Genomic DNA, 72089 nt, shown 5'->3' with positions numbered 1-72089 from the left:
AAATGAGTAGATTTTGTAATCATCATTAATCCTTGCTGTGTCAGGGGTCCCGAAGACTACCATTAGATATGATGATTCTCTGGAAGGACTCATGGAATTCAGAAAGGCTGTTATAGTTACACAATTATAGTTTATTACAGGAAAAGGAAACAGATTAAAACCAGCAAATGAAAATGTGCATAGGCAGAATCCAGGACAAACCAAGAATGAGCTTTCAGCTGTCTTCTCCCAGTGGAGTTGAATGGATTGTGCCTAATTCTCTCAGCAGTAATGTGTGATATCATTTTTTTCTTTTTCTTTTTTAAAAATTTTATTTTTCCATGGGTTATTAGGGTACAGGTGGTGTTTGGTTATGAGTAAGTTCTTTAGTGGTGATTTGTGAGATTTTGATGCACCCATCACCCAAGCAGTATACTGCACCCTATTTGTAGTCTTTTATCCCTCTCTCCCCACCCTTCCTCCAAAGTCCCTAAAGTCCAGTGTATCATTCTCATGCCTTTGCATCCTCATAACTCAGCTCCCACATAATGGTGAGAACATACGATGTTTGGTTTTCCATTCCTGAGTTGCTTCACTTAGAATAATACTCTCCAATCTCATCCAGGTCACTGTGAATGCCATTAATTCATTCCTTTTTATGACTGAGTAGTATTCTATCTATCTATCTGTCTGTCTGTCTGTCTATCTATCTATCTATCTATCTATCTATCTATCTATCTATCTAATCACAGTTTCTTTATCCACTCATTGACGGAAGGGAATTTAGGCTGGTTCTATATTTCTGCAATTGTGAATTGTGCTGCTATAAACACGCATGTGCAAGTATCTTTTTCATATAATGGCTTATTTTCCTCTAGCTAGATACCCAGCAGTGGGATTGCTGGATCAAATGGTAGTTCTACTTTTAGTTTTTTTTTTTTTTTTTTTTTTTTTTTTTTTGAGACGGAGTCTTGCTCTGTCGACCGGGCTGGAGTGCAGTGGCCGGATCTCAGCTCACTGCAAGCTCCGCCTCCCGGGTTCACGCCATTCTCCTGCCTCAGCCTCCCGAGTAGCTGGGACTACAGGCGCCCGCCAGGTCGCCCGGCTAGTTTTTTTTGTATTTTTAGTAGAGACGGGGTTTCACCATGTTAGCCAGGATGGTCTTGATCTCCTGACCTCGTGATCCGCCCGTCTCGGCCTCCCAAAGTGCTGGGATTACAGGCTTGAGCCACCGCGCCCGGCTACTTTTAGTTCTTTAAGGAATCTCCACACTGTTTTCCATAGTGGTTGTGCTATTTTATATTCCCACCAGCAGCGTAGAAGTGATCCATGATCACCTCATCCACTCCAACATCTACTGTTTTTTGATTTTTTGATTATGGCCACTCTTGCAGGAGTAAGGTGGTATCACATTGTGGTTTTGATTTGCATTTCCCGGATCATTAGTGATGTTGAGGTTTTTTCTATATGTTTGTTGGCCATTTGTATATCTTGTTTTGAGAATTGACTATTCATGTCATTAGCCCACTTTTCGATGGGATTTTTGTTTTTTCCTTTCTGATTTGTTTGAGTTCATTGTAGATTCTTGTTATTAGTCCTTTGTCAGATGTATAGATTGTGAAGATTTTCTCCCACTCTGTGGGTTGTCTGTTTACTCTGCTGACTGTTCCTTTTGCCTTGCAAAAGCTCTTTAGTTTAATTAAGTCCCAACTATTTATCTTTGTTTTTATTGCATTTACTTTTGGGTTCTCGGTCATGAAATCCTTGCCTAAGCCAATGTCTAGAAGGGTTTTTCCAAGGTTATCTTCTAGAATTTTTATAGTTTTGGGTCTTAGATATAAGTCCTTGATCCATCTTGAGGTGATTATTGTGTAAGGAGAGAGATGAGGATCCAGTTTCATTATCTTACATGTGGCTAGCCAATTTTCCCATCACCATTTGCTGCAAAGGGTGTCCTTTCCCCACGTTATGTTTTTGTTTGCTTTGTTGAAGATCAGTTGGCTGTAAGTATTTGGGTTTATTTCTGAATTCTCTGTGCTATTCCATTGTTCTATGTGCCTATTTTTATATCAATACCATGCTGTTTTTGTGACTACGGCCTGATAGTATAGTTTGAAATCAGGTAGTGTGATGCCTCCAGATTTGTTCTTTTTGCTTAGTCTTGCTTTGGCTATGTGGGCTCTTTTTTGGTTTCCTATGGATTTCAGAATTTTTTTTTTCTAATTCTGTGAAGAATGATGTTGGTATTTTGATGGGGATTGCATTGAATTTGTAGATTGCTTTTGGTAGTATGGTCATTTTCACAATACTGGTTCCACCCATCCATGAGCATGGGATGTGTTTCCATTTGTTTGTGTCATCCATGATTTCTTTCAGCAGTGTTTTATAGTTTTCCTTGTAGAGATCTTTCAACTCCTTGGTTAGATATATTCCTAAGTATTTTTTATTTTTTTTGCGGCTATTGTAAAAGAGGTTGAGTTCTTGATTTGATTCTCTGCTTGGTTGCTGTTGGTGTATAGAAGAGCTACTGATTACTGTACATTAATCTTGTATCCAGAAATTTTACTGAATTATTGTATCAGTTCTTGGAGCCTTCTGGAGAAGTCTTTAGGGTTTTCAAGGTAAGCAATCATATCATCAGCAAACAGTGAGAGTTTGACTTCTTCTTTGCTAATTTGGATGCCCTTTATTTCTTTCTGTTGTCTGATTGTTCTGGCTAGGACTTACAGTACTACGGTGAAGAGGAATGGTAAGAGTGGGCATCCTTGTCTTGTTCCAGTTCTCAGAGGGAATGTTTCAACTTTTCCCCATTCACTATTATGTTGGCTGTGGGTTTGTCATAGATGGCTTTTATTACATTGAGGTATGCCCCTTGTATGCTGATTTTGCTCAGAGTGTTAAACATAAAGGGATGCTGGATTTCATCAAATGCTTTTTCTGCGTCTATTGAGATGATCATGTGACTTTTGTTTTTAATTCTATTTATGTGGTGTATCACATTTATTGACTTGCATGTGTTAAACCATCCTTGCATCCCTAGTATGAAGCCACTTGATCATGGTGGCTTATCTTTTTGATATGTTTTTGGATTCAGTTAGCTAGTATTTTGTTAAGGATTTTAACAAGTATGTTCGTCAAGGATATCAGTCTGTAGTTTTCTTTTTTGGTTATGTCCTTTCCTGGTTTTGGTATTAGGTTGATGCTGGCTTCATAGAATGAATTAGGGCAGGTTCTCTCTTTTTCTAACTTGTGAAATAGTGTCAAAAGGATTGGTACCAACTGGTCTTTGAATGTCTGGTAGAATTCTGCTGTGAATCTGTCTGGTCCTGGACTTTTCTCTGTTGGTAATTTTTAAATTACCATTTCAATCTTGCTGCTTGTTATTGGTCTGTCCAGGGTATCTAATCCTTCCTGATTTAAGCTAGGAGGGTTGTATTTTTTTCAGAAATTTATCCATATCTTCTAGGTTTTCTAGTTTATGTACATAAAGGTGTTTATAGTAGCCTTAAATAACATTTTGTATTTCTGTGGTGTCAGTTGTAATATCTCCTGTTTTGTTTCTTATTGAGGTTATTTGGATATCTCTCTTCTTTTCTTTGTTAATCTTGCTATTGGTTTATCAATTTTATTTATCTTTTCAAAGAACCAGCTTTTTGTTTTATTTATCTTTTGTATTTTTTTGATTTCAATTTAGTTTTGCTCTAATCTTGGTTACTTCCTTTCTTCTGCTGGGTTTGGGTTTGGTTTGTTCTTGTTTCTCTAGTTCCTTGGGGTGTAACCTCAGAGTGTCAGTTTGTACTCTTTCAGTCTTTTTGATGTAGGTATTTAGGGATATATACTTTCCTCTTAGTACTGCCTTTGTTGTATTGCAGAGGATTTGATAGGTTATGTCACTGTCGTCATTCAGTTTGAAGAATTTAAAAATTTCCATCTTGATTTTGTTTTTGACCCAATGATCATTCAGGAACAGGTTATTTTATTTCCATGTACTTGCATAGTTTCAAAGATTCCTTTTGGAGTTGATTTCCAGTTTTATTCCACTATGGTCTGAGAAAGCGCTTGATATAATTTAATTTTTCTTAAATTTATTGAGGCTCGTTTTGTGGCCCATCATATGGTCTATCTTGGAGAAAGTTACATGAACTGTTGAATAGAATGTGTATTCTGCAGTTGTTGGATGGAATGTTCTGTATATATCGATTACATTTATTTGTTTCAAGGTGTAGTTTAAATTCATTATTTCTTTGTTGACTTTCTGTCTTGATGAACTGTCTACTGCTGTCAGTGGAGTATTGATGAAGTCCCCCACTATTATTGTGCTGCTGTCTTTTTCATTTCTTAGGTCTATCAGCAATTATTTTATACATTTATGAGCTGCAGTTTTAGGTGCTTGTATGTTTAGGATTGTGCTGTTTTCCTGTTGGACAAGACCTTTTACCATTATATAATGTCCCCTTTGTCTTTTTTAACTGCTGTTGCTTTAAAGTTTGTTTTGTCTGATATAATAATAGCTACTCCTGCTCGCTTTTGGTGTCCATTTGTATGAAATGCTCTTTTCCACCCCTTTAAGTTTATATGATTCCTTGTGTGTTAGATGAGTCTCTTGAAGGCAGCAGATAGTTGGCTGGTGAATTCTTATTCATTCTGCAGTTCTGTATCTTTTAAGTGGGGCATTTAGGCCATTTACATTCAATGTTAGTATTGATATGTGAGGTACCATTCCATTCATCTTGCGATTTCTTGCCTGCGTACCTTGGTTTTTTTGTTTTTGCTTTTTAACTTGTGTTTTTGTTTTATAGGTCTTGTGAGATGTATGCTTTAAAAAGGTTCTGTTTTGATGTATTTCCAGGATTTGTCTCAAGATTTAGAGCTCCTTTTAGCAGTTCTTGTAGTGGTGGCTTAGTAGTGGCAAATTCTCTCAGCATTTGTTTTTCTGGAAAAGACTGTATTTTTCCTTCATATATAAATGTTTAGTTTCACTGGATAAAAAATTATTGGTTGATAATTGTTTTGTTTGAGGAGGCTGAAAATAGGGCCCCAATCCCTTCTAGCTTGTAGGGTTTCTGCTGAGAAATCTGCTGTTGATTTGATAGGTTTTCTTTTATAGGTTACCTGGTGCTTTTGTCTCACAGCTCTTAAGATTCTTTCCTTTGTCTTAACTTTGGCTAACCTGATGACAATGTGCCTAGGTGATGATCTTTTTGTGATGAATGTCCCAGGTGTTCTTTGTACTTCCTGTATTTGGATGTCTAGGTCTCTGGCAAGACTGGGGAAGTTTTCTTTGATTGTTCCTCCAAATATGTTTTCCAAACTTTAGAGTTCTCTTCTTCCTCAGCAATGCCAATTATTCTTAGGTTCAGTCATTTAACATAATTCCAGACTTCTTGGAGGCTTTGTTTATGTTTTCTTATTCTTTTTTCTTTGTCTTTGTTGAATTGAGTTAATTCAAATACCTTGCCTTCGAGCTCTGAATTTCTTTTTTCTACTTGTTTGACCTATTGATGAGACTCTCCAGAGCATTTTGTATTTCTATGTGTCCAGTGTTTCCTGCAGTTTTGTTTTGTTTTTATTTATGCTATCTAATTTCCTTGAATGTTTCTCCCTTCAATTCTTGTATTTTCTTTTTTAATTTCCTTGCATTGGGTTTTACCTTTCTCTGTTGCCTCCCTGATTAGCTTAATAACTAACCTCTTGAATTTTTTTTCAGGTAAATTGGGATTTCTTCTTGGTTTGGCTCCATTGCTGGTGAGGTAGTGCGATTTTTTGGGGGATGTAAAGGAGCCTTGTTTTGTCATACTACCAGAGTTGGTTTTCTAGTTCCTTCTCATTTGGGTAGGCTCTGTCAGAGGGAAGGTCTAAGGCTGAAGTCTGTTGTTCAGATTGTTTTGTCCCATGGGGTGTTCCCTTGATGTAGTACTCTCCCCTTTTCCTATGGATGTGGCTTCCTGAGAGGTGAGCTGTAGTGATGGTTATCTCTCTTCTGGGTCTAGCCACCCAGCAAATCTATCAGGCTCCAAGCTGGTACTGGGGGTTGTTTGCACATAGTCCTGTGATGTGACCTGTCTATGGGTCACATTCCATGGATACAAGCACCTTTTCTGGTGGAGGCGGCAGGTGGGTGAAATGGACTCTGTGAGGGTTCTTAGCTTTCATGGTTTAGTGCTCTATGTTGGTGCTGGTTGGCCTCCTGCCAGGAGGTGGTGCTTTCCAGAGAGCATCAGCTGTGGTAGTATGGAGAGGAACCAGTGGTGGGCAGGGTCCTAGAACTCCCAAAAGTATATGCCCTTTGTGTTCAGATACCTGGGTGAACAGGAAAGGACCATAGGTGGGGGCAGGGCTAGGTGTGTCTGAGCTCAGACTCCTTGGGCGGGTCAGCTGTGGCTGCTGTGAGGGATGGGGGTGAGGTTACCAGTTGAATGGAATTTTGTACCTAGGAGGATTATGGCTGCTTCTGCTGAGTCATGCAGGTTGTCAGGGAAGTTGGGGAAAGCTGGCAGTCACAGGCCTTACCCAGCTCCCATGCAATATGTAGGGCTGGTCTCACTCCCACCGTGCCCCACCTAACAGCACTGCCTCTGTTTCCAGGTAGTGGGCAAGCAGGGCTGAGGACCTACCTCAGACTACCCACCTCCCAGCTGCAAAAGAATAGGGCTTTAGTTCTTCCTCCGCCTGTGGAATCTGCCAGCCAGATTCGTGCTCTCCCCTGAGTTCTGGCCAGGAAGCTTCTCGAGTGTTTCAAATTGTTACAAAGTTCACCTGGAGGTTTCTGTCTCCCTGTGGCATTTTTCCCACACCTCCGGCTTCCCTCCCAAAGGATTGCTGTGATGCCAGGCAGGAATAGCCTACTTCCGGACCCAGTGAACTTCCAGGGCCTCTCCCACTGCTTCCTCTACCCTTGTGTTTCGCTCGGCTCTCTAAATTGACTCAGCTCCAGGTAAGGTTGGAATCTTCTGCAAACTAGACCTTCAGTTTCCCCAGTAGGGGTGTGTGTTCTGGGGTGGAGGATCTCCCTTTCTCACTTTTGCAGTTTGGGCAGTCACGGTATTTGGGGTGTCTCCCAGGCCCTGCAGGAACAGTCTGCTTCCTTCGGATGATTTATGGATCCTCTCAGGTTTCCTGATTTATTCCTGCAGTCATTCTGGAGCTAAAATTCACAATGCAAGCCTCCGCACGCTGCAAGCTAGTCCTGCCTCCCATCCACCATGATGATCTTTTAAGTCTAATGTGTGACATCATTTTTGAAGTACTGCCAACCAGCTTAGCTCATTGGAGCTTTGTTGTCCAGAGTTTTTACTGGGGGTCAGTTACACTGGTGTGGAACATCCACTTGACTGACCTTAGCTACTCAGTTGCCAGCTCCGCCAGAGGTCAAACTAATGCATTGTGGCCCAGAAACAGGTAAACAGAAACATGAATTCAACATAAATCACATTGTTAGCATAAATTATCTGGTGTGGCTCAAGGTCTTGGGTTTACAAAGACATTCATTAAGAAAGCTATTCCAGGCCGGGCGCGGTGGCTCAAGCCTGTAATCCCAGCACTTTGGGAGGCTGAGACGGGCAGATCACGAGGTCAGAAGATCGAGACTATCCTGGCTAATACGGTGAAACCCCGTCTCTACTGAAAAAATACAAAAAACTAGCCGGGTGAGGTGGCGGCGGGTGCCTGTAGTCCCAGCTACTTGGGAGGCTGAGGCAGGAGAATGGAGTAAACCCGGGGGGCGGAGCTTGCAGTGAGCTGAGATCTGGCCACTGCACTCCAGCCTGGGCAACAGAGCGAGACTCCGTCTCAAAAAAAAAAAAAAAAAAAAAAAAAAGAAAGCTATTCCAGAAGGCTCAGAGGTTATCTACCAGGAGCTGATCAAAGGCCAGTCCTTTCTTTGGAATGTGCAGGGTTTGAACACACCAGGCCTAGCTAAGTTAACCTTTTATTGTATTTGCAGAATTCACTGCACTTGCAGAATTCACTCTTCACACAGAATGCTTACATGAGGGTTAGCGATGCGTCTGAATGACACACGTTTGTATTATTGATGTTGTTAGGTTATTGGCTATCAAGGAACCTTTAAGATAATATGATCGTTGGTCATGCAGATGTTCAGTAATGCCAGAAATGGGTGTGGAAGTAGGTATTCAGATAAAGGCAGAGGTTGAAGTCAAAGTTGAAGAGCAGATTCAAAGACAGAAGAGTTTTTTAATAAAAATGCATTTTAAAAATTATTTTTATTGATATGATACTTTACATATTTATGGTATAAATATGATATTTTTGTTATATGCATAGAATGCATAATGATAAAATTAGGGTATTTGGGTTATGTATCACCTTCAGTATTATCTCTGCATTAGGAACATTTCAAGTACTCTTTTCTAGCTACTTTGAAGTATATGTTGCAACTGTAGTCACCCTACTCTGCTGTTGAACATTAGGACTTATATCTTCTATCTGACTGTATTTTTGTAGGCATTAACCAACCTCTCTTCATCCTTTCTCCCACCCACATTCTGTTCCCAGCCTCTGATATCTATTTTCTACTTTCTGCCTTCTCAAGATCAAGTGTTTAGCCCTCACATATAAGTGAGAACATGTGATATTTGAAGCCACTTGGTGAAAGTGGGCATCCTTATCTTGTCGCAGTTCTTAGAGAAAAAATTTTCAGCTTTCCACCTTTCAATATGATATTAGCATGGATTTGTCACATATGGCCTTTATTGTTTTGAGGTACATTCCTTCCATGATTGGTTTGTTGAGAGTTTTTAGCAAGAAAGGATGTTGAATTAGAATATATCAAATTATTTTTCTGCATCTTTTGAGATGATCGTATGATTTTTGTCCTTCATTTTGTTGATGTAATGTATCATGTTTAATGATTTGCATATGTTGAAGCATTCTTGGATCCCTGGGATGAATCTTACTTGATCATGGTGTATGATCTTTTGATGTCTTGTAGGATTCAGTTTGCTAATATTTTGTTGAGAATTTTTGCATCTATATTCCTCAGAAATATTGGCCTGTAGTTTTCTTTTTTTGTGTGTCCTTGTCTAGTTTTGGTATCAGGTAGTGCTGGTCTCACAGAATGAGCTAGGGAGAATTCTTTCCTCTTGAATTTTTTGAAATAGTTCGAGGAGAATTGGTGTTAGTTTCTCTTTAAAGATTTGGTAGAATTTGGCACCAAAACCATCTAGACTCCTAGATTTGATATACTCAATAAAGTGCCAGGTTACAAAATCAATGTACACAAATCAGTAGCACTGCTACACACCAACAACAACCAAGCTGAGAATCAAATCAAGAACTCAATCCCCGCCTCTTTTTTTTTTTTTTTTGAAACAGAGTCTCGCTCTGTCACCCAGGCTGGAGTGCAGTGGCGCGATCTTGGCTCACTGCAACCCCTGCCTCCCGAGTTCAAGCTATTCTCCTGCCTCAGCCTCCTGAGTAGTTGGGACTACAGGCGCCCACCACCACGCCCAGCTAATTTTTTTGTACTTTTAGTAGAGATGGGGTTTCACTATATTGGCCAGGCTGGTCTCAAACTCCTGACCTTGTGATCCACCTGCCTCAGCCTCCCAAAGTGCTGGGATTACAAGTGTGAGCCACCACACCTGGCCGAACTCAATCCCTTTTAAAACAGCTTCAAAAACAAAGTATCTAGGAATACGCCTAACCAAGGAAAGATCTCTGCAAGTAAAACTGCAAAACACTGCTGAAGGAAATCATAGACGACACAAGCAAATGGAAACACATTCCATGCTCATGGATGGGTAAAATCAATATTGTGAAAATGACCATACTGCCAAAAGCAATCTATAAGTTCAATGCAATTCCCATCAAAATGCCTTTAGACAATCCTAAAATTCATATGGAACCAATAAAGAGCCCACATAGCCAAATCAAGACTAAGCAAAAAGAACAAATCTGGAGGCATCACATTACCTGACTTCAAACTCTACTACAAGGCTATAGTTACCAAAACAGCTTGGTAGGCAGTGTGCGGTGGCTCACGCCTGTAGTCCCAGTACTTTGGGAAGCTGAGGCAGGTCGATCACTTGAGGTCAGGCGTTCAAGACCAGCCTGGCCAACATGGTGAAACCCAGTCTCTATTAAAAATACAAAAATTAGCTGGGTGTGGTGGCACGTGCTTGTAATCCCAGCTACTTGGGAGGTTGAGGTGGAAGAATTGCTTGAACCCAGGGAAGGAAGTTGCAGTGAACTGAGATCGTGCCACTGCACTCCAGCCTGGGTGACAGAGTGAGACTTTGCCTCAAAACAAAACAAACAAACCAACAACAACAAAAAACAAAAACAGCATGGTATTGGTAACAAGCCCATAGACCATGGGAACAGAATAGAGAACCCAGAAATAAAGCCAAATACTTACAGCCAATTGATCTTTGACAAAGAAAACAAAAACATAAAGTGGGGAAAGGACACTCAATTCAACAAATGGTGCTGGGATAATTGACAAACCACATGTAGAAGGATCCTCATCTCTCACCTTGTACAAAAATCAACTCAAGATGGATCAAAGACTTGAATCTAAGACCTGACACCAAAAAAATTCTGGAAGATAATTTGGAAAAGGTCTTCTAGACATTGGCTTAGGCAAAGAGTTCATTGACCAAGAACCCAAAAGCAAATGCAACAAAAACAAAGATAAAGAGATGGGACTTAATTAAAACAAAAAACTTCTGCACAGCAAAACAAATAATCAGCAAACAGACAACCCACAGAGTGGGAGCAAATATTCACAAACTATGCATCCAACAAAGAACTAATATCCACAATCTGCAAGGAACTCAAACAAATCAGAATGTAAAAAACAAATAATCCCATCAAAACTGGGCTCAGGACACGAATAGACAATTCTCAAAAGAAGATTTACAAATGACCAAGAAACATATTTTAAAATGCTCAACATCACTAATGATCAGGGAAATTCAAATTAAAACCACAGTGTGATACTACAGTCTTGTAAGAATGGTCATAACTGAAAATAAAAAAATTATAGGCATGGATGTGGTGAAAAAGGAATACTTTTTCACTGCTGGTGGGAATGTGAAATAGTACAACCACTATGGAAAAGAGTATGGAGATTTCTTAAAGAACTAAAAGTAGAACTACCATTTGATCCAGCAATTCCACTACTGGAATTACCCAGAGGAAATAAGCCATTATATGAAAAAGATACTTGCACATGCATGTTTATAGCAGCACAATTCGCAATTGCAGAGATATGAAACCAGCCTAAATGCCCATCAATGAACTAGTGAATGAAGAAAATGTGATATTATATATATTATATATATATATAATTCCATGGAATATAGTAGAAAATATGTGTGTACATATATATATACACATACGTAATTCCATGGAATATAGTAGAATATATATGAATTCTACTCAGTTATAAAAAGGAATGAAATAATGGCATTCACAGCAACCTGGCTGGAGTTGGAGACCATTATTCTAAGTGAAGTAACTCAGAAATGGAAAACCAAACATTCTGTGTTCTCACTGACATGTGGGAGCTAAGCTATGAGGACGCAAAAGCATAATAATAATATAATGGACTCTGGGGACCCGGGGGAAGGGTGGGAGGGAGGTGAGAGATAAAAGACTACACATTGGATATAGTGTACACTGCTCGGGTGACAGGTGCACCAAAATCTCACCCCAAAGAACTTATCCATGTAACCAAACACCACCTGTTCCCCCAAACTGTTGAAATAATAATTAAAAAAAGAAATTAAATTAGTGTTACTCACAAGTAGAGGCCTGTTAATATCCCAGTTTTCTATATAGCATCCTGGGATCTGACCAATCATAACCTCCTAGCATATTCCTCTTTTCTGGGCAAGAGTGATGGTGAGGGGGATTGGTACTATTCACCTTTATTTTTTCTCCTGTTATCCCATGTGTTTAACAAATCTATGGTCAGCTTCTTGGAAGAATAATAGTTAAAATTTATTGATCACTTACAATGTGCCAGGCACCATTATGAACAATTTACATGTACAAATTAGCTTGATTCTCAAACTCATCCTTTGAATTAAGCATTATTATTAACTTTATTTTTTAGATGAGGAAAATGGGGCCAAGAGAAAGTTTCATAACTTGTCCAAGATCTTCCAGTTGTCAACTTGGGATTCAAACTCAGGTAGCCTGGCTTAAAGCCTGTACTCTACCATTATTCTGATGGCAAAGATGGTAAAGTAGCTGATTCTGTGAAAAATATTACATATACATTCGCTTGAGACCAAACAATTGATTATATATGTTCTTTGATGTTTCCAGAGACGCTTACTTAATATGTCCATGTAGAACTGAAATCAGTTAATTTGAACACAGTGTAATGGAGTTTATCTCTGCTACTTGCTCATTCTTCCTGATTTAACTTTTGGATACAGCATCTTAAGTTTGGTCACCGCACAGTTTCACAGTGACCTGCAGATGGCAGTGTAGCCCAATTTAATACAATGCCAGTAATAGAAAATACCTTCTATTGAACAATTCTGTTTTCCTCCCATTTTCATAGCTCCATACAAAAGTTATGTCTCTAAATTGCATATTCTGTGCCCTGATCCCACAGAGAAATTAGCTTTTAAGAATATTTCTTTTTTCCCCAATTACAGCCACATGAATCCTTTTTGGGGAGGGTGGGTGTGGGTGAAATCTGGGTGGCTTCCTCTGCAGCTGCCTCAGAGCCTGGGCTTCTACTGGTTACATTTTCACTTTTAGCACCTACGTCAAAAGCTTATTTAGGGAAGGTGATGGATGTATTAATCAGCTTGAGTTAATCTTTCTACAATCTACACATATATCACAACATCATACTGTACCCTACAGATATATACAATTATTATTTGTCGATTAAAAAAAGCTTATTGGTGAAACACATCCAACTAGCGACGGGAATAAAATGTTTCATTTTTCAAATAATTCCATCAAAAGCACTAATATCGTTACCCCACACCAGGGATTTACTGAAGCCTCCTTGTTCTCCCTTTGGGTCTACAGATGAAGCTTAAAATTCTGACTTTTCTCCCTTCCTGTGGTTCCAGGAATCCTGGCATCCTGATGCTGCATTAGTGTTGGTGCTATCTGTGGGCACTACCATGGTGTAACATTCCTACAGCCTGACTCACCTGTTCTGCTCATTCTGTTTCTCTCTTTCTTGAAGGACCTCAAGGATACTTCCAGCATCATGTCATTTACAATTGCTGCCATAGCTCCCAAGAAGGTTTTTATGCCAGAAAAACCTAAGAATATTCTGCCTTGACCAAGCCGTTTTTCTTCTAAGCAAGTGCTCCTTAGAAAGATAAATGTGCAAAGGAGTCAAGAAAAGCAAAGCAGCAAAGTTTTTTGGTTTGTGGTTAACAGACTCCTTTTAACACCTGTTTCCTCCCTATTTTCTTTTTCTTCTTCTTTTTTTTTCTTGAGATGGAGTTTTGCTTTTGTTGCCTAGGCTAGAGTGCAATGGCGCAACCTCCCTACTTTCTTTCCTTGACTGAGGTCTGGCTCTCTCTTGTAGATGCTCATATTTTTATAGCCTTTTGAGGGGAGACTGCTCCTGATACCACATTTCACATGCAAATCAAGGATCTTTTTTTTTTTCACCTATACCAGCTTCCACCTTCCTCATTTTCAGACTTTCCTGGCACACACGGACGCCTTCAGTACTTGCTCCATCATCTGCTGTATTTCAAACCCTCGCGTCATCATCTAGTGTCCCTACTCCTATTTGTCTTTCCAGAGCTTTTTGACTACCTCTCTCTGAGAGGTGCCAAATCTTGTGCTTCTTATTCTTTGTTTTACATTTATACAATCTGTTATTTTACAACTTGTAGCCAGTTATTAAATAGTTATTGGATTAGATTGATTGAACTGATTATTATCTTGCACGTGGTTTCTAAAGTAGAGCTATCTAGTAAACTGTGATACCAGTAATCCTCATGCACACCTTGGGTGTATACTGCCACTGGTAGCTTAAAGGGAATAAATTTCCAGATTCTCGGTTTCCACACACTCTTTTCTAAAATTTGCCTGAGAGCCAGCCTGTGACCAAGGAATCCTGCTGATGTGCCTTTCCCTTCTCCCTTTTCCAATTATACTTCTCCTATTTGAAAAAGAAAAGCAAGTTTCTCACCCATGCAGAACGTTGTAGGTGCATTACTAAAAATCACAAAAAAGAATCTTGTGAAATTTTTAGCTTTAAAAGTACCTTGTCTTTTATGGTGATGCATACAAATCTCTAAGACATCAGAGGGATATTTGAAATATGGAGCCAGTGTTAAGAAAGTGAATGACTTTAATGACTGAATAACCAATCATTTTCCAAATCAAGTGGTGTCTAACTTTTTGTCAACTAATGGACTTTTACTTTTTTGATGATAGATGTCTACGTGATGTTTCAAACATATAACTTAAAAAGGGTTCAAAGAACTGAGTGACATTGTTGAAAACGTTTATCCATTTTTATCAACTGATTTATTTGAAATGATGTTGTCAATGCTCACAAGTAAAAATAGGAAATAGAAGTAGCTTTGATGCTGAACTCTGTATAATTAAGTAACATTCATTCTTAGCTTCATGAACTAATTGGAGAAAGTCCCATCTATGAGATACATTTGCAATGTTATGTTTGATATTTGTCAGGATTTATAAGTTACATGTATTATTTTGATCAATAGCGAATAAGTAAAATTTTGGATCAGAAGTAAATTTTTAGCATTTGGAAACTTATGGCAACAGAAATAATTTAAATAATATACATGTTTTTTTGCAGAAGAATGTGATGAGGTAATCAATAAAATACTTTCAAGTACAAATATATATTAGGATAAAATTCTGTGGGAGGATAGAATATAAATACAAGTTCAAGAAGAAAAAAGAATTTTGTGAAATTTTTAGCTTTAAAAGTACCTTGTCTTTTAAAAGTGTTTGATGGTGGGTGTCAAATTGCTATGGCATTTAGATTCCATTGGATACATTTAAAAGAGTGAAGTAGCAGTTTTATTTAAAATGTCAGTATTATAATGTGTGAGAAGTTATATCACTTGCAACTATTTAAGCTTAAATAATTTCTTTAAAAATCTTAAATGCCAATTACAAAATGTATGAGAGGAGATGTAGTTTTTCCACATCCTTTTAGGGTGCTTGTGAGTAAATGTTTCGGAATCACTGGGCAGGGCCGCAGAGTATCTCCTTTGACTCCAGGCCTAAATGGCCCCCCTTCTGCTCTTGCTCAAGATTGAATCTTAGAAGTTACTACTCTAGTAGGATGACAGTTTAAATCTACCGATAGAGCCAAAGTGAGAATTTCCTCATTGCCTCTGCCCACTGAAAACATGTCTTCATACTTGTTCTGAGCTTTGATCATTCAGAGCAGCACTCCTAGAGAATAAGTGAGGTATCAGTTGTCCAGTAGAAACAGTGAGGGACTTTGTACAGCAATCAGACACCAGCAAATGATACTATGAATCTAAGGAATAAAATCAGTGAAACTGTGAATAACAAATTTGGACATGCTTATATAATTTTAGTTAACTACATTCCTTTTTGGGGGGATATCTTATGAAAACTATTTTAATTTGAATGGTAGATGTGTTTAGATATGCTTAGTGGTTATTATCTTATGATGGGTTATACATGCATTATAATGTGTACATTACACTATGTTATGTATTGAGTTGTGGCATGCCTAATCCATGTTCCCAATTTGAACATTTGCCATGAAACTACTATAAAATTCAACAATTGTTACATTATTATTTTCTTTTTTGTGCGTGTTTCCCTGCCTAAGAATGTGAGAGATTTCTCAAAATTTGTCCTGTTTATTCTTGATTATTTTGGTGATTAATTTGTTAAATTTTTTCATATTTTATATTGGATGTTTTAAAATTGGGTGATTGTCCAAGTGGCTAATAGGCATTACAGTTTGGTTAATAAGCAATAAAAGAATACTTAAGGCTGCTTGGGTATCTGTAAAGTCAAAGATTTTACTGTGTCCCCTGGCTCTGGGCTTTCTGTGTTGTGCTGTGGATTTAGGAGAAGTAGAAGGAATCAGCAGTAAAATTCCTTCTGACTAAAGATGGACATTGCTTATAAACAGATGAACGATATTAGTAGTGGAAGAAGGGGAGATAATCACAGATGCTGCAGAGACTAAAAATATAATGAAGATGTCATGAATAATTTCATGGTAATGAATTTGAAAACATGAAATGTGCAAAGTTTCAGAAAATGTAAATTAATGAAATCAACTCAAAAATAGAAAACCTCAATGGTGTTATGACAAACAAATGGAAACTGTAATTAAACATCTTTCCATAAAAAGCAAGCAAACAAGCAAACAGATTACAGCAGGAGGTTTTACACATAAATCATAACAATAATTTCAAGAATAAATAATTCCAAACATATACAACTCTTTTTGACAATATAAAAGAGGGAATACTATCTACTTATTTTATAAAAATAGCATAACTTTGTCACTAAAATCTGTTTTTGAACTTTTTTTTACTGGTATATAATAGTCATACATTTTTTGGAGTACATGTAATGTTTTGATACATGCATGCAATGTGTGATCAAATCAGGGTAATTGAGATATCCATCACCTTGAACATCTATCTCTTCTCTATGTTGGGAACATTCCAATTCTTCCCTCCTAGCTATTTTGAACTGTACAATATATTATAGTTAACTATAGTCACCATGTTGTACTTTCAAACAGTGCCTCTTATTCCTTTTAACTGTATTTTTGTACCCATTAGCCAATCTCTTCTCATCCTTCCTTCCTAGCCTCTGGTAACCTGGTAACCAGCAATCAACTCTCTACCTTCACAAGATCACCATATACAAGTGAGAATTGAAGTATTTGACTTTCTGTGCCTGGTTTATTTCACCAAATATAATGACCTTCAGTTACAATCATTTTACTGCAAATGACAGAGTTTCATTCTTTTTTGAATGGCTGAATAATATTTTATTGTCTATATGTCCCATATTTTCTTCATTCATTTGTCTGTTGATGAACATTTAGCTTGATTCTGTATCTTGGCTCTTATGAACAGTGCTACAACAAACATGGGAATAGAGATATCTCCTTGATATACTGATTTCCTTTCTTTTGGACATATACCCAGTAGTGGGATTGCTAGGTCACACGGTAGTTCCATTTGTAGTTTTGTGAGGAATCGTCATACTGTTTTCCATAGTGGCCACACTAATTTCCATTCCCACCAACAGTATATAAGTGTTCCCCTTTTCTGCATCCTCACCAGCATTTTTTTTTTGTCTTTTTGTTAAAACCCGTTTTAACTGGGGTGAGATGACATCTCACTGTGGTTTTGATTTGCATTTCCCTGATGATTAGTGATGTGGAACATTCTTTCAAATACCTGTTGGCCATCTGTATGTCTTCTTTTGAGAAACGTTTATTCAGATCTTTTGCCCATTTTAAAATTGGATTATTTGCTTTTTTGCTTTTGGGTTTTTTATATATTTTGGTAATTTATCCCTTGTCAAATTGATAGTTTGCAAATATTTTCTTCTATTCTGTAGGTTGTCTTTTCACTTTGTTGATTGTTTCCTATGCAGTGAAGACACTTCTTTTTAGCTTGATGTAATCCCACTTGTCTAGTTTTGCTTTTGTTGCCTATGCTTTTGAGCTGTTACCCAGAAAGTCTTTGCCCAGACCAGTGTCCTGAAGCATTTCCCAAATGTTGTTTCTTGTTTTCTAGTGTTTTCAGTTTCAGGTCTTAAACTGAAGTCTGTATTTTGATTTGATTTTTGTATATGGTGAGTGATAGGCATCTAGCTTCATTTTTCTGCGTGTGGTTATCCAGTTTCCCGGCACTATTTACTGAAGGGACTGTCCTTTCCCCAAAGATTATTATTGGCACTTTCACTGAAAATAAATTGGATATAAATGTAGATATTAATATCTATTCTGTTCCATTGGCCTATCAGTCTGTTTTTATGCCAATGCCAGGCTGTTTTGGTTATTATGGCTTTATAAGGTATTTTGAATTCAGGTAGTGTGATACCCTCAGCTTTATTCTTTTTACTCAGGATTGCTCAGTCTATTTGGGGTCTTTTGTGATTCATATGAATTTTAGAATTGTTTTTCTATTTCTGTGAGGGATGTCATTATTATTTTGATAGGGATTGCATTGAATTTGTAGATTGTTTTGGCTAATATTCACATTTTAACCATATTAATTCTTCCAACCCATGAGCATTGGAAATCTTTTCATTTTTGTGTTCTTTTCAGTTTCTTTCATCAGTTTTTAAATAGTTTTCATTACAGAATTTTTTTTACTTCTTTGGTTAAATTTATTCATAGATATTTTATATTTTGTTTAGCTTTCTAAATGGATTTGTTTTCTTCATTGTTCACTGTTGGCATATATAAATGCTATTAATTTTTTATGTTGATTTTATGTCTTGCAACTTTTCTGAATTTGTTTATTAGTTTCAACAGTTTTTTGGTAGTCTTTAGGTTTTTCTAAATATACTATGTTATCTGTGAACAAGGCTAATTTGACTTCTTCCTTACCAATTTGGATGCCCTTTATTTCTCTCTTCTGCCTAATTGTTCTTGCTAGGACTTCCAGTGCTGTGTTAAACAAAACTTGTGAAAGTGGGCTTTCTTTTCTTGTTCTAGATCTTAGAGGACAGCCTTTCAATTTTTTTCAGTTCAGTATGATGTTAGCTGTAAGTTTCTTAGATGTGATCTTTATTATTTTGAGGTATGTTCCTTCTAACAGTTTATAGAGAGTTTTTATCATAGAGGGATGTTGTATTTTGTCAAATGCTTTTTCAGCGTCTTTTGAAATGATCATATGGTTTCTTTTCCTAGATTCTGTTAATGGGATTTATTACATTTATTGATTCGTGTATGTTGAATCATTCTTGTATTGTTGGAATTAATCCCATTTGATCATAGTGAATGATCTTTTTAATTTGTTGCTGGATTCAGTTTGCTAGTGTTTATTTGAGAATTTTTGTGTCCATGTTCTTCAGGAATATTGGCCTGTAGTTTTCTTTTTTGATGTATCCTTGTCTGGTATTGATATCAGGGTAATGCTGGCCTCATATAATAAGTTTGGAAATATTCCCTCCTCTTCAATTTTTTGGAATAGTTTGAGTAGAATTGGCATTAGTTCTTCTTTAAATGTTTGGTAAAATTCAGCAGTAAATTCATCTGGTCCTGGGCTTTTCTTTGATGGGAGACCTATTACTGCTTCAATTTGTTATTGGTATGTTCAGGTTTTCTATTTCCTTTCAATGCAATTTAGGCAGATTGTATGTGTCTGGGAATTTATACATTTCTTCTAGGCTTTCCATTTTGTTGGTATATAGTTGTTCATAATAGTCTCTAACGATCCCTTGTATTTCTGTGGTATCAGTTGTTATGTTTCCTTTTTCAAATTTCATTTTGAGTTTTTTCTATTTTTCTCTTAATTATTCTTACTAAAGGTTTGCCAATTTCATCTTTTCAAAAATCGACTTTTTGTTTTGTCTATACTTTGTATTGTTTTTAGTCTCTCTTAATTTCATTTGGCTCTTGTCTTTATTATTACTTTCTTTCTTTCTTTTTTTTTTTTTGAGGGGGAGTCTTGCTCTGCCGCCCAGGCTGGAGTGCAGTGGCCAGCTCTCAGCTCACTGCAAGCTCCGCCTCCCGGGTTCACGCCATTCTCCTGTCTCAGCCTCCCCAGTAGCTGGGACTACAGGCGCCCGCCTCGTCGCCCGGCTAGTTTTTTGTATTTTTTTTAGTAGAGACGGGGTTTCACCGTGTTAGCCAGGATAGTCTCGATCTCCTGACCTCGTGATCCGCCCGTCTCGGCCTCCCAAAGTGCTGGGATTACAGGCTTGAGCCACCGCGCCCGGCCTATTACTTTCTTTCTATTCTTTCCAGGTTTCATTTGCTCTTGTTTTTTAGTTTCTTGAGGTGCACCATTAGGTTGTTTATTTGAACTCTTTCTATTTTTTGAAACATTTATTGCTACAAACATCCCTCTTAGTACCGCTTACACTGTAGCCCATAGACTTTATTATTGTGTTTCCATTTCTTTTGTTTCAAAATATTAAAAAAATTCCTTCTTAATTTCTTCATAGGCCCATTGATCATTCAGGAACATGTTTAATTTCCATGTGTTTGTATAGTTTCTTCAGTTCCTCTTGTTAATAATTTCTAGTTGTATTCCATTGTGGTCAGAAAAGATATTTCATATAATTTTGACTTTTGAATTTGTTGAGACTTGTTTTGTGACCTAAAATATTATCTATCCTACAAAATGTTCCATGTGCTGATGATAACAATGTGTATTCCGTATCACTTGGATGAAATGTTCTATAAATATTAGTTAGGTCCATTGGGTCTAGTGTGAAGTTTAACCTGGATTTTAAAAAATTGATTTCTGTCTGGATAATCTGTTCATTACTGAGAGAAGGGTGTTAAAGTCCCCTAACATTATTGTATTGAAGTCTGTCTCTGACTTCATATCTGTTAATGTTTGCTTTACATATTTTGGTGCTCTGGTGTTCAGTGCATATATATTTGCAATTGTTATAGCCTCTTGCTGAATTGGCCCTTTTATTATCATATAGTAACATTCTTTTCTCTTTTTATAATCTTTGACTTGAAGATTTTGGAGTCCATTTGTATGGAATATCTTTTTTGTATCCTTTCATTTCAGACTATGTGTGTCTTTATAGGTAAAGTGAGTTTATTTAGGCAGCATATATTTGAACTCTGTTTTTTTTGAGACGGAGTCTTACTCTGTCACCAGGCTGGAGTGCAGTGGCATGATCTTGACTCACTGTAACCTCTGCCTCCTGGGTTGAAGTGATTCTCCTGCCTCAGCCTCCTGAGTAGCTGGGACTACAGGTACCTGCCTCTGGCTAATTTTGTGTTTTTAGTAGAGGCAGGGTTTCTGATCCCCCGTCTCGGCCTCCTAAAGTGTTGGAATTATGGGCATGAGCCACCATACCCAGCCCATTTATGTATTTTAATTGCAGTATTTAGTCCTTTAACATTCAGTATAATAATTGATAGGTAAGGACTTACTGTCATTTTGTTACTTGTTTTCTGATTGTTTTTTAACTCCTCTCTTCCTTTCTTCCCTCCTTAGTGTCTTCCTTTGTGGTTAGGTAATGTTTTCTGGTAATACATTTTAATTCACTGAGCTTTCTTTTTGGTGTATTTAATATGGGTTTTTGCTTTGTGGTTGCCATGAGGCTTACAAAATTATCTTATAAATATCATAAGTTATTTTAAACAGATGACGACTTAACTTTTATCACAGAAAACAACAGAAGGAAAGGAAAAACTATAAAACTCTATACTTTAATTCCACCCCCCATTTTAACTTTTTGTTTTTCCAGTTTACATCTTTTTATATTGCCAATCTCTTAAAAGGTTGCAGTAGTTATTTTTTACAGATATTTTTTGGTATTCATTCTAGATTTATGAGTAGATTACACAATGACAATATTAGAGTATTGTTAATTTGTCTGTGTACTTACTTTTACCAGTGAATTTCTTTCTTTTTTTTTGAGATGGAGTCTCACTCTGTCACCTAGGCTAGAGTGCAGTGGTGTGATCTCAGCTCACTGCAACCTCTGCCTCCCGGGTTCAAGTGATTCTCCTGCCTCAGCTTCCCAAGTAGCTGGGATTACAGGCACCCAGCACCACACCCAGCTAATTTTTGTATTTTTAGTAGAGATGGGGTTTCATCATGTTGGCCAGGCTGGTCTTGAACTCCTGACCTCAGGTCATTCTCTCCCCACGGCCTCCCAAAGTGCTGGGAATACAGGTGTGAGCCACCACGCTCAGCCGGTAAGTTTCATATCTTCAAATATTTTGCTTTTGCATGATAGCATTATTTTCTTTCAGACTGAATAACTTTTAACATTTCTTGTAAGATGGGTCTAGTGGTGATGAATTCCTTCTGTCAGCTTTTGCTTGCTTGGAAAAGACTTTATCTCCCCTTCATGTTTGAGGGAAAGCTTTTCTGGGTACAGTATTCTTGGTTGGAAGTTTTTTTTTTTTTTTTTTTTTTTTTTTTCCGTTAGCACATTGAATATGTCATTCTACTTCCTTTTGGCCTTTATGTTTTCTCCTGAGAAGTCTATTGCCAGATGAATCTGAGCCCTTTTATATGCTATTTGCCTCTTTTCTCTTGCTGTTTTTATGATCCTTTCTTTGTCCTTGACCTTTGAGGGTAAACTCTCAAAGTCTTATATGCCTTCAGGTGGTATTATTTGGATTGAAGTCATTTGGTAATCTCTAGCCTTCCTGTAGCTAGATTATATCTTTCTCTAGGTTTGGAAACTTTTCTGTTATTATTTGTTTAAATAAGCTTTCTAACACTTTATCTTTCTCAATTTCCTCTTTAATGGCAATGACACTTAGATTTGCTCTCTTAAAAGTATTCTCTATGTTTCACAGGCGTTCTTCATTTCTTTTCATTCTTTTTTCTTTCTTCTCCTTTGACTGTGTATTTTCCAATAGCCTGTCTTTGAACTTACTGATTTTTCCCACTGCTTGACCCATTGTGCTGTTGAGAGCCTATAATGTATTTTTCAGTTTAGCAAACATATTTCTCAGTTCCAGGTTTTCTGTTTAAATTTTTAAATTATTTGAATATCTTTGTTAAATATCTGTAGTAAATTTCTGAATTGCTTTTCTGTGTTGTCTTGGAGTTCACTGAGTTTCCTTTGAACTGCTACTTTGGATTCTTTAACAGAGCTTATACATCATTGTCTCAGGGTCAGTCAGGGGCTCATTGCTTCGTTCATTTGTGGAGGTCAGAGTTCCCTGTTTGCTGTTGTTTCTTATGGATATACATCTATGGCTTTGCGTTGGAGGACTACTTACAGTTTTTGCTGTCTGGCTTGTTTTGGTCTTCCTAGGGTATGTTTGCTATGAGGTAATTTTTAGCTGCCTGTGGGTCTCTTTATCCTAGATTGTTGCCTTCTTTTCAACACTAGATGGTGCTTTAAGCCCAGTTTTGGCTTGGGCTTCTTGTAACGGTTCAGAGTGTTGCCCATCCCTGATTGAGGAGAGAGAGGAAGTCCCAAAGAAGTTACCATACCCATGAGGGAAACCTGGCTAGGGATTTGTGCCCAGAAGACTGGTAGAATGTGCCTCATAGAATGTCGTGCTGCTGAACAGACACTCTGATTTGGCATCTCCTTTGGCTTAAAGACCAGAGTTTCACAGACTGGGGTTTCTAGTCCCGCTTTCCCTTTTTGTCTCCAGCTGGCCTTGGGGTTTTCCTTCCTACAGGTACTCATGATGTTTCCCACGAGTTGAGGCAGGAATGGTTTTCCTACAAGGGAATCCATGATGGTGGAGAAGCTGGCTATCTACCTCAATCTCAATTTTTCTGATCTGGAAACCATAAGTCTGGGGGGAATTTTCCACAAATGGTGCTTGGCAGATTGAGGATCAGTATCAAAGATAGACAGGTTTGTTTCTCTTACCTTAAGCTCGGAGTTTCTCACTTCTCTGTGGCTCTAGGGATTGCCCCAGCCTCAGATTTGAGTTTTAGGATTTTGCTGGTTGATATATATATGTATATATATGAGGGCTGGGGTACAGGATCTTGCTTTGTCACCCAGGCTGGAGTGGAGTGGCTCAAATATGTCTCACTGCAGCCGTAACTTCCTGGGCTCAAGTGATCCTCCCACCTCAGCCCCCCAAGTAGCTGGGACTACAGGTGTGCGCCACCACAGTTGGCTAATATTTTGTGTTTTTGTGGGGGCAGGGTTTTGCCATATTGCCCAGGCTTGTCTCGCACTCTTGGACTCAAGCAATCTGCCTGCCTCAGCCTCTGAAAATTCTGGGATTACAGGTGTGAGCCACTGCACCTGGCCCCTGGTGATAATCTTGATGCTGGATATTTGTTCTTAGTTTTCTGTTGGGGAGAGCAAAGTCAGATTGTTTCTGCTGTACCATTTTGGTGACATCCTTTGATACTAAAATCTTTTAAGGAAAATATAAGAATAATGTGTCACAGGCTAATCTTGTTTATATAAAGATGCAAAAATATGATCAAATTAGCAGCAAAGTCAACCTAAGTATCTTAAAGACAAGATACTACTTCAGGAAAACTGGATTTCTTTCTGAAAATAATTTTTTTTAAACAAGTCTGTTATTACTACTCATCATATTTAGATATTAAAATAAAACACACATGATTATTTAATTAAATGTAGAAAAAGCATTGGTATCATTCAACATCCTTCATTGTTAAAAGTCTTAGAAAACAAGGAATAAGAGGAATAAGAAACAATAGGAAACTTTCTTAACATGAAAAATTAAGGTTATTTACAAATAATTTGTAGGAAACATCATATTTAATTATAAATTACTGAATGCACTTATCTTAAAATCAGAAATAGGCTGGGTGTGGTGGCTCACACCTGTAATCCCAGTACTTTTGTGGCCGAGGTGGGCAGATCACCTGAGGTCAGGAGTTCGAGACCAGCCTGACCAACAAGGACAGTAAAACCAAATATCGCACATTCTCACTCATAGGTGGGAATTGAACAATGAGAACACTTGGACACAGGATGGAGAACATCACACACCAGGGCCTGTCATGGGGTTGGCGGAGAGGGGAGGGATAGCATTAGGAGATATACCTAATGTAGATGCAAGTTAAGGGGTGCAGCACACCAACATGGCACATGTATACATATGTAACAAACCTGCATGTTGTGCACATGTACCCTATAACTTAAAGTATAATAATAATAATAATAATAATAATAATAATAATAATAAAAGAGCTTTGGAACATGGAAAAAAAACCAGAAATAATTCAGAGAATGCTGCTATTACTACATTTATTCTCATTATACTAGAGTTTCTAGCCTGATTATTAAAATAAGAAAAGGAAATAAAAGGCCAAATAGTTGGAAAGGAAGAAAGAAAAAATGTCGTTATTTGTGGATGGCCTGATTATCTATATAAAATCAAAAATCAAAATAATCTATAATTTATCAAAATTGATATACTTCAATATCTTTATTTATAAAATATAGATAACAATAACGTCCACTCTGTTTATGAGAGTTAAATAAAATGCTGTGTATAGCCCTACAACATTGAAATTATACTGCAGTTTCTCAGATTCTCTTGCAACCAGAATGCAGGCTTGTGAACTAGCTCTTCTAATTTTAGGAACTTTCACAAGACCTTAGCCTGGAGATGAGCAGTGTGTGAAAACAGCCTTCATTTTGCTGGCGTATATTGCCTGCCAAAACATACAGGTCGAAAGGACAGCAATGATTGCAGGACTGATTTCTGATGGGGAAATACATTTTACTGTTGCTTTAATCAAATTCTTGGCATTTAGTACTTGGCAGCACCATGGCCATGCAGGAGGTTTTCTCATCAAACCAGTGCTGTGGCAAAATTGTTGGCATTTTAACCAGAAGCTTGGACATCTGTTTCTCCAGACTTTCTAATAATTTCAGGAACTGATAGTCTTTATTGAATTACTTTTCTGTTTAAATTAGCCTTAGACTAGGATAGTTTGCAATAACTACCTTGGCTAATACACAATTACTTTCACTTTTAAAAATCTTTATTATGCATGCTTGTTTTACAAGGTCGAATCAGTTGCGTGTAGACAATGTAGAATTTGTATTTCTTATCAATTAAGTTTTTTTTGTTTTGTTTTGTTTTGTTTTTGTTTTTGTTTTTTTTTGAGATGGAGTCTCGCTCTGTCACCAGGGCTGGAGTGCAGTGGCCGGATCTCAGCTCACTGCAAGCTCCGCCTCCCAGGTTTACACCATTCTCCTGCCTCAGCCTCCCGAGTAGCTGGGACTACAGGCGCCCACCACCTCGCCCAGCTAGTTTTTTTTGTATTTTTTTAGTAGAGATGGGGTTTCACCGTGTTAGCCAGGATGGTCTCGATCTCCTGACCTCGTGATCCGCCCGTCTCGGCCTCCCAAAAGTGCTGGGATTACAGGCTTGAGCCACCGCGCCCGGCCATCAATTAAGTTTATCATAAGTATTCTTTCTACATTATTTGCTTTTCATTGTTTTTTATTTTGATGATTATAAGATAATTGAACATTGTGTTAGATCCATTTTGTTGCAGGACATTTAGGTTGTTTCCAGGTTATGGCTATTTTAACCAATGTAGCAATAATCACTTTTATGCATTTAACTTTCTCCCCTTCTTTGTATCCATTCTTAGGATAATTCCTGTGGTGTGCATTTTGTACCTACTGCTGTGTTGATTTCCAAAATATTGCCTCACGTTTCTCAACATAACTTTTGAAACCCTGGAATGTAACATATTTTCAGAGAATGTTTATACCCATTGCCTTGTTTATCCGAAAAAATTCTGTTTGACAGGGCAGGTTTCATTAAATTCTTTCAGTTGATAAAAGCTTCAGATTTTTTCACGACGTGCCCAGTTTTTACCCTGTTGGTAGGAGAGCTGACATGAGAACTCCGTGATGCCAATACTCGATTTCTGATGCCTTTAATTTCCATTAAGACACTGTTCTAAGCTATGGGGCTATAGCTGTGAGCAAGACAAGGTGAAAAAAACTTCTTACTCTCATGGAATATACCTTCCAGGAGACAAGAAACAAAGGGGTAATTTCAGATAACTGTGTCATGAAAGTCCTACTAAACAGATAAGTAATTTAGACAGTTTCCATTTTGATGTTTCTGTGGAGGTATATCTTCAAATGTATGAAGATAATCCTAGTTAGACTGATAATAATCTCACTTTTTTTTTTTTAATGGAGTCTCACTTTGTTGCCCAGGCTGGAGTGCAGTGGTGCAGTCTTGGCTCACTGCAACCTCCACCTCCCGGGTTCATGCTACTCTCCTGCCTCAGCCTCCCGAGTTGTTGGGACTACCGGTGCCCACCACCATGCCCGGCTAATTTTTACATTTTTAGTAGAGATGGCGTTTCGCGTGTTAGCTAGGATGGTCTGGATCTCCTGACCTCATGATCCTCCCACCTTGGCCTCCCAAAGTGTTGGGAATAAAGGCGTGAGCCACTGTGCCTGGCTGGTAATAATCGTACTTTTACAACGTACCTGTTATACACTGTTATACTGTTTATCCCACTTGGCACTTTACAGGCACATCCTTCCATTGTCAGAATGAGTCCTGTGTAACATGAGGCGGGTTTGTGTCTGAACTAAATGAGGATTTCACTCACTTACTCACTTGTTTATTCCTTCATTTATCTAATTTGCTCTTTCATTCATCAAATATTTTCAAAACTGTACTACATGTCAGACATTGTGCTAAACACTGTAACTATAAACAGAAATAAGGCATAGTCCCTGCTATTGAAAAGCTAAGAGATGAATAGACCTTTGGATGAAATTTGTCGTTTCAGTCTTATACCATTACGTGACTGTAGCTTATAGAGTTATAAAATCAATATTGTTTGCCTTACTCATCCTCGCATGATTTTCATTTTGCTTTAATCTTATCCTCCTTTGCTTTACCAAAATGGAGGACCTAATTTTAGTTTTGCGTCTAAGCAAAAACAATGCGTATTCTGTAGGGTGTTCTTTAAAGTTTCATGCCTCTGCTTTTAAGGTTTAGAGGGCTGATGACGGAGAGTTCAGATACTGCAACCTGGTTAACAATGTGAAATCCTACCCCTTACCTCTGTAGTTTCTCACAAAATCATTTCGCTGAGTGAACTGTCATTTGAAAGACGTCTTAATGGAACTTTGTATTTAAATAGCAATTCATTTGTTTTTGTTTCTTATTAATGAAAAGTTATATCATAATTTCTGATGTGAAAAAATTGGTATAAATCTTGTCTCTTAGACTTAAAAAGTCTAATTACCTTAAGAACATATTCTGTACCTTTCTTATCCTATTTTTTTGTGTGTGTGGGAGATGTATACATATCTATCCCCATCCTTCCACCACTAAATTTGGCCACCTGTGAACAATCAGAGAAGCAAGGGTGGAATTTGCACTATCTGCTCACATGCATTAGTGTGGGCATCCTTGTGTGTTTCTTTACAAATATGTGCATTTATGCTTGTGTGCAGTTCAAAAACATGGTCAGTTTTGATAGCTAGAAATTTCATAACTATAATTTATAGAATATTTGACTATAGAATTCAAAATGGCTATTCAATGAAATAAATCAATTTTAACAACATTTTTTTTTCATGTAGATTTGGAGCTTTGACTGTGTTTTTAGGACTGGAAATGGTGGTATTCGAGGGAGAGACTGTAATTCTCTGAAGTGTGTGTGTCTGTGTGTGTTGGCCTAATGAGATAAGGAATTAATCATATGGCATTTTCTGTAGATCTCAGTTGCTTATCTGAAACTGCAGTACTTGAATGAACTGATAATTCTTTTTGTCTTCTTCCTTCCTACTTGTCTCCCTCTCCCTTTTCTATCTTATTTCAGTTTCAATTTCTCCTTCTTCTTCCCCTATATTTATTGAGATATGTATGAAGGACTATGACCTACTTGGGGCATGGGTAAATATTTACAGTTTGAAGAGTGAACAAGATTTATAGAGTCATAAAAATGATTTATTAGGAGTTCCTGATAGAAATATCACAATAAATTTCAAAAAGGGATTTTTTTTTTTTTTTTAAAGAGACAGGGTCTGGAGTTCCTGATAGAACTATCATAATAAACTTCAAAACGGGATTTCTTTTTTAAGAGACAGGGTCTTACTCTAGCAACCAGGCTGGAATGTAGTGGTTTGATCATAGCTCACTGCAGCCTCAAACACCTGGGCTCAAGCAATCCTCCTGCCCCAGCTTTTCATGTAGCTAGGACTATAGGCGCATGCCACCATGCCTGGCTCATGTTTTAATTTTTTAAATTTCTGTAGAGACGAGGTCTTGCTGTGTTACTCAGGCTGGTCTTGAACTTCTGGCCTCAAGTGATCCTCCCTCCTCGCCCTCTCAAAGCACTGGGATTACAGGCACGAGCCACTGCACCCAGCCAAAAAGGAAAATATTTTTAAGAGTATGATTTTGGAAACTTTCATTTCATTTTTTTTTTTTTTTTTTACAATTGGTTTATCATTTTTTAATGATTGGCTCAGTGAAATACCGAGACCAATGGTTCTCAACTGGGTGGAATCTTGCTTTCCCAGAAACGTCTGGCAATATCTGGAGACATTTCTTATTGTTGTAACTTGGTGGTGGGGCAGTGCTACTGGCTGTAGTGGGCTGAGGCCAAGGAGGCTGCCATAATGCCCAGGGCTTCCTTGACAACAAGAATTATCCTGCCCAAGAGAACTGAGACTGGAATCTCACTGCTCCCCATCCCCGCCAAAGCTGGGTATCCGTGATGAAAGAGAGAATGCCAGTGAGTCTTGGTATATTCTTGACAGCTTGTGAGGTGCACATCAGGCCAAATGAAGTATGGGCACATGGCAACTGAGGCACAAGGTCAGGTTGAGGAAGGGAAGGATGAGGAGAGTAATAATTGTCCCTTTACTCTGTGTGCCCTCAGGGCTCGTTTCAGATTTGACTGCATTTGTTTGGCCTTTCTGGTTTTGTGACACAATAGGCGCTGTAACTTCCTGCCTTTCTGGAGACTCAGGCTAGGCTTACCGTTCCTGGAATCCAGTGGCATATCATGTAATTTACATTTCCATTCAAAAAAATTTTTAAAGTTTTTTTAAATTTATATAGATTCACAAGAAGTTGCAAAGATAGTACAGAGAGATCCCATCTACCCTTCATCCAGTTTCTCTTAATGGTTACATCTTAAAGAAGTATGGGACAATACCAAAGCTAGGAAATTAACATCGATGTAACGGGTGTAGTTTTAGAATTTTTTTTTGTTTTTTTTAGATGGAGTCTCACTCTGTCACCCAGGCTGGAGTGTAGTGGCCTGATCTCAGCTCACTGCAACCTCCACATCCCAGTTCAAGCAATTCTCCCATCTCAACTTCCCTCGTTGCTGGGACTACAGTGCACCACCACACCCAGCTAATGTTTCTATTTTTAGTAGAGACAGGATCTCACCATGTTGGCCAGGCTGGTCTCAAACTCCTGACCTCAGGTGATCCGCCTGCCTCAGAATCCCAAAGTGCTGGGATTGTAGGTGTGAGCCACTGCGCCCCGCCAGTTCTATGACATTTTATGACACATATAGATTCATGTAACCATCATCACAATAAAGATCCAGAGTGTTTTCATGATTACAAAGATATCCCTCTACCTTCTTTGGTCACATCCACCCCCCTTCTCCTACCATCCCTGACTCCTGGTGACTACTAGTTTTTTCTTCATCTCTATATTTTTATTATTTTACATCTTCATTCTTTAAAATAACTTTTCTATTATAGGGAAGGTAAAATAACAAATTTAAAGAACATTATAAGATAGAGTAATAAGATAAAGCCTTCAATTTTACACTATTTTCAATTACTTATTATGTCAGGGAATATCTGTGAAGCCATGTTGTCCATTTCTGGAAGAAATTCGTTTTGCAAAGTATTTCTTTCTCCTATTGAGTCATCTTTAGGTTTATATGAAATGTGTTTCGCATGGAGGTCTGGAATTTGATTCTTCCTGCTTCTGCTTCTCTCCTTTGTTTTCTCTCTTGCCTTCTTCACAGGACCCTGGTATTCACACTACATGAGTCTTTCTGGTCAAAGCTGGATGAATTCTTGTTTTTAAGCCTTGGGCCACTCACTTGTGTCATTTTTCTGGGAAAGTAATTTTCCTGATTACGAATGAGGTTGAGCACCTTTGCAAATGCTTGTAGGCCATTTGGATGGGGTGTGTGTGTGTGTGTGTGTGTGTGTGTGTGTGTGATGTGCCTATTTAAATCTCTTAAATTTTTTTCTGTCTGATTGTTCATATTATTTTCTTATTATTTGTAGGAATTATTTGCATATTTTATATGAAAGTCTCCTTTTGTAACGTTACCTGCCAATATTTCTCCCATTACATGGCTTTAAAAATTAGGCTTTATTTTTAAGAGCTGTTTTGGATTCGCAGCAAAATTGAATGGAAGGTACAAATGTTTTTCAAATATCACCTGCCCCCTCACATGCATACTCCACTAGAGTGGTGCATTTGTTATAATTGATGAACCCACATTGACACATCATTATCACCCACTGTCCGTAGTTTACATTAGGTTAACTCTTGATGTTGTACATTCTTTGGGTTTTGACAAACTTATAATAACACGTATCTATCATTATAGGGTTACACAGAGTAGTTTCACTACCTTCAAAATCCTCTGTGCTCTGCCTATTCATTCCTGTATCCCCTGGCATTTCTCTTTTGACTGCCTCCATAGTTTGGCCTTTTCCAGAATGTCATATAGTTGGAGTCATAATTACATAGGCTTTTCAGATTGGCTTCTTTCACTTAGTAATATGCATTTAAGGATCCTCTATATCTATTCATGGTTTGACAACTTCTTTATTTTTAGTACTATATAATGATCCATTGTTTGACTGTACTGCAACTTCATGTTTAGTCTTTAAATTTTTTTTAAGGTTTTGTAAGTACACAGTAAGTGTATATATTTATGGGTTACATGAGTTATTTTGATACAAGTGAAATAATCACATCAGGGTAAACAGAGTATCCATCACCTCAAGCATTTGTTCCTTGTGTTTCAAATAATCCAAATATACTCTTTTAGTTATTTTTAAATGTACAATTAAGTTATTGATTATAGTCACCCTGTTCTGCTATAAAATAGCAGGTCTTATTCATTCCATTTTTTTGTACGCATTAACCACTCCCACCTCCCCACCAGTCCCCCACTACCCTTCCGAGCCTCTGGTAACCATCCTTCTACTCTCTACCTACATAAGTTCAATTGTCTTTACTTTTAGACCCCAAGGTAAGTCAAAACATGAAACATTTGTCTTTCTGTGCCTGGCTTATTTCACTAACAAAGTGATTCCAGTTCCATCCATCTTGTTGCAAATGACAGGATCTCATTCTTTTCCTATGGCTGAATAGTACTCCATTGTATATACGTATCTAGAAGTAAGATTGCTGGATTGTATGTTAGCTCTGTTTTTAGTTTTCTGAAGAGACTCCAAACTGTTCTCCATAGTGGTTGTACTAATTTACATTCCCACCAACGGTGTATGAAAGTTCCAATTTCTCCACATCCTCGCCAGTATTTCTTATTGCCTGTCTTTTGGATATAAGCCAATTTAACTGGGGTGAGATGATATCTCATTGTAGTTTTGATTTGCATTTCTCTGATGATCAATGATATTAAGCCCTTTTTCATATACCTGCTTGCATTTGCATGTCTCCTTTTAAGGAATATTTGTTCATATCTTTTTGCAGATTTTCAAATTGGATTATTAGATTTTTTCCTACAGAGTTGTTTGAGCTCCTTATAAATTCTGATTATTAATCTCTTGTCAGACAGGTAGTTTGCAAAGATTTTCTCACATTCTGTGTATTGTCTCTTCACTTGGTTGAATTGTTTCCTTCTATGCAGAAACTCTTTAACTTAATGTAATCCCATTTGTCTGTTTTCGCTTTGGTTGTCTCAAAAACTATTGGTTGAATGAACAATTAAATACTAAACTGCATAGTCTCAAAATGGTATATTTATTTGTTTATTGATTTATTTTAGAGACAGGGTCTTTCTCTGACCCCCAAGTTGGAGTGCAGTGGTGTGATCATAGGTTACTGCAGCCTTGAACTCCTGGGCTCAAGTGATCTTCTTGCCTCAGCCTCCCAAGTAGTGAGAGCTACTGGCTTGTGCCACCGCACCTGGCTTCAATGAGTTCTACTAATACCTAGATCTTTAAGATCTTATGACTCTTGTGCTGAAATGATTTTGGAAGTTTTTAGTACTCATTGTCACTCGACTGGAGCCTTTGGCAAAAGGCTATTATTGCTACCTAGTGGCAATTACTGGTATTTTTAGACTAGAAAGTTTGGACTAGCAGCTTCAAGGTACACTCCATTTGAAAGGTAATTACTAGCCTATTATTGGGCTTTGATTGAACATGCTTCAATCAAATTTATGTCCAAACTGACGGACATAAACCCCAGGTAAGAGTGGCTGAATCTCACGATTTCCAACAATTAAAGATTTTGCCCAGATGGGTGATAAGAAGGGTTCTGTTGCAAATAATTATTAAATCATATGGCTTGGTTTAGGTGTAAGTTATTAATAGGATGTCAGGCTGTTTGCCAATTAAAATATCTATGGCTGAGATTGGAGCTCCAGCATTAGCCTATGGGTAGACCTCTAATTTGTTAAATTACTATGGGCTCTTTGCCTCAATTGTTGGTTTGGTTGGTGATGAGCAAGCTTGCAAGATTTGGGTTGGAGGGCTTGTATTGACTAAACTTGATGGCACGTGGGCCTCAGCATTTCCCATAATTGAGCAATTACTTGGAGGGTCTGGACTGCAGACCAATGAAAGCACCCAACCAATAGTAGTGATACCCACAGTTAACAAAATGGTGTACAGCTGCACTTGACAGTGTTTTTTTTTGTGTGTGTGTTAGTGGTGGTGAGAATTTAGGCTCAAATAGGTCCTGGGAAGACTATGCACCCTTGAATTGGCCTCCAGCATTTGTGGGATAGAGGCAAGATTAAACATTTATAAGTACAAGGAAGATATATTTAAGAGTCTCACATATAATGAATATTTATATATATGTAGGGGAGATGTATCTCTCCTTTAAATGTAGGAAAGGGCAATGGGAAAGTTTTCAAAAAATTGGTGTGAGATATGAATCACTGAAAGGTCCTTGATTTAAGGGAGATTAAGGCCTGGGGCAATATAGAGACCCATTCCGAGGTCCATTTTATGGGCTGAAATTTGAAAGAGTTGTTTGAGGGGACTATTATGTCTATCAATTAAACCAGCTATCTGGAATCTATCAGGGACATGAAAATTCCACTGACGCCTTTATAAAAGAGAGCCCAGCATTCAGTATTCTGAGAATTGAAATGTGTGCCTTGGCTACTGTCAGGAAATGAACTCCAAAGGGGTCAAGGAGTATACTTGTTATTGATTGCTAGTTTTATTCCATTGAGATCTAAGGGGATACTTGATATAATCTCTCTCTCTCTATTTTTTTTGAGACAGAATCTCACTCTGTTGCCCAGGCTGGAGTGCAGTGGCACAATCATGACTCACTGCAGCCTTGGCCTCCCAGGACTGAAGATCCTCCCACCTCAGCCTCCTGAGTAGCTGGGACTACAGGTGCATGCCACCACACCTAGCTAATTAAAAAAAATTTTTGTATAGACAGGGTTTTGTCATGTTACTCAGGCTTGTCTTGAACTTCTGAGCTCATGCAATCTGCCCTCCTTGGCCTCCCAAAGTGCTAGGATTATAGGCATGAGCCACCACACTGGGCCTGATTTCAGTTTTTAAAAAGACACTTGTTTTGTGTCTTAACATATAGTCTATCCTGGGGATTGTTCTGTGTACTGACGAGAGGAATGTGTATTCTGTAGCTGTTGAATGAGATGTTCGTTCTATAAATTTCTATTAGGTCTGTTTGATCTACAGTACAAATTAAGTCCAATGTTTCTTTGTTGATTTTCTGCTTTGATGATCTGTTCAATGCTGGAAGTAGGGTGTTGAAGTCCCCAACTATTATTGTAATTGGTCTATCTCTCTCTTTAGCTCTAATAATATTGTTTTATATATATGGATGTTCCAATATTGAGGGGAAACATATTTAGAATTGTTACAGGCTCTTGCTGACTTGATCCCTTTATCATTATATAATGACCTTCCTTTCTTTTTTTATGGTTTTTTCACATAAAGTCCATTTGGTGTGATGTAAGTATAGCTACTCCTGCACACTTTTGGCTTCTCTTTGTCTAGAATAATTTTCCCCATCTCTTTACTTTCTGTCTTTGTATGTCTTTACAGTAAAGTGAGTTTCTTGTAGGCAGCAAATAATTGAGTCTTTTAAAAAAAATTCTTCAGCCAGTTTATATTCTTTAATTGGGGAATTTCAAGGTTGTTATTCATTGATGAGGACTTACTCCTATCATTTTTTAAATTGTTTTCTGACTGTTTTGTATATTCTCTCTTTCTCTTTTTTGCTTATCTTTACTAATCGGTGGTTTTTTTGTAGTGGTAACATTTGACTCCTTTCTCTTTCTCATTTGGGTACCTGTTCTATCAGTGAGTTTTATATTTTCTTGTATTTCTATAATGGTAGATATTGTCCTTGTCCTTTTGCTTCCAGTTATAGGATTCCTTTAAGCATTTTTGTGTAGATCTAACCTAGTGGTAATGAATTCCCCTTGTTTTTGATTGTGTAGGAAAGCCTTTAGTTTTCCTCTATTTTCGAAGGGTAGCTTTGCTGGGTCTGTTATTCTTGGCTGACAGTTTTTTTTTTTTTTTTTTTTTTTTTTTTTCATGACCTTCCAGTGAATGGCAGTTTTTTTTCCATCAGGACTTTGAATATATCATCCCATTCTCTTCTGGCTTGTAAAGTTTCTGTGGAGAAATAGGCTGTTAGTCTGATAGGGATTCCCTTATATGTGACTAGGTGCTCTTCTTTCACTGTTTTGAGAATTATCTCTTTGTCTTTGACTTTTGACAGTTTGGTTATAATATACCTTGGAGAAAACCTTCTTGTGTTGAATCTATTTGGAGATTTTGAGCTTCCTATATCTGGATGTATGTCTACATCTCTTGTAAGGCTTGGGAAGTTTTCAGCTATTATTTTGTTAAATAGATTTTCTATGCCTTTGCTTATCTCTTCTCTTTCTGGAACTCTCAACATTTGAATATTTGGCCACTCTGTGGTGTCTCATGGGTCACCAGGGCTTTTTTCATTCTTAAAAAACTTTTTTTTTGTCTGACTGGATTACTTCAAAATAACTGTTTTCAAGTTTAGAAATTCTTCTTGATCTGGTCTACTCTTAAATATCTTTATTGTAGTTTTTATTCCATTCACCAAATTATTCAGTTCCAGAATTTCTGCTTGGTTCTTTTAAAAAATCATATCTGTCTCAGTGGAATTTTTCATTCAGATCATAGATTGTTTTTCTGATTTGCTTGCATTGTTTATCTTTGTTTTCTGTGTCACACTGAGTTTCTTTAATATTATTATTTTGAGCTTTTAAAGGCATTTCATAGATTTCCTTTCTCTTGGGACCTGTTAGTGCACAATTATTATGTTGTTTTTAGCTATCATATGCTTTATTTTTTCATGTCTCTTTTGTTCCTGTGTCAACATCTGCTCATCTGGTATAGCAGTTGCTTCTACCAATTTTATGAATTGGGTTTCATTGAGAATAAATTTTTTTCCTGTAGATATATCTATAATGTTGGTTTAGTAGGTTGCTTTGGCTTTGATTTCAGGTGGGCACAGTAGTGTAGTCTCCATATAATTTCTTCAGCTGTAATTAGTGTAAGCAGTATCTGTGAGCTCCTTAGTGGCTTAGGGTGCAGTTGTTAGTGGAGGCTGTAGTGAGGATTTATAGAGATGGGCACACCAGGTGGGCCAGTCCTCAGGCACCATTGGTGGCAGCAATGGGCTGGGAGGGTCAGTCCTTAGTCCTCTAGGTGTCATACACAGGCATCAGTGGTGGCAGGTTTGGGTGGGCTGGTTCTCACGCCTCCAGATGACATGCTGGGGTGCTGGTGGTGACAGCAGCAGACCAGGTGGGTGGGTCCTCAAGCTCCTGGATAGCGTACATGGTGTTGGCAGTGGCAGTAGTGATGGTGGGCCAAAACTTGGGCCCCCATGGGGCACATGTGGGTGTGTGCTGGTGGGGGCCATGGTAGCCCTGTTCTCTGGCCCTGAGTGGCACACTTGGGTACTGGCAGTAATGGGGGGTGCAGGCCTGTTTTCAGGTCCCCTAAAGGCACAGGCAGGTAAGTGGTACCATGCTGCTGGAGGGGACAGGGTTGCTGTCGGTGGCAGCAGCCCCAGGTGGGTAGCTCTCAGGCTCTGGGGAGTATACACTCAGGCTCCCTTTGTTCCAGGGACAGCCTCCCTGATGTGCTGCTCCATATGTTCCCTGGAGTGTAGGACATTGCATGAGCTAGATTGCTGGAGATTCAGCTGAACTGCTGGGTCTAGCTGGCATAACGATGCTATAGTCCTCTGGGTGGACATGGGGAATGTCCATGGGGCTTCAGGGATGTGGAGATGCAAAGGCTATTGGGCCCCAGGGCACAGGGCACAATGTAGTCTAGCAGGGGTTGGGCTTTCAAAATGGCACTTTGCTGTAGCTGCTTGGATTTTGGGCGGTGTGTGGGACCCAGTGCAACCTCACTTTCTGGATTAGTGCTGTCATATGGACTCCAGGTAGCTCCCTATACTGGTCTCAGGGCCCATGAGGGCTGAGGGGCTCTCCCATGGCTAGGATTGCAGGAGTCTCCAAGTGGGAATTTAGACCACTGCAATCTCTTACTTATCTTTTCCTCACAATGGGAAGTTCCTCTTGGCTTTGAGGCAATCCTGGCTGGGATGACTGTTTTGTTTTCCTCTCCTTCTGTGCCTCAGAAGTTCCCTGTCAACTTCCTTTCTGAATGCCATTGTTTCTCTGAGATGCTTTATTAGAGATGTGCTTATCTACTCACTGTTTTAGTCCTTTTTTGTGGAGCAGGTTAGTACTGGGGGCCTGTAGTCAGCCATCTTAAAGGCATCTTGCTTTGTCTTTATGAATTTGACTACTATAGGAAGCTCATATAAATGGAGTCATACAATATTTGCATCTAGCTTATTTTACTTAGGATAATACCTTTAATATCCATCCATGTTGTAGCATTTCAGAATTTCATTATTTTTAGAATTTTCATTCTTTATTGCATTGGATGTAGATACATTTTGTTTATCCATTCATTTGCTGATGGACACTTGGGTTGTTTTCACCCTTTGGTTATTGTGAATAATGCTGCTATGAATATAGGTGTATAAATATATCTTTCAGACCCTACTTATAATTATTTTGGGTATTATATAGAAATGAAATTACTGAATCATAGAGTAGTTCTTTTTTTAATGTTTTGAGAAACCACCACACTCTCTTCTATAGCAGCTGCATAGACCAACAGTGCAGGGGGTTCCAGTATCTCCACATCATCTCTAACACTTGTTATTTTCTGTTTTTCTTATAAAGCCATCCTAATGGGTACAAAGTGGTGTCTCATTGTGGTTTTGATTTTTATTTCCCTAAAGATTAGTGATGTTTAGCATCTTTTCATGTGCTTATTGGCCATTTGTATATCTTTGGAAAAGTGTTTATTCAAGCCTTTGATCTTTTTTTTTTCAATTGGGTTGCTTTATTGTAGTTGAGTTTTAGGAATTCTTTGCATATTCTGGATATTAATCTCTTATCAGATATATGATTTAAAAATATTTTCTTGCGTTCTGTTGGGTACCTTTTCACTCTGTTTATAGTGTCCTTTGATGAAAGCAACTTTTGATTTTGATAAACTTCAGTTTATCTATGTTTTCTTTTGCTCCCCATATTTTGGTGTTATGTCCAAGAAATCGTTACCAAATCTCATGCCATGAAGTTTTTACATATTTTTTTAAGAGTTGTATAGTTTTACCTCTTACACTTAAGTCTTTAATCCTTTTTGAGTTAAACTTTGTATATGGTGTAGGGTAGGAGTCCAACTTTATTCTTTTGTATGTGGATATCGTTTTCCCAGCACTATTTGTTAAAAAGCTGTCCTTTCCCTATTGAGTAGTCTTGGCACCCTTATTGAAAATCATTCAACCTTATACAGGAGCATTGATTTCTGAGCTGTCTATTCTATTCCATTGGTTTATATGTCTGACTTCATGCCAGTACTACACTATTTTGATTACTGGAACTTCCTAATAAGTTTTGAGATCAGGTAGCCTAAGTCCTTCAACTTTGTTCTTTTTTGAGATTGTTTTGGCTATTTGGGGGTCCCAAGATAATCTTTTAAGCTTGTGCTGATTCAGCCCTATTCCATTTGACTGAGAGTGGACAAAGGGGAAGCACTGGTCAGACTCATACCTAGCTCTATGGTCCTATCCTGAGAAGACGGTCTGAAGAGGGTGAAAATTAATGTCAAATGGAAAGAAAGAGGAAAGACTGTTGATGAAAAGGAATTCAATCAATATATAATGCAAAAGAAAAAGCTAATGTTACCTTGGTGCTTTGTGAGAGGTTGGGAGCAAGAGAATATTATCTCTTAGCTATATTTATAGATAACCATAAAGGTGGAGCTGTTTTTCTGCAGAAACCCTCTTCTTAGTTTGAAGCAGGAGGTTCAGGATAGGCCCCAGTGAAAATAAAGGCATTCAATCTGGATTCATCTCCATGATGTATCTTGATGATATTAACAACATCTTGTGAGTGAACACCTGGAATAAACCTAATGTAACTTTGTCTTTTCGCTCCTGTTTTGTGGGTTATATCTATTATAGAGGATTCCTTTTGAGATGTAGCATGTGGGAAATTTTGTCCCATGGATGTGCACAAAGGACTTTAACAACAGAGTCACAGATCACTATGTTACTATTAGCTTAGTTGAAAAAGTTTCCCAGATAAAATATCTGCTGTGCCTAACTTGTCATAGTATCATGTGCCTATAAACCATGTTTTGGTGAATGGAAACTAATGCCAATGCTGTGGACTTAGTTGCATCCCCAAAAATTCATTGTTGAATGAACCCCTGTCACCCAATGTAATGGCATTTAAAAATAGGACCTTTGGGATTAATTAGGTCTAGGTGAGGTCCTAGTATGGGGTCCTTGTGATCAGATTATGACCCTTGTAAAAAGAGACAACAGAGAGTTTGCTTTCTGTCTCCATTATGTGAAGACACAGGAAGAAGGTGGTAGTCTACAAGTCAGGATAAGAACCCTCACTAGAGCCCACCATGCTGGCATTCCAATATTGAACTTCCAGTCTCCAGAATTATGAGAAAATAAATTTCTGTTGTTTAAGTCACCCAGTCTATGACATTTTGTAATGGTAACCAGAGATGACTAAGACAGACAGTTTAGAGGTTACTTGGGGGCTTACTCACACACAGTGTGTAACCGGAACATCTGCTGAGCATGCCTATGGGAAGTTGTATGGACGCTCAAACTAAAATGTAATTGGAGGTAATTATTACTCATATGACATTATCTTGGGAAAGACAGAATGAAACAGGGTATATGATGAGGCCCATAAGAAATTTGGAATCCAAGATTAACTTGAACTTAGCCCTTGATTCATACACTAATCCATGATAGCATTTGGTATATGGACAAGCGCCACTTTGTAGGGAAGGTTGAGAAAGTACTGTTGTAATTTGGACTGATTTATTTTACAATGATCTTAGTTTAACTCATAATACAACAACTTTTTGGTGTAATATTGGTGTCATTGGCAAGATTACTGATTTATATTATAATAATCTTCGTTCAACATATAATGTCACTACTTGGTGTAATACGTTACTGGCAAAATTAATTTGACTGATTTACTTAACCCTTGTCTGATGATACAAATTAATTAGAGTTTTGGCAGTTATTCCTTTGCTTTTTTTGTCTTCTAAATGTTGCCAAAGATGCAGAAGGAGGAGTGATGAGGAGGAGTGCCCACCAGGCTGGGCACGGTGGCTCATGCCTGTAATCCCAGCACTTTGGGAGGCCAAGGCTGGCGGATCATGAGGTCAGGAGATAGAGACCATCCTGGCTAACACAGTGAAACCCTGTTTCTACTAAAAATATAAAAAATTAGCCAGGCGTGGTGGCGGGCGCCTGTAGTCCCAGCTATTCGGGAGGCTGAGGCAGGAGAATGGCATGAACCTGGGAGGTGGAGCTTGCAGTGAGCCGAGATCACGCCACTGTACTCCAGCCTGGGCAACAGAGCGAGACACTGTCTCAAAAAAAAAAAAAAGCAGCCTTGCCCAAGAGTCAGAGGGTGAACTGTTGAACTGTAAGGGGATTACCTGACTTATAGCTGAATCGAAAAAATCTCTGACTTTCTCTCTGGAGGCTCCTGGATGCCTGCTTTTGGCTCTTAGTCAAGGTAAGGGCAGTGGGATTTATGATTTCAGAAACTCCCCAGGCCAGTTTGTTTGTTGATGATTTATAAGTGTCATAAACTGGCTCAAATATGTGCCCAGTGGGGCATAACAACCTCGCTGGGAACTTCTGTGTTATGCTTTCCTGAAGCTAGGACTTCTTGCACAGATCTTAGTGGTTCATCTGGAAACAGAGTACCTCTCTGTGTGAATGAGAACCCTGGGAACTTCTGCACCATTTTCTCTCGGACTCCAATGCTCGTTTATACGCTCTTTCTCTTGCTGCCCCATATCCTTTGCCTTTAAATGTCTTAGTATTCCCTGCGGGGTTTAGAGAGGCCTTTCAAATATCTGAACTTGGGAAACATTTGCATTATCCTAGCACATTTCTCTAAAACAAAATAGACAAAAACATACATTTGTATTTCATTAGTTTATAAATATTGAAGTGCTAACAATTTAGCACTAAACAGAAATAGCATTATAAAATAATTAGTAAAATTAAAACAACATTAATATGGTCCAAATTATGATAAATAGTACACAATAAAAAATTAAATATAGAGATAAAGGAAAAGCATCTTCTATCTCTTACATTACAGTGTACTTAGAAGTCAAGAACTTCACTTTTGTGACCTTTAAAGGTGAGTGAAGATGGAAAGTAGGGAAGTGTATTCCTGACCTGGAGACCCCAGATATCCTGACTGGGGCTTCTAACCTAAGAGACCCAAAGCTATGCTAAATTGGAAAAAAATTTCAAGTCCTGGTTTGTGTTTGAGCTTCAGTGATCAGAAGGTTTATTATCTTGAGCAAGTCCTAATATCCTGTTATCACTCTGATGCCTCAAATTCCATATTGTAAAAATCGAGGTAAGAATAATATTGAGTGATTTTATGAGAATTAAATAAGTTGATGCTTGTATACTTGATATAAAAATAAAGTGTTGCACTAATATGTATCTTATAATGACTCAGTAATATAATTTTTCGTATTATTATTTCCTATTCTCACTGACTCCATTATTTGCTGCAGAATCTGCCCTGGCACCGGATGCATCTGCATCATGAGACCTGTGAATACAGAAACACTGTGTGTTCTCAGAAAGGAGCAGCATGTCCTTGGCTTCAACCATGGCTACTGTTTGTTTATTTTGCCCAGCATTGGGATTTCTGCTGGTTCTTGAGGCCCTGGCACAAATTTGGGTACTTGTATCCTTCTGGGTGCTGGCAACCTTCTCCTATTTTCTGTGTCCTGTTAGGTCCTAGGTGAGAGACAGCTGAGCTTTACGGTAGCAGATTAAAGCAAGAAGCCAAAAATGAGAGTTAAGTCTTTACTCATTTACTGCAATGGTATAAGCAAGAGGTTAACACTGGAGAAAATGCTCGGTCCACCTGTTCCATTTTCCCCCATTGAATGGCACACTAGTCAAGGGTCATGTGGATCAGCTCAGACATTGGGATTGTCTCACTGTAGCTCAAAAGGCTTCTACAGTTTGACGGATTCTGAAGTGGAAGGGGTGGAGAACAGGGGGATGGGGCTTAGAATGGAAAAATAATAGGAACAGAGTCAGAGTGGGGAAAAGTTTCTTCAGGTTTCTTCCTTCTCCCCCTATAAGGAGGTCTTAGCAGAAGTGCCTGAAGAGGACCTCTGCCCAGGGTCTCAGATAAAGAGACTTAAGAATTTGGGCATTAGTCAAAAACTGTAAATATGTGAAAGAGCATGGTCAGCCTGCACCCCTCTTCAGGGACTGCAGAGCACTGGTTGTGCACCAAGTTTGGTGTGGGGACAGCAGTTTTCTCCCAAGAAATCTGCCAGGTGAAACCATTGCCTGTGATCAGGTCTGAAAAATCACACATAGGTCTTTAAGTAGGAGCTGGACTCCTCTCGTTCCATCTCTTGTAAATCTGGGTTATGAGCAGTTCTGCTAAGTTTTTCAAAATTATTTCTTCAACCTTTTATTTTTCCTATCTAGAAGCCTTTAATAAAAAAATTGATCATTCTGTTGCTCACTCTGTGGTCCTCCCAGTGCTCTGATGACTTAGTACTTGTTCTTTATCCTTGACGCAGTGTCCCTCTGTATATGGTGAGGGAGCCCTTAAAATGCTTTTCCCCCTCAGGTCTTGTCCAAGCCAGTCTCTTCTTTCTGAATTCTTGCAGTACTTACATTTCTACCATAAAAATCTGTATTATTTTTAATTTTTACATTACAAAATATCATACAGTAAATTTTGCTTTTCTTTCCTGTTAGTGCTTGGTCACATTTTTGGGTAGATTTGTGCATACATTATGTAACCATCACAACTATCAGGACATAAAACAGTTCTATCAACCCCCAAAACTCCTTTGCGTTGTCCCCTTGTAGTTACAGCCTTACCCCACCCATTAGTCCTGGAAACCACTGATGTCTTTCTTATCACTATGGTTTTGTTTTTTTGAGAATGTCAAATCAATGAAATCATACAGTATGTAATCTTTTGAGACTGGTTTCTTTCACTCAACATAATGTCTTTGAGATTCATCCAAGTTTTTGAGTGTATCAATAGTTCTTTTTTACTGCTGAGTAATATTCTATCATGTGGACATACACAGTTTGTTTATCCATTCACCCATTGGAGGATATTGAGGTTATTTCCAGCTTTTAACTGTCACAAATAAAGCTGCTATGAAAATTTGTGTACAAGTTTTTTGTGTGAACGTAAGTTCTCATTTCTCTCAGGTGAATAACTGGGAGTGGAATTGCTGGGTTATATGGTGAATGTTTGCACAACTTTATAAGAAAGTGTTAAGTTGAAAAATACATCTTTTAATAAAACTATTACCGGCTGGGCGCGGTGGCTCAAGCCTGTAATCCCAGCACTTTGGGAGGCCGAGGCGGGTGGATCACGAGGTCAGGAGATCAAGACCATCCTGGCTAACATGGTGAAACCCCGTCTCTACTAAAAAAAAAATACAAAAAACTAGCAGGGCGTGGTGGCGGGCGCCTGTAGTCCCAGCTACTCGGAGGCTGAGGCGGGAGAATGGCGTGAACCCGGGAGGCGGAGCTTGCAGTGAGCCGAGATCGCGCCACTGCACTCCAGCCTGGGCGACAGAGCGAGACGCCGTCTCAAAAAAAAAAAAAAAAAAAAACTATTACCATGTAATTTTGAGCAATTTTCACTGTATTGGGAAAATAATTAAAGGAAGCATTTCAGAATTTATATTAAAACGAATAATTGCACAACCCTAATACTATCAATGGTGTAAAATTGTGAAATTCGAGGCTGCTTGTCGTCTTCTGAATAGCTTTTCTATGTTTGGGACAAATATAAATCCAACCCTAAAAAAAGATTGAAATACAGTTTCCCAACCATCCTTGCAGCCAAGGCTCAGACTTGTGTACTAAACTCTGCCAATCTGGCCAATCTCCCCGGGATTTAATTTTGGATGTGAACAGCATGTGATAACAGGCTTTATAGGGAGCTTCCGTTTCCTGGGCGTATACTGGTTTCAAAAGCATCCAACTTTCAAGGCTATAGTGGTTGCAAGATTGGATTCTTATTCAGAAATGCATTATGCTAGCATCATTCACTCTTACTTATAAAATTTTGGAATTTAGTGTTTGGCAGCACCAGTAGATGTTGTGGTTGTTTTTTCATCAGCCCAGTCCTGTTAGGTAGAATTGTTGGTATTGTTCCTGAAAGTATAGGCTTGATCTGTTTGTCCAAGACCCCAAGGACTTTGTGAACTTCCTTCTAGTCTGCTGTTCTTTAAATCACTTTTCCTTTTAAACTATTCTTAGATGAGGTTTCTTTTCATACTATTTTATTCTTTATTATATATATTTTATATAGTTGTATATGCACAGGCTACTTTGTGTATTCTCTTGCTAATTCATGATTTGTCTTTTATGGTTTAAAAATTAATTGATCATAAAATATTCCATAGTTTGAATCCCAGGGAGCAGCGAAGATAATGACAAATTTAAGAAATAGCATAAAGGAGTTTGACTTCATGGGCCATGCAGTGAGGATTCTCTAGACTTGAAAATGCCCCATAGGGATCTAATTAAACTAAAGAGCTTCTGCACAGCAAAAGAAACTACCATCAGAGTGAACAGGCAACCTACAGAATGGGAGAACATTTTTGCAATCTATCCATCTGACAAAAGGCTAATATCCAGAATCTACAAAGAACTTAAACAAATTTACAAGGAAAATCAAACGACACCATCAAAAAGTGGGCAAAGGATATGAACAGACACTTCTCAAAAGAAGACATTTATGCAGCCAACAGACACATGAAAAAATGCTCATCATCACTGGCCATCAGAGAAATGCAAATCAAAACCACAATGAGATACCATCTCACACCAGTTAGAATGGCGATCATTAAAAAGTCAGGAAACAACAGGTGCTGGAGAGGATGTGGAGAAATAGAAATGCTTTTGCACTGTTGGTGGGAGTGTAAACTAGTTTGACCATTGTGGAAGACAGTGTGGTGATTTCTCAAGGATCTAGAACTAGAAATACCATTTGACCCAGCCATCCCATTACTAGATATATGCCCAAAAGACTATAAATCATGCTGCTATAAAGACAACATGCACACGTATATTTATTGCGGCACTATTCACAATAGCAAAGACTTGGACACAACCCAAATATCCATCAGTGATAGACTGGATTAAGAAAATGTGGCACATATACACCATGGAATACTATGGAGCCATAAAAAGGATGAATTCATGTCCTTTGTAGGGACATGGATGAATCTGGAGCCATCATTCTGAGCAAACTGTCCCAAGGACAGAAAACCAAACACCATATGTTCTCACTCACAGGTGGGAATTGAACAATGAGAACACTTGGACACAGGGTGGGGAGCATCACACACCAGGCCTGTCATGGGGTGGGGGGAGGGAGGAGAGATAGCATTAGGAGATATACCTAATGTAAATGACGAGTTAATGGGTGCAGCACACCAACATGGCACATGTATACATATGTAACAAACCCGCACGTTGTGCACATGTACCCTAGAACTTAAAGTATAAAAAAAATGCAAAAAAAAAAAAAAAAAAAGTAAAGAAAAGAAAAGAAAAGAAGAGAAAAAAGAAAAGAAAAGAAAATGCCCCATAGGGGCTTAACTGTAAGGAGGCTCACCATGTCATTTTCCTCTTCTTGCTTCTATCTCTTAATGTTCCCAATATGAAAATGTATGCTCCCAGCTCAGAGCAGTGGACCTTGGGACTAAGGCCTCAGGTACGTTGGGGAGCCATTTTGTCCCCAGAATTTATGCCTGCTTTCATGCTCTGTCACTCACCTTCCTTCATTGTTGGAATCAACAAACTGGGTTACAGCGATGTCAGAGAAAATGCCAAATTTGCATTGGCATAGGTGCCTGGCAACACTTAGCAGCCTGCAAGAAACATACCCAGAGTCATATAATGTTGGCAAAAATGTCAGTTGAGTCACATGGTCAGGCTAGCAAAGGAAAATAGCCTGGAGATCTCCTATGAGGTCCATTTTTGTCTCTGCTAAAAAGGTTCCTTGATTATTCTCATTGCTCGGTGTCACTTCAGTGCTCTGTTCAACTTTCATTGTATTTCACCAGGCTTTTATGTAATTTTGTTTTTACAGCAATAGAGGTTTTGATTTACTGCCTTTCTGAAGGCTCACACTGGCTTACTTTCCTGAAATAATGTAACTTCTACAAAATATTAATTTTGTAATTACATCTCAACTTGGAAAATCACTCTATTCCTTGGTAAGATGAAACAAAAAATTAAGATTTAATAATGAAATTAATCAGTCATTAATTTGTCATGAAACAAAATTTTCATTCATTCATTATGCTATGCGGTGTCTGGGAGATTTTCTACTCTTTTAGAGATAATCTATTTTCCTGTGTCTAATAACAAACTCATCATCTGATAACAAACTCATTGGGCACCTGTGGCCGTTATTCAGTATTATTCAATGTTTATTTGTTTCTCTCATATATCACTTTTAAGTTCATGGTCAAAATCAGATAACTTCTGGAAATGGATTTTTTGTAGTCTCCTTCCCTCGTTTCCTTTTTCATCTTTTGCTTTTTCTCAAGATCCCTGTGTCCAACGTTTGTCCCATCTTTCCAGACAAAACTATGGTCAGTTTTTGGTTTTTATTCTGACATGACTTACTGGATCTTTGTTTCTGAGGCTTGGCTTCACTCATTTCTGATCTCCTCTGGGCTGGTGATTGTAGATACTTCATTTTTTTTGAGGTTTCAATATTTTATTCAAAATTTTTTAAAGTGATGTTAATTATAGCATTTGAAGAGGAGGATCTATTTCCACACAAAATGGAAGACTCTAAAATGTACCCATTAACTGCTAAAAAACAAATTGAGTGGTGAGAATACAACAGAAGTCCAATTTAGATTCTGAGTGTTGTTACCATGTGATTACAATCACACAGACTCTTCTAAACCTATAGCTGGAGCTCCTGGAAGCTATTTCATACTTTGGTGCAAGGGCAAAAAAGCACAACACGAGAAGGAATAAGTCCTGAATTACTGGCTTCATCACATCCACCCTCTCCACCCCAAAATGGCACAAAAGAAACAGTGATCATACCCCACAGACCTTTTGGTGTAAAAGAGGTGACGATGAACTGGGGTGAGAACAGATCATGAAGATCTGTTGAAAAAAGTCCCATTCAGGTGAGTTTGTACACACCATCAAGCACTCTCATCATTGATGAGAGTGAGCCTCTCATCAATCAGGGTTAGGAAACCAAAGTTTGATTATCAGGATATCACAATTTCATTCATTTACTCAATATGAATTTATAAAGTGCCTACATATTATCAGCTTCCACTTGCAGCCATTTCTAGATAAAAAAGAAAACTGGCATCTCAAAAGGGCCACCAAGTTTCCCTGAAGTCTACCACTGAAAGGACCTTTTTTGGAAATGGGTTTCTTCTACACTTCTGAAAGGGTAACATCTTAAAGCTGAATCATCTTGAACCTGGAGGTCTAACATATTTAACAATACTTGCATCCCAGACATGCAACATTAAAAGATACATCAAATTCTGAAGGTAGCTATGCTGCAAAATAGTTTAAAATTAAACAATTGTATAGTATTCATTTATGCTTGAAATTCCAGTCCTAGACCAAGCTTGGGGCCACCAGGATTGACCTTCTTGACATCCAGAAGAGCTGACAATGTCAGTTTGATACCTGGCTTTAGGGTCTGAGTGTATCCTGAACCTGTCAGGCTGGAGTTGTTCACTTCAGCTGAGAATCAGGCATCAGGGTCAATCTGAAGCTTGGCTGTTATTCTGAAGCGTGTTACTGTTTCCTGCTGTCCAGATGAGACTGACAGCGGTCTCCAACTTCTTGTTCACCTTCTGGTAAATGGAGCCAGCAAACTCTGTTCTGTCAGACATTAGTGTGAAGCCAGAATTCATCAATCTTGTAGCCAACTGCAAAATTGCTCTGAGTAACTCGGGACTTTGTAGTCTCAAAATTCATCTGGTAGTTGGCTAGCCTTGTAACCTAGCACCAGAACATACTGGATGGAAGGCCCAGCAATATCGAAATCCATGTCGCAGCCCAGATTAATGTGTTCCCACTTGTACCCTGTCTTGATTTTAGCTTTTTTTTTTTTTTCCTAGTGTTAGGTGAGAAGGATGAATTGAAGGTCAGCTTCAGTCCATGTGCAAGCTGATCTTCCACAGTAATCTCAGTGCCTAGTGTATTGTCAGTGTTCCATTTCTCCGTAAACGTCAGGCCATGCTCAGTCCATCTGTACTTGGTTTCCAGACTGCCCGTCACTTTGGTGGTCTCAGCGTTGGCAGAGTCTGAGCTTGTAAATTCCAATCCATTTTCAGATTTGATTTCAAATTAAGCTTTATTAAGCCAAATCCGTAACCCTTGGTGAAGACATCCCTGGCAGATTTACCAAGATTGGCATACATGAGTGGCACAGCCATCTTCTGCTCAGAGGTGGTGGCAGTGGGCTCTGCGGCGGCTACCGATTGTAGATACTTCTATTATTCAGAGTGGAACATCTAATGATATATTTCCTTTTTCTAATCTGTATCAGAATATATATATATATATTCATTCATTCATGGTATAATCTCAAAACATTAATAATATACCAGACTACCTCATCCCTACCATGGATGGGCATGGAGGGGAAAAGCAGTAAGTTAATGAAAAAAGAAGATGGAAAATCTCTTTAATGATTACATTATCAAACTAATAATGCTGCACAGGCCACCTATTATGATGACTATTTCCATATAGATTCAATAATGCTATACAGAATAACTGATATTTATGTTTTTCAGTTGGTTTTCTGACTTGAATTTGTGTTTTGTTTTTCATGTATTCTCATTCTTTTAAATCTTTCTGTTGCTCTGAAATGGGTCTCACATAAAGAAAAGTATAATGAATATAAATTTATAGCTCAGTGTATCTGTGGTGTTCAAACTGATTGTTAAATGGGAGAGTACCAGCACACCAAACACCTCACTGACTTTTGTTTTTTTTTTTTTTTTGTACATTGATATTCATATTAATAGCAGCTTTATTCATAATTGCCAAAACTTGGATGCAACCAAGATGTTCCTCAGTAAGTAGATAAACTGTGGTACATCTAAACAATGGAACACTATTCAGTGCTAAAAAAAGAAATGATCTATCAAGCCCTGATAAGATGTGGAGGAACCTTTTAAAATGGGGTACATGTTCAGGTTTGTTATATAGGTAAATTATGTATCATGAGGGTTTGGTGTACAGATTATTTCATCACCCAGGTAATAAGTATGATACTCAACAGGTAGTTTTTCAATCCTCACCCTCTTCCCACCCTCCACCCTCAAGTAGGCCCCAGTGTCTATTGTTCCCTTTTTTGTGTCCATGTGTACTCAATGTTCAGCTCCCACTTATGAGTGAGAACATGTGGTATTTGGTTTTATGTTCCTGTGTTAGTTTGCTTAGGATAATGCCCTCCAGCTCCATCCATGGTCTGGCAAAGGACATTGTCTCATTCTTTTTTATGGCTGCATATTATTCCCTGGTATATACGTACCACATTTTCTTTATGCACTCTACCATCGATGGGATTTAGGTTGATTCCATGTCTTTGCTCTTGTGAATAGTGCTGCGATGAATGTACATGTGCATGTGTCTTTATGGAAGAACAATTTATATTCCTTTGGGTATATAACCAATAATGGGATTGCTGGGCCAAATGGTAATTCTGTTTTAAGTTCTTTGAAGAATCACCACACTGTTTTCCACAGTAGTTGAACTAATTTACACTGTCACCAGCACTGTGTAAGTGTTCTCCTTTCTTTGCAACCTCACCCGTATCTGCTATATTTAGACTTTTTAATATTAACCATTCTCACTGGTGTGAGATGGTATCTCCCGGTGGTTTTGATTTGCATTTCTCTAATTATTAGTGATGTTGAACATGTTTTCATATGCTTGTTTGTCACACATATGTCTGCTTTTAAAAGTGTCTGTTTATGTCCTTTGCTCACTTTTAAATGGGGTTATTTGTTTTTTGCTTGTAAGTTTAGGTTCCTTATAAGTTCTGGATATTGAACCTTTGTCAGATGCTTAGTTTGAACATATTTTCTCCCATTCTGGAGGTTGCTCGTTTACTCAGTTGATAGCTTCTTTTGATGTGCAGAAGCTCTGAGATTTAATTAGATCCAATTTGTCAGTTTTTGTTTTTGTTGCAATTGCTTTTGGTGTCTACATCATGAAATCTCTGCCAGGGCTGATGTCCAGAATGGTATTTCCTAGGTTATCTTCCAAGGTTTATATAGTTTCAGCTTGTACATTTAAGTCTTTAATCGATCTTGAGTTGATTTTTGTATGTGATGTAAAGTCGGGGCCCAGTTTCAGTCTTTGGCATATGGCTAGCCATCTATTCCAGCACAATTTATTGAATGAGGAGTCCTTTATGCATTGCTTGTTTTTGTCAGCTTTGTCAAACATCAGATGGTTATAGGTGTGCCACCTTATTTCTCTGTTCTTTATTCTGTTCTGTTGGCCTATGTGTCTGTTTTTGTACCAGTACTGTGCTGTTTTGTTTACTGTAGCCCTGTATTATCGCTTGAAGTCCAATAGTGTGATGCCTCCTGCTTTGTTTTGTTTGGTTAGGATTGCTTTGGCTATTTGGACTCTTTTTTTCTTTGGCTCCGTATGAATTTTAAAGTAGTATTTTCTACTTCTGTGAAGAATGTCATTGGCAGTTTGATAGAAATAGTATTGAATCTGTAAATTGCTTTGGGCAGTATGGCCATTTTAATGATATTGGTTCTTCCTATCTGTGAGCATGTAATTTTTTTTTATTTGTTTGTGTCATCTCTGATTTCTCTGAACAGTGTTTTGTAATTCTAATTGTAGAGCTCTTTTACCTCCCTGGTTAGCTGTATTCTTAGGTATTGTATTCTTTTTCTGGCATCTGTGAATGGGATTGCATTTCTGATTTGGCTGTTGGCTTGGATGTTGTTGATGTATAGGAGTGTTACTGACTTTTATACATTAATTTTGTATCCTGAAACTGTGCTGAAGTTGTTTATCAGATCAAGGAGCTTTTGGGCGGAGACTCTGGGGTTTTCCAGATAAAGAATCATGTAATCTGCAAACAGGGATAGTTTGACTTTCTATCTTCCGATTTGGATGCTTTTTCTTTCTTTCTTTTGCCTGATTGTTCTCATCAGGACTTCCAATACTATATTTAATGTGAGTAGTGAGAGAGGACATCCTTCTCTTGTGCCAGTTTTCAAGGGAAAGGCTTCCAGGTTTTATCCATTCAGTATGATGTTGGTTGTGGCTTTGTCACAAATGGCTCTTATATTTTGAACTATTTTCCTTCAATGTTTAGTTTATTGAGGATTTTTAACATGAAGGGATGTCGAATTTTATCAAAAGCCTTTTTTTGCATCTATAGAGATAATCGTGTTTTTTTATTTTAGTATTTATTTATTCTAATTTTAATTTTAATTAATTAATTTGGTTTCTAAATTATACTTTAAGTTCTGGGATACAAGTACAGAATGTGCAGGTTTGTTACATAGGTATACATGTGCTATGGTGGTTTGCTGCACCCATCAAACCGTCACCCACATGAGGTATTTCTTCTAATGCTATCGCTCCTCTAGCACCCCAGCCCCTGACAGGCCCTGGTGTGTAATGTTCCCCTCCCTATGCCTGTGTGTTCTCATTGTTCAACTCCCACTTATGAGTAAGAATATGCAGTGTTTCGTTTTCTGTTCTTGTGTTAATTTGCTGAGAATGATGGTTTCCAGCCTCATCCATGTCCACACAAAGAACATGAACTCATCCTTTTTTATGGCTGCATAGTATTCCATGGTGTATATGTGCCACATTTTCTTCATCCAGTCTATCATTGATGGGGATTTGGGTTGATTCCAAGTCTTTGCTCTTGTGAATACTGCTGCAATAAACATACATTGTGCATGTGTCTTTATAGTAGAATGATTTATAATCCTTTGGGTATATACCCAGTAATGGGATCGCTGGGTCAAATGATATTTCTGGTTTTAGATCCTTGAGGAATTGCCACACTATCTTCCACAATGGTTGAACTAATTTACAGTCCCACCAGCAGTGTAAAAGTGTTCCTATTTGTCCACTGTCTCTCCAGCATCTGTTGTTTTCTGTCTTTTTAATAATTGCCATTCTAACTGGCATGAGATGCTATCTCATTGTGGTTTTGATTTCCACTTCTCTAATGACCAGTGATGATGAGCCTTTTTTCATATGTTTCTTGGCCACATTAATGTCTTCTTTTGAAAAGTGTCTGTTTATATCTTTTGCCCACTTTTTGATGGGATTGTTGTTTTCTTGTAAATTTGTTTAAGTTCTTTGTAGATCCTGGATATTAGCCCTTTGTCAGATGGATAGATTGCAAACATTTTCTCCCATTCTGTAGGTTACCTATTCACTATGATGATAGTTTCTTTTGCTGTGCAGAAGCTCTTTAGTTTAATTAGATCCCATTTGTCAGTTTTGGCTTTTGCTGCCATTGCTTTTGGTGTTTTAGTCATGAATTCTTTGCCCAGGCCTACATCCTGAATGGTATTGCCAAGGTTTTCTTCTAGGGTTTTTATGGTTTTGGGTTTTACATTTAAGTCTTTAATCCATCTTGAGTTAATTTTTGTATAAGGTGTAAAGAAGGGGTCTGGTTTCAATTTTCTGTATATGGCTAGCCAGTTTTCTCAACACCATTTATTAAATAGGGAATCCTTTCCTAATTACTTGTTTGCTTGTCTGTTTGTTTGTTTTGAGATGGAGTATCACTCTGTCACCCAGGCTGGAGTGCACTGGTACGATCTCGGCTCACTGCAACTTCTGCTTCCTGGGATCATGCCATTCTCCTGCCTCAGCCTCCTGAGTAGCTGGGACTACAGGCACCTGCCACCACACCTGGCTAATGTTTTGTATTTTTAGTAGAGATGGGGTTTCACCATGTTAGCCAGGATGGTCTCAATCTCCTGACCTCATGATCCGCCCACCTCAGCCTCCCAAAGTGCTGGGATTACAGGTGTGAGCCACTGTGCTTGGCCCCCCATTGCTTGTTTTTGACAGGTTTGTCAAAGATCGGATGGTTGTAGATGTGTGGTGTTATTTCTGAGGCCTCTGTTCTGTTCCATTGGTCTATATGTCTGTTTTGGTACCAGTACCACGCTGTTTTGGTTTCTGTAGGCTTGTAAAATAGTTTGAAGTCAGGTAGCTGATGCCTCCAGCTTTGTTCTTTTTGCATAGGATTGTTTTGGCTCTGTGGGCTCTTTGTTGGTTCCATATGAAATTTAAAGTAGTTTTTTTTTTTCTAATTCTGTGAAGAAAGTCAATGGTAGCTTGATGAGGATAACATTGAATCTATAAATTACTTTGAAAAGTATGGCCATTTTCATGATATTGATTCTTCCTATCCAGGAGGATGGAATGTTTTTCCATTTGTTTGTGTTCTCTCTTATTTCCTTGAGCAGTTGTTTGTAGTTCTCCTTGAAGAGTCCTTCACGTTCCTTGCAAGTTGTTTTCTTGGGTATTTTATTCTCTTTGTAGCAATTGTGAATGGGAGTTCACTCATGATTTGGCTCTCTGTTTGTCTATTATTGGTGTATAGAAATGCTCTTGATTTTTCACATTGATTTTATATCCTCAGACTTTGCTGAAGTTGCTTATCAGCTTAAGGAGATTTTGGGCTGAGAAGATGGGGTTTTCTAAATATAAAATCATGTCATCTGCAAACAGAGACAATTTGACTTCCTCTCTTCCTATTGAATACTCTATATTTCTTTCTCTTGCCTGATTGCCCTGGCCAGAACTTCCAATACTATGTTGAACAAGTGTGATGACAGAGGGAGTCCTTGTCTTGTGCTGGTTTTCAAAGGGAATGCTTCCAGCTCTTGGCCATTCAGTAGGATATTGGCTGTAGGTTTGTCATAAATAGCTCTTATAATTTTGAGATATGTTCCATGAATACCGAATTTATTGAGAGTTTTTAGCATGAAGCGCTGTTGAATTTTGTTGAAGGCCTTTTCTGCATTTATTGATATAATCATGTGGTTTTTGTCTTTGGTCCTGTTTATATGCTGGATTACGTTTATTGATTTGCATCTGTTGAACCAGCCTTGCATCCCAGGGATGAAGCCCACTTGATCATGGTGGATAAGCTTTTTGATGTGCTGCTGCATTTGGTTTGCCAGTATTTTATTGAGGATTTTCACATTGATATCAGGGATATTGGCCATAAATTTTCTATTTTTTTGTGGCTTCTCTGCCAGATTTTGGTATCAGGTGGATGCTGGCTTCATAAAATGAGTTAGGGAGGATTCCCTCTTTTTTCTATCGTTTGGAATAGTTTCAGAAGGAATGGTATTAGCTCCTCTCTGTACCTCTGGTAGAATTTGGCTGTGAATCTGTCTGGTCCTGGACTTATTTTTCTTGGTAGGCTATTAATTACTGCCTCAACTTCAGAACTTGATATTGGTCTATTCAGGGATTCGACTTCTTCCTGGTTTAGACTTGGGAGGGTGTATGTTTCCAGGAATTTATCCATGTCTCCTAGATTTTCTAGTTTATTTACGTAGAGGTGTTTATAGTAATCTCTGATGGTGCTTTGTATTTCTGTGGGATCAGTGGTGATATCCCCTTTATCATTTTTTATTGCATATATTTGATTCCTCTGTTTTTCCTTATTAGTCTGGCTAGCAGTCTATGTATTTTGTTGATCTCTTCAAAAAACCAGCTCCTCGATTCATTGATTTTTTGAGGGTTTTTCATGTCTCTATCTTCTTCAGTTCTGCTCTGATCTTAGTTATTTCTTGTCTTCTGCTAGCTTCTGAATTTGTTTGCTCTTGCTTCTCTAGTTCTTTTAATTGTGATGTTAGGGTGTTGATTTTAGATCTTTCCTGCTTTCTCTTGTGGGCATTTAATGCTATAAATTATCCTTTACACACTGCTTTAAATGTGTCCCAGAGATTCTGGTACATTGTGTCTTTGTTCTCATTGGTTTCAAAAAACTTCTTGATCTCTGCCTTAACTTCGTTATTTACCCAGTAGTCATTCAGGAGCAGGTTGTTCAGTTTCCATGTAGTTGTGCAGGTTTTAATGAGTTTCTTAATCCTGAGTTCTAATTAGATGGCACTGTGGTCTGAGAGGCTGTTTGTTATGATTTCCATTCTTTTACATTTGCTGAGGAGTGTTTTACTTCCAATTATATGGTCAATTTTAGAATAAGTGTGATGTGGTGCTGAGAAGAATGTATATACTGTTGATTTGGGGTGGAGATTTCTGTAGATGTCTGTTAGGTCTGGTTGGTTCAGAGCCGAGTTCAAGTCCTGAATATCCTTGTTAATTTTCTGTCTCATTGATCTGTCTAATATTGACAGTGGGGTGTTAAAGTCTCTTACTATTATTGTGTGAGTCTAAGTCTGTTTGTAGATCTCTAAGAACTTGCTTTATGAATCTGGGTGCTCCTGTATTGGGTGCATATATATTTAGCATAGTTAGTTCTTCTTGTTGCATTGATCCCTTTACCATTATGTAATGGCCTTCTTTGTCTCTTTTGATCTTTGTTGGTTTAAAGTCTGTTTTATAAAAAACTAGGATTGCAACCCCTGCTTTTTTTTGCTTTCCATTTGCTTGGTAAATCTTCCTCCATCCCTTTATTGTGAATCTATGTGTATCTTTGCACATGAGATTGGTTTCCTGAATACAGCACACCAATGGGTCTTGACTGTTTGTCCAATTTGCCAGTTGGTGTCTTTTAATTGGGGTATTAAGCCCATTTGCATTTAAGGTTAATACCATTATATGTAAATTTGACCCTGTCATTATGATGCTAGCTGGTTATTTTGCCTGTTAGTTGATGCAGTTTCTTCATAGTGTCAATGGCCTTTACAATATGGTATGTTTTTGCAGTGACTGGTACAGGTTGTTCCTCTCCATGTTTAGTGCTTCCTTCAGGAGCTCTTATAATGCAGCCCTGATGGTGACAATATCTCTCAGCATCTGCTTGTCTGTAAAGGATTTTATTTCTCCTTTGCTTATGAAGCTTAGTTTGGCTGGATATGAAATTCTGGGTTGAAAATTCTTTTCTTTAAGAATGTTGAATATTGGCCCCTACTCTCTTCTGGCTTATAGGGTTTCTGTAGAGAGATTTGCTGTTAGTCTGATGGGCTTCCCTTTGTGGATAGCCCAACCTTTCTCTCTGGCTGCCCTTAAAACTTTTTCCTTCATTTCAGCTCTGGTGAATCTGATGATTATGTGTCTTCAGGTTGCTCTTCTTGAGGAGTATCTTTGTGGTTTTCTCCATATTTCCTGAATTTGAATGTTGGCCTGTCTTTCTAGGTTGGAGAAGTTCTGCTAGATAATATCCTGAAGAGTGTTCTCCAACCTGGTTCCATTCTCCCCATCACTTTCAGGTACACCAATCAAATGTAGATTTGGTCTTTTCACATAGTCCCATATTTCTTGGAGTCTTTCTTTGTCTTTTTCATTCTTTTTTCTTTTATCTTGTCTTCTTGCTTTATTTCATTACATTGATCTTCAGTCTCTAATATTGTTTCTTCTGCTTGATTGATTTGGCTATTGATACTTTTGTATGCTTCACAAAGTTCTCGTGCTGTGTTTTCCAGCTGCATCAAGTCATTATGTTCTTCTGTATACTGGTTATTCTAGTTAGCAATTCGTCTAACCTTTTTTCAAGGTTCTTAGCTTCCTTGCATTGGGTTGGAACATGCTCCTTTAGCTCAGAGGAGTTTGTTATCACCTACCTTCTGAAGCCTACTTCTGTCAATTCATCAAGCCCATTTTCTGTTTAATTTTGTTCCCTTGCTGATGAGGAGCTATGATCTTTTGGAGGAGAAGAGGCTTTCTGGTTTTTGGAATTTTCAACATTTTTGCACTGGTTTCTCCCATATTCGTGGATTCATCTACCCTTGGTCTTTGATGTTGGTGACCTTTGGATAGGGTCTCTGATTGGACAACCTTTTTGTGATGTTGATTCTATTCCTTTCTGTTTGTTAGTTTTCCTTCTACCAATCAGGCCCCTCTGCTGCAGCTCTGCTGGAGTTTGCTGGAGGTCCACTCTAGACCCTGTTTGCCTGGGTATCACCAGCAGAGGTTGCAGAGGAGCAAATATTGCTGCCTGTTCTTTCCTCCGGAAGCTTCATCCCAGAGGGGCATCTGCCAGATGCCAGCCATAACTCTCCTGTATGAGGTGTCTGTTGTCTCCTGATGGGAGGTGTCTCCCAGTCAGGATACACTGGGGTCAGGGACCCACTTAAGGAGGCAGTCTGACCCTTAGCAGAGCTTGAATGTTGTGCTGGGAGGTCTGATGCTCTCTTCAGAGCTGTCAGGCAGGGATGTTTAAGTATGCTGAAGCTGTGCCCACAGCTGCCCCTTCCCCCAAGTGCTCTGTTCCAGAAAGATGGGGATTTTATCTATAAGTCCCTGATTGGGGCTGCTGCCTTTTTTTTTTTTTTTTTAAGAGATGCCCTGCCCAGAGGGGAGGAATCTAGAGAGGCAGTCTGGCCTCAGCGCCCTTCTTGAGCTGTGGTGGGCTCTGCCCAGTTCAAACTTCCAAAGCAGCCTTTTTTATACTGTGAGGGTAAAACCGCCTACTCAAGCATCAGCAATGGTGGAGGCCCCTCCCCCCACCAAGCTCAAGTGTTCCATATCAACCTCAGACTGTTGTGCTGGTGGTGAGAATTTCAAGCCAGTGGATCTTAGTTTTCTGGGCTCCATGGGAGTGGGACCCACTGAGCCAGACCACTTGGCTGCCTGATTTCAGCCCCCTTTCCAGGGGAGTGAACAATTCTGTCTCTCTGGTGTTCCAGGCAACACTGGGGTATGAAAATAAAAAACAAAAAACAAAAAACAAAAAACAAACCAAACTCCTGTAGGTAGCTTGGTGTCTGCCCAAATGGTCACCTAGTCTTGTGATTGAAACCCAGGGCCCTGTTGGTGTAGGCACTGGAGGGAATCTCCTGGCCTGTGGGTTGTGAAGACCATGGGAAAAGCACAGTGTCTGGGCTGGTGTACACCGTTCCTCATGGCACAGTTCCTAATGGCTTCCTTTGGCTAGGAGAGGGAAGTTCCCCAACCCCTTGTGCTTCCTGTGTGAGGCGACGCCCCACCCTGCTTTGGCTCACCGTTTTTGGGCTGCACCCACTGTCCAACCAGTCCCAGTGAGATGAACCAGGTACCTCAGTTGGAAATGCAGAATTCACCTGCCTTCTGCATTGATCTCACTGGGAGCTGCAGATAGGAGCTGCTCCTATTTGGTCATCTTGCCAGCAATCCCTGTCTTGCTTTCTTGTTCCCCTCCTTTGCCAGGTCCTCGTTCTCTACATGGTCTCTACCACCTTCCAGCAGATGTAGGATGCTCTGCAGATTGTGGGCCAGAGAGATCAGTTGCCTCACTCCAACATCTGTGGCCTATTTCATTTCTGCCTTGTCCTGCTCCAGCCTTTGCTTCTGTCTTGCAATTTCTTGTTCAGGCAGCTCTGCAGGTTGCCAACAGTCAGTGCTGTCATTCAGATCATTGCAGTTTGCCCCTAAATATCTCCACTGTGCTGTGAAGTATGTGGGAACTGTTTTGCATCACTCACTTGGGGAAGTTCAGGAGGCCTGCATTTTTGTACTGTTTTCAGAAGCTCACCTATGTCCTGAAGGGAAGACCTGTTCATTTCATTTAGAAATCTCAAGCAGAGGGTTTGGAGCATTTGAGGACTGGCCTCGGCATGGTGGATGTGAGGCCACCACTGGCCTGGGATGCTGGTCCCATCTTAGCTCTGGCCTTTCCGTGAACCTCACCCTGGGCTGAACCCCTTCCAGTCAGCTCTTCCTTTCTTCTCACCATATGTTATCTCCTGCTCGTAGAGACCACCACAGCAGTGCATGCCTGGATCACCCGGAGTATCTATGGGGTAACTGACACTAGTCCCAGGATTCTGTACATTACTAGTACTGCTGTCCAACTGCCCACAGGTGGGCCAGCAGCAGCTGAGTATGCATTTCATGGTGGGCAGCAGGCCCACCATGGCTTCTGAGGGCTTCACAGCTCTGGCTCCACTTGCCAGTGGTCTGTGGGCCACAAGTTACCACTCAGAACCACGTGGAATGTTCTTTCTCTAACACAAACAAGGGCCCACAAAGCAGAGTAGACTGTCCATTGGGCTCGGAGGAGGGGAGGCACCTCATGTTCCAGAAAACTATATCCCTGATTTTGCTGAGCAAATAGAAAGCAACATTACTTATGCAGTGCCTTGAGGGGGAAAGAGCTCGTGGCAGCCCCTAGCTCAGGCTACTCCAGGCTCCCACCTCACACTACAGCACAGCTAGAAGGTCAAAGAAGGGCCATGCCATAGCCCCAGGTCCACAAATGATTCTCTTGGTGCAGTGTGGTGACCTGTCCCTGGTGAGGCTCGTTACCCTGATTTCACATTTCCTTTTGCTGCAAGGAAGTCTGATTTTGCCTACAAAGAGTCTGTCTGTCTTGCTAGATTGAGCTCCTTGAAGAAGGGGCTATGTTTTCTTCATTTCCAATTGAGCTCCTTGAAGAAGGGGCTATGTTTTCTTCATTTCCATATCATCAGTAGCTAGTCAATGCCCAGTATACACTAGAGGCTTGGTCATTGTTTGTCTTATTTTCTTTTTGACTCTCCTCTCACTTAGGACATGTCACTTCCCCTCTTGACCTCCATATGCAGATCTGTGAATAAGGGTAAATGGGTAAAGGCCCCTCTAGCTTTAAAACCCCTCTGACATAGAGAGAACTTTGAACAGAACCAGAAGCTAAGGAATGATGCATAGAGCATTTGCCCTGGCATGATGGGTAGGGTCTACAGATCTGGCTATTAGGGTGGGATCTTGCCACTTGAATTTGTCCCTGATTTTCAAATCACTCGCAAGAATGATCTTTAGAGTTGGTGGTTTTGTGTGTGTGTGTGTGTGTTTTAGACTCTGTTGTTGACAACAGCTTCTGGAAATCTTTTCCACAGAGAATAAGGGGGCTTCTTTGGACAAATTGGGTGGATGCAGGCTGTATCTGCCTCACAGCTACTGTTTGGGCCATATCATGACTGCTGCATTCTGCTCCTCTGCAGAGATTTCTTCAGACAATATAGGGTGTCTGGCCCTGTCATTTGTTACAAGTGTAGAAACAACAGCCGAGAACCTGAAACTGCTGGGATAAGTGCTTGCCACTGAATCCTGTCCCCTCGCAGGCATATCTACAAGGTGCCCCTGTGCTCTGGCCCTCTCTTTCCAAGAAGACAGACCATACGAACTTCCAGGATCATGTTGCCTTGGACACCACAGTCTGTGTGAACAGCAGGACCAAAGTTGTGAGAGTTGCCATGATGGTGAGGGCTAATAGCAGGACAGTCACATTAGAAAGGCAGCATCCTGGCCTTCCACGATAGGCTGAGTGACTTGGCCTCTGTCTGCCCACTGGAGCTGCCATCTTATTGCCAGTTCCTGGAGGAGCACTGTGAGCTCCTCCCCAGGACCTGTTTCTTGGCTTCCCTTTGTCACGACTCCCTCTGGGCTGTGGTGGCACCCTCTCTGGCCCTGTGGGGGAGTGGCCACAGGGAGAGGAGGGGAGCTGATGAGCTTGAGGCCAGTGGGTGGTCTGCTCTGGCTGTGGCACCTTCTTGGGCCTGCCCTGGCCTGGCTCCAGGGCTCTGCCTACTCCACCTCTAGGATCCTCAGGCTGCATCCTGCTGGCACTGCATCTTCCACTCACTCTCTGGATGTATTTTGCATGTGAGAAGACATGAGTTTGGGGAACCAGGAGTAGAGTGCTGAGGTGGGAGCCTAGAGTAGCCTGAGCTAGGGGCTGCCATGAGCTCTTTCCACTCCCTCAAGGCGCTGCATAAGTAATGCCGCTTTCTATTTGCTCAGCAAATAGAAACGTAAGTTCAAAACTTATGTTGAAATTTAATCACTTTTGGGATAGTACTGCAAAGTGGGACTGTTAAGAGGGCTGTTAGGCCAAGAGGGCTCTGCCTTCATGAATGGATTAATGTCATTGTCACGGGAATGGGTTCATTACTGCAAGAGTAAATGGTCATAAAAGTGAGTTTGCTTTCTTGCTTTCTCACTTGCTCCCTCTTTTGCCCTTCTATCATTGTTCCTGGGAGGACGCAGCATGAAGGCCCTTACCAGATGCTAGTGCCATGCTCTTGGACTTCCCAGCCTCTAGAACCACAAGCCACATAAATTTCCATTCATTATAAAGTACTCAGTCTGTGGTATTCTGTTATAGCAACATTAAGTGAACTAAGATAATACCTATGTTCTTAGTTTTCTGAGAATTTTCATCATGATTAAATACTGAATTTTGTCAAATGATTTTGCTACATGAATTGATATGATCATATGATTTTTATCATTTAGCCTGTTCATGTGGGGGATTACATTGATTGAATTTTGAATATTGCACCAGCCTTGCCTACCTGGAATAAATACCACTTGGTATTGATATAGGAATTAAAAAGAAATTATTTAGGCAGATAGTGAGGGTAAGGAAGTAGTGAAAAACAGCCCCTAAATAATTTTCTTTTCTAACAAAGAGCAGCTAGTAAAATTGAACTACAGACATAGACAAGTAAGCTGGAAGCTTGCAGGGGTGAATGCTGGCAGTTGTGTCAATGGGAAAGGGGCTACCTGAGGGTTAGGCATGTTCAAAATGGTGGTTCCATCTTCCCTTTTCCTAGCCAATCATGTGTGCAGTCAGAAGCAGACAACATGGTGCTGACCAGGCAAAGACACAATTTGCATAATATTAGGGTGCAGTGGCCAGCTTCTGCTAGTGCTATGTAAATGTCACACCTGGTCCAGCCAATTTTTGGGCCCTATGTAAATCAGACACCACCTCCTCAAGCCAGTCTGTAAAACCCTGTGCACTCCACTGTGGGCTGGAGGTCCCACTTGGGCACTCCTTTCTCTGGCAGAAGAGAGAGATCTAATCTCCTTTCTCTTTCTTTTGCCTACTAAACCACTACTAAACCCACTTCTTGTGTGTCTGTGTACTCAATTTCCTTGGTATGAGATGATGAACCTCAGGTATTTACCTGAGACAAATGACACTGCTTCAGTATGAGGTATGATTCTCTTTATATGGTTTGGATTTGATTTGCTAATACTTTGTTGATAATTGCATCACGAGAAATATTGATCTTAGTTTTTACTTTTTTTTTTTATCTTACTGCCTTTGTCTGGATTTAGTATCAGAGTAATACTGGCTTCATAAAATGAGCTGGGAAGTGTTCCCACACGTCTTATATTCTGGAAGAGATTATGTAAAGTTGTTGGTAATGTCTTTAAATGTTTGGTAGAATTCTCCAGGGAAACCATTTGAACATGGAGACATCTTTAAAGGAGATTTTATATTATGAATTCAATTTATTTAATTGTTACGGCCTTATTCAGATTACTTATTTCATCTTAAGTTTGGGTAGTTTGCGTTTTTTAAGAGATTGGTCCAATTCTTCTAAATTGTCAAATTTATGAGCGTAAGGCTTTTCATAGTATTCTCTTATTATCCTGTTATTTATTTTCTATTTTATTGTATTTTATATATGTATATCTATGTATACTTTTAATCTGTCTTAAAATCTCTGCCCTTTAGTTGGTATATTTGGACTATTTACATTTATGGTAACTACAATTAAATCTGTCTTTTTTTTTTTTTGGAGACAGTGTCTCACTCTGTCACCCCGGCTGGAGTGCAGTGGCGCAATGTCTGCTCACTGCAAGCTGTGCCCCCCAGGTTCATGCCGTTCTTCTGCCTCAGCCTCCTAATAGCCGAGCAGCAGCTGACTAATAGCAGCTGACTAATAGCAGCAGCCTCCCGAGCAGCTGACCCGAATAGCTGCCACCATGCCTCGCTAATTTTTTGCATTTTTAGTAGAGGTGGGGTTTCATCGCATTAGCCAGGATGGTCTCGATCTCCTGACTTCTTGATCCATCTGCCATGACCTTCCAAAAATCTGTCATTTTATTATTTGTTTTCTATTTGTTTTCGCTGTTTCTTGGTCCTTTGTTTATCTCCTCTTTCTTTTCTTTCTTTCTTTTTTTTTTTTTTTATTATGCTTTAAGTTCTAGGGTACATGTGCACAACGTGCAGGTTTGTTACATATGTATATATGTGCCATGTTGCTGTGCTGCACCCATTAACTCGTCATTTACATTAGGTATATCTCCTAATGCTATCCCTCTCCCCTGCCCACAATAGGACCCGGTGTGTGATGTTCCCCTTCCTGTGTCCAAGTGATCTCATTGTTCAGTTTCCACCTATGAATGAGAATATGCGGTATTTCATTTTCTGTTCTTGCGATAGTTTGCTGAGAATGATGGTTTCCAGCTGCATCCATGTGCCTACAAATGACACGAATTCATCCTTTTTTATGGCTGCATAGTATTTCATGGTGTATATGTGCCACATTTTCTTCATCCAATCTGTCACTGATGGACATTTGGGTTGATTCCAAGTCTTTGCTATTGTGAATAGTGCCGCAATAAACATGTGTGTGCATGTGTCTTTATAGCAGCATGACTTATAATCCTTTGGGTATATCCCCAGTAATGGGATGGCTGGGTCAAATGGTATTTCTAGTTCTAGATCCTTGAGGAATTGCCACACTGTTTTCCACAATGGTTGAACTAGTTTACAGTCCCACCAACAGTGTAAAAGTGTTTCTATTTCTCCACATCCTCTCCAGCACCTGTTGTTTCCTGATTTTTTAAAGATTGCCATTCTAACTGGTGTGAGATGGTATCTCATTGTGGTTTTGATTTGCATTTCTCTGATGGCGAGTGATGATGAGCATTTTTTCATGTGTCTGTTGGTTGTATGAATGTCTTCCTTTGAGAAGTGTCTGTTCATATCCTCTGCCCGCTCTTTAATGGGGTTGTTTGTTTTTTTCTTGTAAATTTGATTGAGTTCTTTATATGTTCTGGATATTAGCCCTTTGTCAGATGAGTAGATTGCAAAACTTTTCTCCCATTCTGTAGGTTGCCTGTTCACTCTGATGGTAGTTTCTTTTGCCGTGCAGAAGCTCTTTAGTTTAATGAGATCCCATTTGTCAATTTTGGCTTTTGTTGCCGTTGCTTTTGGTGTTTTAGACATGAAGTCCTTGCCCATGCCTATGTCCTGAATGGTATTACCTAGGTTTTCTTCTAGGGTTTTTATGGTTTTGGGTCTAACATTTAAGTCTCTAATCCATCTTGAATTAATTTTCGTATAAAGAGTAAGGAAAGGATCCAGTTTCAGCTTTCTACTTAATGCTAGCTAATTTTCCCAGCACCATTTACTAAATAGGGAATCCTTTCCCCATTTCTTGTTTTTGTCAGGTTTGTCAAAGATCAGATGGCTGTAGATGTATGGTATTATTTCTTTTTCTTTTTTTTTTTTTTTCTGAGACGGAGTCTCGCTCTGTCGCCCAGGCTGGAGTGCAGTGGCCGGATCTCAGCTCACTGCAAGCTCCGCCTCCCGGGTTCCCGCCATTCTCCTGCCTCAGCCTCCTGAGTAGCTGGGACTGCAGGCACCCACCACCTCGCCTGGCTAGTTTTTTGTATTTTTTTTTTTTAGTAGAGATGGGGTTTCACCATGCTAGCCAGGATGGTCTCTATCTCCTGACCTCGTGGTCCGCCCGTCTCAGCCTCCCAAAGTGCTGGGATTACAGGCTTGAGCCACCGCGCCCAGCTGATGTGTGGTATTATTTCTGAGGGCTCGGTTCTGTTCCATTGGTCTATATCTCTGTTTTGGTACCAGTACCATGCTGTTTTGGTTACTGCAGCCTTGTAGTATAGTTTGAAGTCAGGTAGCATGATGCTTCCAGCTTTGTTCTTTTGGCTTAGGATTGTCTTGGTAATGTGGGGTCTTTTTTGGTTCCATATGAACTTTAAAGCAGTTTTTTTCCAATTCTGTGAAGAAACTCATTGGTAGCTTAATGGGAATGGCATTGAATCTACAAATTACCTTGGGCAGTATGGCCATTTTCACAATATTGCTTCTTCCTATCCATGAGCATGGTATGTTCTTCCATTTGTTTGTGTCCTCTTTTATTTCACTGAGAAGTGGTTTGTAGTTCTCCTTGAAGAGGTCCTTTACTTCCCTTGTAAGTTGGATTCCTAGGTATTTTATTCTCTTTGAAGCTATTGTGAATGGGAATTCATTCATGATTTGGCTCTCTGTTTGTCTGTTACTGGTGTATAAGAATACTTGTGATTTTTGCACATTGATTTTGTATCCTGAGACTTTGCTGAAGTTGCTTATCAGCTTAAGGAGGTTTTGGGCTGAGATGATGGGGTTTTCTAAATATACAATCATGTCATCTGCAAACAGGGACAATTTGACTTCTTCTTTTCCTAACTGAATACCCTTGATTTCTTTCTCTGGCCTGATTGCCCTAGGCAGAACTTCCAACACTATGTTGAATAGGAGTGGTGAGAGAGGGCATCTCTGTCTTGTGCCAGTTTTCAAAGGGAATGCTTCCAGTTTTTGGCCATTCAGGATGATATTGGCTGTGGGTTTGTCATAAATAGCTCTTATTATTTTGAGATACGTTCCATCAATACTGAATTTATTGAGAGTTTTTAGCATGAAGGGCTGTTGAATTTTGTCAGAGGCCTTTTCTGCATCTATTGAGATAATCACGTGGTTTTTGTCTTTGATTCTGTTTATATGCTGGATTACGTTTATTGATTTGCATCTGTTGAACCAGCCTTGCATCCCAGGCATGAAGCCCACTTGATCATGGTGGATAAGCTTTTTGATGTGGTGCTGGATTCAGTTTGCCAATATTTTATTGAGGATTTTTACATCGATGTTCATCAGGGATATTGGTCTAAAATTCTCTTTTGTTGTTGTATCTCTGTTAGGCTTTGGTATCAGGATGATATTGGCCTCTAAAATGAGTTAGGGAGGATTCCCTCTTTTTCTGTTGATTGGAATAGTTTCAGAAGGAATGGTGTCAACTCCTCCTTGTACCTCCGGTAGAATTCGGCTGTGAATCCGTCTGGTCCTGGACTTTTTTTGGTTGGTAGGCTATTAATTATTGCCTCAATTTCAGAGCCTACTATTGGTCTATTCAGGGATTCAACCTCTTCCTTGTTTAGCCTTGGGAGAGTGTAAGTGTCCAGGAAATTATCCATTTCTTCTAGGTTTTCTAGTTTATTTGCATAGAGGTGTTTATAGTATTCTCTGATGGTAATTTGTATTTCTGTGGTGTTGTTGGTGATATCCCCTTTATCATTTTTTATTGCATCTATTTGATTCTTCTCTGTTTTCTTCTTTATTAGTCTTGCTAGTGGTCTATCAATTTTGTTGATTTTTTCAGAAAACCAGCTCCTGGATTCATTGATTTTTTGGAAGGTTTTTTTTGTGTCTCTATCTCCTTCAGTTCGGCTCTGATCTTAGTTATTTCTTGCCTTCTGCTAGCTTTTGAATGTGTTTGCTCTTTCTTCTCTAGTTCTTTTAATTGTGATGTTAGTGTGTCAATTTTAGATCTTTCCTGCTTTCTCTTGTGGGCATTTAGTGCTATAAATTTCCCTCTACACACTGCTTTAAATGTGTCCCAGAGATTCTGGTATGTTGTATCTTTGTTCTCATTGGTTTCAAAGACCATCTTTATTTCTGCCTTCATTTCGTTATGTACCCAGTAGTCATTCAGGAGCAGATTGTTCAGTTTCCATGTAGTTGAGTGGTTTTGGTTGAGTTTCTTAGTCCTGAGTTCTAGTTTGATTGCACTGTGGTCTGAGAGACAGTTTGTTATAATTTCTGTTCTTTTACATTTACTGAGGAGTGCTTTACTTCCAATTATGTGGTCAATTTTGGAATAAGTGTGATGTGGTGCTGAGAAGAATGTATATTCTGTTGATTTGGGGTGGAGAGTTCTGTAGATGTCTATTAAGTCTGCTTGGTGCAGAGTTGAGCTCAATTCCTGGATATCCCTGTTAACTTTCTGTCTTGTTGATCTGTCTAATGTTGATAGTGGGGTGTTAAAGTCTCCCATTATTATTGTATGGGAGTCTAAGTCTCTTGGTAAGTCTCTAAGGACATGCTTTATGAATCTGGGTGCTCCTGTATTGGGTGCATATATATTTAGGATAGTTAGCTCTTCCTGATGAATTGATCCCTTTACCATTATGTAATGGCCTTCTTTGTCTCTTTTGATCTCTGATGGTTTATAGTCTGTTTTATCAGAGACTAGGATTGCAACCCCTGCTTTTTTTTTTGCTTTCCATTTGCTTAGTAGATCTTCCTCCATCCCTTTATTTTGAGCCTATGTGTGTCTCTGCATGTGAGATGGGTCTCCTGAGTACAGCAAACTGATGGGTCTTGACTCTTTATCCAATTTGCCAGTCAGTGTCTTTTAGTTGGACCATTTAGTCCATTTACATTTAAGGTTAATATTGTTATGTGTGAACTTGATCCTGTCATTATGATATTAGCTGGTTATTTTGCTCACTAGTTGATACAGTTTCTTCCTAGCATCGATGGACTTCCATTTTGACATGTTTTTGCAATGGCTTGTATCTGTTGTTCCTTTCCATGTTTAGTGCTTCCTTCAGGATCTCTTTTAGAGCAGGCCTGGTGGTGAGAAAGTCTCTAAGCATTTGCTTGTCTGTAAAGGATTTTATTTCTCCTTCACTTATGAAACTTAGTTTGGCTGGATATGAAATTCTGGGTTTAAAATTCTTTTCTTTAAGAATGTTGAATATTGGCCCCCACTCTCTTCTGGTTTGGATGGTTTGTGCCGAGAGATCTGCTGTTAGTCTGATGGGCTTCCGTTTGTGGGTAACCCAACCTTTCTCTCTGGCTGCCCTTAAGATTTCTTCCTTCATTTCCACTTTGGTGAATCTGGCAATTATGTGTCTTGGAGTTGCTCTTCTCAAGGAGTATCTTTGTGGCATTCTCTGTATTTCCTGAATTTGAATGTTGGCCTGCCTTACTAGTTTGGGGACGTTCTCCTAGATGATATCCTGAAGAGTGTTTTCCAACTTGGTTCCATTTCCCCCCTCACTTTCAGGCACTCCAATCAGATGTAGATTTGGTCTTTTTACATAATCCCATACTTCTTGCAGGCTTTGTTCATTTCTTTTTCTTCTTTTTTCTTTAGATTTCTCTTCTCGCTTCATTTCATTGATTCGATCCTCAATCGCTGACACTCTTTCTTCAAGTTGATCGAGTCGGTTACTGAAGCTTGTGCATTTTTCATGTATTTTTCGTGTCATGGTTTTTATCTCTGTCAGTTCGTTTATGGCTTTCTCTGCATTAATTATTCTAGTTATCAATTCTTCCACTCTTTTTTCAAGATTTTTAGTTTCTTTGTGCTGGGTATGTAATTCCTCCTTTAGCTCTGAGAAGTTTGATGGACTGAAGCCTTCTTCTCTCATGTCGTCAAAGTCATCCTCCGTCCAGCTTTGATCCATTGCTGGTGATGAGCTCTGTTCCTTTGCAGAGGGAGATGCACTCTTATTTTTTGAATTTCCAGGTTTTCTGCCCTGCTTTTTCTCCATCTTTGTGGTTTTATCTGCCTCTCATCTTTGATGATGATGGTGATGTACTGATGGGGTTTTGGTGTGGGTGTCCTTCCTGTTTGTTAGTTTTCCTTCCAAAAGTCAGGACCCTTAGCTGTAGGTCTGTTTGAGATTGCTTGAGGTCCACTCCAGACCCTGTTTGCCTGGGTATCAGCAGCAGAGGCTGCAGAAGATAGAATATTGCTGAACAGCGAGTGTACCTGTCTGATTCTTGCTTTGGAAGCTTCCTGTCAGGGGTGTACTCCACTGTGTGAGGTGTAGGGTGTCGGTCTGCCCCTAGTGGGGGATGTCTCCCAGTTAGGCTACTCAGGAGTCAGGGACCCACTTGAGCAGGCAGTCTGTCCGTTCTGAGATCTCAGCCTCCGTGTTGGGAGATCCACTGCTCTCTTCAAAGCTGTCAGACAGAGTCGTTTGCGTCTGCAGAGGTTTCTGCTGCTTTGTTTTTGTTGTTGTTGATTAGCTGTGCCCTGTCCCCAGAGGTGGTGTCTACAGAGACAAGCAGGGCTCCTTGAGCCGCTGTGAGCTCCACCCAATTCGAGCTTCCCAGGGCTTTGTTTACCTACTTAAGCCTCAGCAATGGTGGGCGCCCCTCCCCCAGTCTCGCTGCTGCCTTGCAGTTAGATTGCAGACTGCTGTGCTAGCAATGAGGGAAGCTCCATGGGCGGGCGTGGGACCCTCCCAGCCCGGTGTGGGATATAATCTTCTGATGTGCCCGTTTGCTAAGACCCTTGGTACAGCACAGTATTGGGGTGGGAGTTACCCGATTTTCCAGGTGTTGTGTGTCTCAGTTCCCCTGTCTAGGAAAAGGGATTCCCTTCCCCCTTGTGCTTCCCAGGTGAGGTGATGCCTCGCCCTGCTTCAGCTCTTGCTGGTCAGGCTGCAGCAGCTGACCAGCACTGATTGTCTGGCACTCCCTAGTGAGATGAACCCAGTACCTCAGTTGAAAATGCAGAAATCACCTGTCTTCTGTGTTGCTAGCGTTGGGAGCTGGAGACTGGAGCTGTTCCTATTTGGCCATCTTGCTCTGCCCCCTAATTGAACAATATATCTTAAAGAACTGGAAAAGCAAGAGTGAACCAAACTCAAAATTAGTAGAAGAAAAGAAATAATAAAGATCAGAGCAGAAACAAATGAAATTGAAATAAATAAATACTACACAAAGGATCAATGAAACAAAAAGTTGCTTTTTAAAGTCAGACAAAATTGACAAATCGTTTGTCAGACTAAGCAAAAAACAAAAGAAAGCAAAACAAAAAAGAAATAGAAGAAGAAGATTGAAATAAATATAGTCAGAAATGAAAAAAGAGACATTATAACTGATACTGCAGAAATTCAAAGATCATTAGTGAGTACTAGGAGCAGTTATATGTGAATGAATTGGAAAATTTGGAAGAGGTAGACAAATGCCTAGATGCATACAACCTACTGAAATTCAGACGGAAAGCAATCTAAAACCTTATTATTTAAAACCAATAACAAGTAATGAGATTGAAGCTGCAATAAAATGTATGCCAGTAAAGAAAAGCCTGGGACCTGATGGCCTCACTGCTGAATTCTACCAAACATTTCAAGAATAACTAACACCAATCATACTCAAACTATTCCAAAAAATAGATGAGGAGGGAATACTTTCAAACTCATTCTATGTGGCCAGCATTACACCGATACCAAAACCAGACAAAGACACATCAGAAAAAGACTATGGGCCAATATCTCTGACAAATTTTGATGCAAAAATTCTCAACAAAATGCTAGCAAACCAAATTCAACAATACATTAGAAAGACAATTCATCATGACCAATAGGATTTATCCCTTGGTTGCAAGGATAATTCAACATACCAAATCATTCAATGTAATATGTCATATCAACAGAATGAAGCATAAAAGTCATATGAACATTTCAATCAATGTTGAAAAGCATTTGATACAATTCAACATCTCTTCATGATAAAAACCCTCAAAAAACTGGGGATAGAAGGAACATACCTCAAGATAATAAAAGCCATATACAACAGGCCAACAGCTAGTATCATATTGAATGGGGAAAAACTGAAAGCCTTTCCTCTAAGATCTGGAACATGACAAGGATGGCCACCATCACTACTATTATTCAGCATAGTACTGGAAGTCCTAGCTAAAGCAATTAGACAAGAAAAAGATATAAAGGGCATCCAAATTAAAAAGGAAGAAGGCAAATTATTTTTGTTTGCAGATGATATTATCATATATTTGGAAAACCCTAAAGACTTTACAAGGAAACTATGAGAACTTATAAACAAATGCAGTAAACTTGTAGGACACAAAATCAACATATAAAAATTGGTAGCATTTCTATTTATCAACAATGAACAACATGAAAAAGAAATTTAAAAAGTAATCCCATTTACAATAGCCTCAAATAAAATTGAATACATATGAATTAACTTAATCAAAGAAGTGAAAGATCTCTATAATGAAAACTATAAATCACTGAGGCAAAACATTGAACAGGACACCAAGAAATGGAAAAATAGCCTACATTCATGAATTGGAAGAACCAATACAATTTTATTAAAATGGCCATACTACCCAAAACAATGTACAGATTCAATGAAATCATTATCAAAATACCAACAACATTTTTCACAGACATAGAAAAGCAATCTAGGCTGGTGTTGAGCATCTGTGGCTTTTCCAGGTGCACACTGCAAGCTCTCAGTGGATCTACCATTCTGGGGTCTGGAGGATGGTGGCCCTCTTCTCACAGCTCTCCTAGGCAGTGCCCTAGCACCCCACATTTCCCTTCCACACTGTCTTAGCAGAAGTTCTCCATGAGAGACATGCCTCTGCAGCAAACTTCTGCCTGGACATCCAGGTGTTTGCATACATGCTCTGAAATCTAGCCAGAGGTTCCCAAACCCCAATTCTTGACTTCTGTGCACTGGCAGGCTCAACACCATGGTGAACCTGCCAAGGCTTGAGGCTTGCATCCTCTGAAACCATGGACCAAGCTCTACATTGGCCCCTTTCAGCCATGGCTGGAGCAACTGGGATGCAGGGCACCAAGTCCCTAG

The 72089-nt window shown here is 39.1% G+C and overlaps 1 pseudogene; it reads right to left on the bottom strand.

Annotated features, from left to right (window-relative positions):
• Positions 1 to 48071: 48071 nt before the first annotated feature.
• LOC104670552 lies at positions 48072 to 48918 on the bottom strand (annotated as a pseudogene).
• Positions 48919 to 72089: the final 23171 nt, after the last annotated feature.

This window comes from Rhinopithecus roxellana, chromosome 10, assembly GCF_007565055.1.
Source record: "Rhinopithecus roxellana isolate Shanxi Qingling chromosome 10, ASM756505v1, whole genome shotgun sequence".
Taxonomy (NCBI): domain Eukaryota; kingdom Metazoa; phylum Chordata; class Mammalia; order Primates; family Cercopithecidae; genus Rhinopithecus; species Rhinopithecus roxellana.
The sequence above is the reverse complement of the archived record's forward strand: the minus strand, read 5'-3'. Positions and strand labels throughout refer to the sequence as shown.